Raw genomic sequence first — 72,089 nt, 5'->3', positions numbered from 1 at the left:
AGGAACTTCACCGTTAGTTTGCGAGGGCAAACCTTGTTGGTACTCAAGCACCTTCCAATCTTTTCAGTTCATGCTTAGTTTTCTTTGGCAAATGTTCCTACTACATAACCGGCTAAGAGCACATTGAATACACCCTTAGTTTTCCAGGGGATACATTCTTCCAGGACAACAGCTTCAGAGAATATTGAATTGAACTTTACTATTCATTGGGATATGTTCACTAAGAAAACAGGACTAAACCACATTGAATACAGGCTTAGTTATCAGGGGGAAAGGTTTCTGGATAGGAAACTACACAAAAACATGGCTTTTCTGATGACTTCTCAATGAGAAACGTAAGGATCCAAGCTGTCGTACTCTTGGAATTCAATGCTATTTTTCAATAGCAACTGATCCTAGCAGATAACCGGTGAATGTAACTGTCAATTACCCTCAGTTTATGATGGGAAATGAGCTTCCTCCTCCATAGGATCATAGATCCATGAATTCCCTCTTCCTATTCAAGGAGAATTGTTTATTGTACACAGTTTTCAACGGAAACATTCTCAGTATTCACACAGTTCTGGCCCTTTGAATTCATGTTCGTTTTCAACAGGAAATGTTCCTAGTATATAACCTCTGATAGAACTTTGAAATCAATCTTAGTTTACCATTGGAAATTTCTTCGAAATGGCATTACAGAACATGGAATGGTCTGTTATTCTTCAGTGAGAAACGTTCATTTCAAACAGTGGGATTACAGAACTTTGAAATCAGGGATAGATTTCACAGGCCAATTGAATATTATAAACAATTGAACTACAGAACACGAACTTCTGTTACTATTCATCAGAAAGTGTTCCCTTAGAAAACAGGATGATGCAACCTTGAATACAGGGTTAGTTATGAATGCAGATTTGTTTATAGTAGAAAACAGGACAGAAACACATGATATTCACGATGAGTTTGCAATTGGAACTGTAAGAATCCAAGATGTCCTACTCGTTGAATTCCCTGGGATTTTTAAATAGCAACTGTTTGTACCAGATACCCGGTGAATGGAACTGTCAATTACCCTGAGTTTATGACGGGAAATGACCTTCCTACTCCTAAGGATCATAGGTCGTTGAATTCGCTCTTATTTTCAAAGCGATTGTTTATTGTACAAGTTTTCAATGGGAAACATTCTCACTAGTCACACAGTTCTGCCCTTTGAATCACTGTTGGTTTTCAACAGGAAATGTTCCCAGCACATAACCTCTGATGGAACTTTGAGGTCACACATAGTTTCCCATTGCAAATGTTCTTCCTAATGAAATTACAGAACATTTGATACACTGTTGATATTCAGTAAGAAACCCTCATTTCAAACAACGGAACTACATAACACTGAATTCAAGTTAGAATTACAGAATTCGAACTTCACCGGTAGTTTTCGAGGGCAAACGTTGTTGGTAATCAAGCACCTTCCAATCTTTTCAGTTCATGGTTAGTTTTCATCAGCAAATGATCCTAGTATATAACTGGCTAAGAGCACATTGAATTCACTCTTAGTTTTCCAGGGGATATGTTCTTCCAGGACAACAGCTTCAGAGATATTGACTTGAACTTTACTATTCCACTGGGAAATGTTCACTTAGAAAGCAGGACTGCACAACATTGAATACAGGCTTAGTTAGCAATGCGGATTTGCTTACACTAGAGAATAGGACATAACCACAATACATTCACCATGAGTTTTCAATGAGAAACGTAGGAATCCAAGATGTCCTAGTCTTTGAATTCCATGGGATTTTTCAATAGCAACTTTTCCTACCAGATAACCGGTGAATGGAACTGTCAATTACCCTGAGTTTATGATGGGAAATGACCTTCCTATTCCTTAGGATCATAGGTCGTTGAATTCGCTCTTAATTTTCAAAGCGATTTTTTATTGTACACAGTTTTTAACGGGAAATATTCTCACTAGTCACACAGTTCTGCCCTTTGAATCACTGTTTGTTTTCAACAGGAAATGTTCCCAGCATATAACCTCTAATGGAACTTTGACATCACTGTTAGTTTACCATTACAAATGTTTTTCTTAATGAAATTGCAGAACTTTTGATTCACTGTTGATATTCAGTAAGAAACCTTCATTTCAAACAATGGAACTACATAACACTGAATACAAGTTAGAATTACAGAACAGGAACTTCACCGTTAGTTTGCGAGGGCAAACCTTGTTGGTACTCAAGCACCTTCCAATCTTTTCAGTTCATGCTTAGTTTTCTTTGGCAAATGTTCCTACTACATAACCGGCTAAGAGCACATTGAATACACCCTTAGTTTTCCAGGGGATACATTCTTCCAGGACAACAGCTTCAGAGAATATTGAATTGAACTTTACTATTCATTGGGATATGTTCACTAAGAAAACAGGACTAAACCACATTGAATACAGGCTTAGTTATCAGGGGGAAAGGTTTCTGGATAGGAAACTACACAAAAACATGGCTTTTCTGATGACTTCTCAATGAGAAACGTAAGGATCCAAGCTGTCGTACTCTTGGAATTCAATGCTATTTTTCAATAGCAACTGATCCTAGCAGATAACCGGTGAATGTAACTGTCAATTACCCTCAGTTTATGATGGGAAATGAGCTTCCTCCTCCATAGGATCATAGATCCATGAATTCCCTCTTCCTATTCAAGGAGAATTGTTTATTGTACACAGTTTTCAACGGAAACATTCTCAGTATTCACACAGTTCTGGCCCTTTGAATTCATGTTCGTTTTCAACAGGAAATGTTCCTAGTATATAACCTCTGATAGAACTTTGAAATCAATCTTAGTTTACCATTGGAAATTTCTTCGAAATGGCATTACAGAACATGGAATGGTCTGTTATTCTTCAGTGAGAAACGTTCATTTCAAACAGTGGGATTACAGAACTTTGAAATCAGGGATAGATTTCACAGGCCAATTGAATATTATAAACAATTGAACTACAGAACACGAACTTCTGTTACTATTCATCAGAAAGTGTTCCCTTAGAAAACAGGATGATGCAACCTTGAATACAGGGTTAGTTATGAATGCAGATTTGTTTATAGTAGAAAACAGGACAGAAACACATGATATTCACGATGAGTTTGCAATTGGAACTGTAAGAATCCAAGATGTCCTACTCGTTGAATTCCCTGGGATTTTTAAATAGCAACTGTTTGTACCAGATACCCGGTGAATGGAACTGTCAATTACCCTGAGTTTATGACGGGAAATGACCTTCCTACTCCTAAGGATCATAGGTCGTTGAATTCGCTCTTATTTTCAAAGCGATTGTTTATTGTACAAGTTTTCAATGGGAAACATTCTCACTAGTCACACAGTTCTGCCCTTTGAATCACTGTTGGTTTTCAACAGGAAATGTTCCCAGCACATAACCTCTGATGGAACTTTGAGGTCACACATAGTTTCCCATTGCAAATGTTCTTCCTAATGAAATTACAGAACATTTGATACACTGTTGATATTCAGTAAGAAACCCTCATTTCAAACAACGGAACTACATAACACTGAATTCAAGTTAGAATTACAGAATTCGAACTTCACCGGTAGTTTTCGAGGGCAAACGTTGTTGGTAATCAAGCACCTTCCAATCTTTTCAGTTCATGGTTAGTTTTCATCAGCAAATGATCCTAGTATATAACTGGCTAAGAGCACATTGAATTCACTCTTAGTTTTCCAGGGGATATGTTCTTCCAGGACAACAGCTTCAGAGATATTGACTTGAACTTTACTATTCCACTGGGAAATGTTCACTTAGAAAGCAGGACTGCACAACATTGAATACAGGCTTAGTTAGCAATGCGGATTTGCTTACACTAGAGAATAGGACATAACCACAATACATTCACCATGAGTTTTCAATGAGAAACGTAGGAATCCAAGATGTCCTAGTCTTTGAATTCCATGGGATTTTTCAATAGCAACTTTTCCTACCAGATAACCGGTGAATGGAACTGTCAATTACCCTGAGTTTATGACGGTAAATGACCTTCCTACTCCTTAGGATCATAGGTCTTTGAATTTGCCATTACTTTTCAAAGTGATTGTTTATTGTACACAGTTTTCAACGGGAAACATTCTTACTACTCATACAGTTCTGCCCTTTGAATCACTGTTGGTTTTCAACAGGAAATGTTCCCAGCATATAACCTCTGATGGAACTTTGAAATCACTCTTAGTTTCACATTGCAAATGTTCTTCTCAATGAAATTACAGGAAATTCGATTCACTGTTGATTTTCAGTGAGAATCCGTCATTTCAAACAACAGAACTACATAACACTGAATTCAAGTTAGAATTACAGAACTCGAACTTCACCGTTACTTTTCGAGGGCGAACCTTGTTAATACTCAGGCACCTTCTAATCCTTTCAGTTCATGGTTAGTTTTCATTATCAAATGATCCTAGTACATAACTGGCTAAAAATACATTGAAATCACTCAATGGGGCGATTCCCCTCGGGCGGGGTGGTGGGGCGTGGGTCGCGGGGGTGTGTGCTTCCCTCTTTTACACGGATCTGTGCCCTCCCTGTTCTAAAAGTTCCTAATTTCCATTGAATACTTACATTTTTTCCCCCTTGTTGTTTGCAGTGCAGCTAGGTGGTCCCTATCTTGACCGGAAGCCCCATATAACTTCTGATAGAACTTGGAAATCATTTCAAACAGTGGGACTACAGAACTTTGAATTCAGGGATAGATTTCAAAGGGCAATTGAATATTATACACAATTGAATCACAGAACTCGACTCTCTCTGTTAATTTTCTTGCACAACCTATGTTGGTATTGAAACAGCTTCTAAAGGTTTCAGATCATGGTTAGTTTTCATTAGTAAATGACGCTAGTACAGAACCAGCTAACATCACATTGCATTCACTCTTACTTTTTCAGGGGATAAATTCTTCCTAGACAACAGGTTTACGGAACGTTGAATTGAACATTACTATTCATTGGGAAATGTTGACTTAGAAAACAGGACTATGCAACATTGAATACAGGGTTATTGAGGAAAGCGGATTTGTTCACAGGAGAGAACAACATGGCATTCAGGATGAGATTTCAATGAAACGAAAGAATCCATGATGTCCTACTCTTTTAATTCCTTGGGATTTTTCAATAGCAACTGATCCTAGTAGATAAGCGGTGAATGAAACAATCAATTATGCTTTCTTTAAGACGGGAATATAGATTATTACAGAAAACGATCATAGAACGTTGAATTCGCACCTACTTTTAAAAGACAATTGTTTATTGTGCACAGTTTTCAACAGGAAACATTCTCAGTATTCACACAGTCCCAGACCTTTGAATTCATGTTCGTTTTCAACAGGAAATGTTCCGACCATATAACTTCTGATAGAACTTGGAAATCAATCTTAGATTACCATAGGGATGTTGTCTGTAATGAAATTACAGAACACTGAATTCGCAGTTAGTCTTCAGTGAGAAACGATCAATTCATACAGCGGGACTACAGAACTTTGAAATGAAGGCTACATTGCAAAGGGCAATTGAATATTATACACAATTGAATCACAGAACTGGACTTTCTCTGTTAGTTTTCATGCACAACCTATGTTGGTATTGAAGCAGCTTCTAATCTTTTCAGTTTACGGTTAGTATTCATTAGTAAATGATACTAGTACATAACCGGCTAACATCACATTGCATGCACTCTTAATTTTCCAAATGATAAGTTCTTCCTAGACAACCGGTTTACGGACCGCTGAAATGAACATTAATATTCAGTGGGAAATGTTCACTTAGAAAACAGGACTATGCAACATTGAATAAGGATTATATAGGAAAGCGGATTTGTTTACAGTAGAGAACAGGAGAGAACAACATGACATTCACGATGAGTTTTCAATGAGAAACGAAAGAATCCAAGATGTCCTACTCTTTGAATTCCTTGCGATTTTTCAATCAACTGATACTACTAGATAACCGGTGAATGAAACTGTCAATTAAGCTTACTTTAAGACGGGAATTGAGCTTCCTACAAAATACAATCATAGAATGTTGAATTCGCACCTACACTTAAAAGAGAATTGTTTATTGTGCACAGTTTTCAAAGGGAAACATTCTCAGTATTCACACAGTTCCAGGCCTTTGAATTCTTTGAACTTCTGATAGAACTTTGAAGTCAATCTTAGATTACCATAGGAATGTTGTCTGTAATGAAATTACAGAACACTGAATTCGCTGTTAGTCTTCAGTGAGAAACATTCATTTCACACAGCGGGACTACAGAACTTTGAATTCAGTTGAAGATTTCAAAGGGCAATTGAATATTATACACAATTGAATCACAGAATTCGACTATATCTGTTAGATTTCTTGCACAACCTATGGTTGTATTGAAACAGCTTCTCATCTTCTCAGTTCATGGTTAGTTTTCATTAGTAAATGATGCTAGTATATAACCGGCTAACATCACATTGCATTCACTCTTACTTTTCCAGGGGATAAGTTCTTCCTAGACAATAGGTTTACGGAACGTTGAAATTAACATTACTATTAATTGGGAAATGTTCACTTAGAAAACATGACTATACGACATTGAATACAGGCTTAGTTAGGAAAGCGGAGTTGATCAAGTAGAGAACAGGAGAAAACAACATGACATTCACGATGAGTTTTCAATGAGAAACGAAAGAATCCAAGATGTCCTACTCTTTGAATTCCTTGGGATTTTTCAATAGCAATGGATGTTACGAGATAACCAGTGAATGAAACTGTCAATTACACTTACTTTAAGACGGGAATTGAGCGTCCTACAGAATACAATCATAGAACGTTAAATTGGCACCTACTTTTAAAAGAGAATTGTTTATTGTGCACAGTTTTCAATGGGAAACATTCTCAGTATTCACATAGTTCCAGGCCTTTGAATTCATGTTCTTTTTCAACAGGAAATGTTCCGACCATATAACTTCTGATAGACCTTTTAAATCAATCTTAGATTACCATAGGAATGTTGTCGGTAATGAAATTACAGAACACTGAATTCGCTGTTAGTCTTCACTGTGAAACGTTCATTTCAACCAGCGGACTACAGAATTTTAATTAAGGGATAGATTGCAAAAGGCAATTGAATATTATACACAACTAAATCACAAAACTGGACTTTCTCTGTTAGTTTTCTTGCACAACGTATGTTGATATTGAAGCAGCTTCTAATCTTTTCGGTTCATCCTAAGTTTTCTTTAGAAAATTACGCTAGTACATAACCAGCTAACATCACATTGCATTCACTGTTACTTTTCCAGGGGATTGATTTCATGTTCGTTTTCAACAGAAAATGTTCCGAGCATACAACTTCTGATAGAACTTTGAAATCAATCATAGATTACGATGGGAATGTTGTCTGTAATGAAATTACAGAACACTGAATTGGCTGTTAGTCTTCAGTGAGAAACTCTCATTTCAAACACTGGGACTACAGAACTTAAATTCAGGGATGGATTGCAAAGGGCAATTGAATATTATACACAATTGAATCACAGAACTGGACTTTGTTAGTTTCTTGCACAACCTATGTTGGTATTGAAACAGCTTCTAATCTTTTAGAGTTCATGGTTAGTTTTCATTAGAAAGTGACGCTGGTCCATAACCGGCTAACATCACATTGCATTCACTGTTACTTTTCCAGGGGATAAGTTCTTCCTAGACAACAGTTTTACAGAATGTTGAAAGGAGCATTACTATTCATTTGGAAATATTCACTTAGAAAACGGGACTATGCAACATTGAATACAGGCTTAGTTAGGAAAGCGGATTTGTTTACAGTAGAGAACAGGAGAGAACAACATGACATTCACGATGAGTTTTCAATGACAAACGAAAGAATCCAAGATGACCTACTCTTTGAATTCCTTGGGAATTTTCAATAGCAACGGATCCTACTAGAAAACCGTTGAATGATACTGTCAATAACGCTTACTTTAAGACGGGAATTGAGCTTCCTACAGAATACAATCATAGAACGTTGAATTCGCAACTACTTTTCAAAGAGAATTGTTTATTGTGCACAGTTTTCAAAGGGAAACATTATCAGTATTCACACAGTTCCAGGCCTTTGAATTCATGATCATTTTCAACAGGAAATGTTCCGAGCATACAACTTCTGATAGAACTTTGAAATAAATCATAAATTACCATAAAAATGTTGTCTGTAATGAAATTACAGAACACTGAATTCGCTGTTAGTCTTCAGTGAGAAACGTTCATTTCAAACAGCGGGACTACAGAACACTGAATTCAGGGATAGATTGCAAAGGGGAATTGAATATTATACACAGTTGAATCACAGAAGTGTACGTTCTCTGTTAGTTTTCTTGCACAACATATGTTGGTATTGAAGCAGCTTCTAATATTTTCTGTTCATGGTTAGTTTTCATTAGAAAATGACCCTGGTATATAACCGGCTAACATCACATTGCATTCACTGTTACTTTTCCAGGCGATAAGTTCTTCCTAGACAACAGGTTTACGGAACGTTGAATTGAACATGACTATTCATTGGGAAATGTTCACTGAGAAAACAGGATTATGCAACATTGAATACAGGCTTAGTTAGGAAAGCGGATTTCTTTAGAGTAGAGAGCATGAGAGAACAACATGACATTCACGATGAGTTTTCAATGACAAATGAAAGAACGCAAGATGTCCTACTCTTTGAATTCCTTGTGATTTTTCAATAGCAACTGATCCTACTAGACAACAGGTGAATGAAACTGTCAATTACGCTTACTTTAAGACGGGAATTGAGCTTCCTAGAGAATACGATCATAGAACGTTGAATTCGCACATACTTTTCAAAGAGAGTTGTTTATTGTGCACAGTTTTCAAAGGGAAACATTCTCAGTATTCACACAGTTCCAGGCCTTTGAATTCTTGTTCGTTTTCAAGAGGAAATGTTCCGAGCATTCAACTTCTTATAGAACTTTGAAATCAATCTTACATACCATAGGAATGTTGTCTGTAATGAAATTACAAAACACTGAATTCGCTGTTAGTCTTCAGTGAGAAACGTTCATTTCAAATAGAGGGACTACAGAACTTTGAATTCAGGGATAGATTGCAAAGGGCAATTGAATATTATACACAATTGAATCACAGAACTCGACTTTCTCTGTTAGTTTTCTTGCACAACCTAAGTTGGTATCGAAATAGCTTCTAATCTTTTCCATTCATGGTTAGTTTTCATTAGGCAATGACGCTGGTACATAACCGGCTAACATCACATTGCATTCACTGTTACTTTTCCAGGGGAAAAGTTCTTCCTAGACAACAGGTTTATGGAACGTTGAAATGAACATTACTATACACTGGGAAATGTTCACTTAGAAAGCAGGACTATGCCACATTGAATACAGGCTTAGTTAGGAAAGCGGATTTGTTTACAGTAGAGAACAGGAGAGAACAACATGACATTCACGATGAGTTTTCAATGAGAAACGAAAGAACCCAAGATATCCTACTCTTTGAATTCCTTGGGATTTTTCAATAGCAACTGATCCTACCAGACAACCAGAAATGAAACTGTCAATTATGCTTATTTTAAGAAGGGAATTGATCTTTCTACAGAATACGATCATAGAACGTTGAATTCGCACCTAATTTTCAAGGAGAATTGTTAATTGTGCACAGTTCTCAAAGGGAAACATTCTCAGTATTCACACAGTTCCAGGCCTTTGAATTCATGTTCGGTTTCAACAGGAAATGTTCCGAGCATACTACTTCTGATAGAACTTTGAAATCAATCTTAGATTACCATAGGAATGTTGTCTGTAATGAAATTACAGAACACTGAATTCGCTGTTAGTCTTCAGTGAGAAACGTTCATTTCAAAGAGCGGGACAACAGAACTTTGAATTCAGGGATAGATTGCAAAGAGCAATTGAATATTATACACAACTAAATCAAGGAACTGGACTTTCTCTGTTAGTTTTCTTGCAAAACCTATGTTAGTAAAGAAGCAGCATCTAATCTTTTCGTTTTATCGTTAGTTTTCATTAGAAAATGACGCTGGTAGATAACCGGCTACCATCACATTGCATTCACTGTTACTTTTCCTGGGGATTAGTTCTTTCTAGACAACAGGTTTACGGAACGGTGAATTGAACATTACTATTCATTGGGAAATGTCCACTTAGAAAACAGGACTATGCAACATTGAATACAGGCTTAGTTGGGAAAGCGGATTTGTTTACACTAGAGAACAGGAGAAAACAACATGACATTCACGGTGAGTTTTCAATGAGAAGCGAAAGAATCCAAGATGTCCTACTCTTTGAATTCCTTCTCATTTTTCAATACCAACGGATCCTACAAGATAACCGGTGAATGAAACTGTCAATTACGCTTACTTTAAGACGGGAATTGAGCTTCCTACAGAATACGATCATAGAACGTTGAATTCGCACCTACTTTTCAAAGAGAATTTTTAATTGTGCACAGTTGTCAAAGGGAAACATTCGCAGTATTCACACAGTTCCAGGCCTTTGAATTCATGTTCGTTTTCAACAGGAAATGTTAGAGCATACAACTTCTGATAGAACTTTGAAATCAATCTTAGATTACCATAGGAATGTTGTCTGTAATGAAATTACAGAACACTGAATTCGCTGTTAGTCTTCAGTGAGAAACGTTCATTTCAAACAGCGGGACTACAGAACACTGAATTCAGGGATAGATTGCAAAGGGGAATTGAATATTATACACAGTTGAATCACAGAAGTGTACGTTCTCTGTTAGTTTTCTTGCACAACATATGTTGGTATTGAAGCAGCTTCTAATATTTTCTGTTCATGGTTAGTTTTCATTAGAAAATGACCCTGGTATATAACCGGCTAACATCACATTGCATTCACTGTTACTTTTCCAGGCGATAAGTTCTTCCTAGACAACAGGTTTACGGAACGTTGAATTGAACATGACTATTCATTGGGAAATGTTCACTGAGAAAACAGGATTATGCAACATTGAATACAGGCTTAGTTAGGAAAGCGGATTTCTTTAGAGTAGAGAGCATGAGAGAACAACATGACATTCACGATGAGTTTTCAATGACAAATGAAAGAACGCAAGATGTCCTACTCTTTGAATTCCTTGTGATTTTTCAATAGCAACTGATCCTACTAGACAACAGGTGAATGAAACTGTCAATTACGCTTACTTTAAGACGGGAATTGAGCTTCCTAGAGAATACGATCATAGAACGTTGAATTCGCACATACTTTTCAAAGAGAGTTGTTTATTGTGCACAGTTTTCAAAGGGAAACATTCTCAGTATTCACACAGTTCCAGGCCTTTGAATTCTTGTTCGTTTTCAAGAGGAAATGTTCCGAGCATTCAACTTCTTATAGAACTTTGAAATCAATCTTACATACCATAGGAATGTTGTCTGTAATGAAATTACAAAACACTGAATTCGCTGTTAGTCTTCAGTGAGAAACGTTCATTTCAAATAGAGGGACTACAGAACTTTGAATTCAGGGATAGATTGCAAAGGGCAATTGAATATTATACACAATTGAATCACAGAACTCGACTTTCTCTGTTAGTTTTCTTGCACAACCTAAGTTGGTATCGAAATAGCTTCTAATCTTTTCCATTCATGGTTAGTTTTCATTAGGCAATGACGCTGGTACATAACCGGCTAACATCACATTGCATTCACTGTTACTTTTCCAGGGGAAAAGTTCTTCCTAGACAACAGGTTTATGGAACGTTGAAATGAACATTACTATACACTGGGAAATGTTCACTTAGAAAGCAGGACTATGCCACATTGAATACAGGCTTAGTTAGGAAAGCGGATTTGTTTACAGTAGAGAACAGGAGAGAACAACATGACATTCACGATGAGTTTTCAATGAGAAACGAAAGAACCCAAGATATCCTACTCTTTGAATTCCTTGGGATTTTTCAATAGCAACTGATCCTACCAGACAACCAGAAATGAAACTGTCAATTATGCTTATTTTAAGAAGGGAATTGATCTTTCTACAGAATACGATCATAGAACGTTGAATTCGCACCTAATTTTCAAGGAGAATTGTTAATTGTGCACAGTTCTCAAAGGGAAACATTCTCAGTATTCACACAGTTCCAGGCCTTTGAATTCATGTTCGGTTTCAACAGGAAATGTTCCGAGCATACTACTTCTGATAGAACTTTGAAATCAATCTTAGATTACCATAGGAATGTTGTCTGTAATGAAATTACAGAACACTGAATTCGCTGTTAGTCTTCAGTGAGAAACGTTCATTTCAAAGAGCGGGACAACAGAACTTTGAATTCAGGGATAGATTGCAAAGAGCAATTGAATATTATACACAACTAAATCAAGGAACTGGACTTTCTCTGTTAGTTTTCTTGCAAAACCTATGTTAGTAAAGAAGCAGCATCTAATCTTTTCGTTTTATCGTTAGTTTTCATTAGAAAATGACGCTGGTAGATAACCGGCTACCATCACATTGCATTCACTGTTACTTTTCCTGGGGATTAGTTCTTTCTAGACAACAGGTTTACGGAACGGTGAATTGAACATTACTATTCATTGGGAAATGTCCACTTAGAAAACAGGACTATGCAACATTGAATACAGGCTTAGTTGGGAAAGCGGATTTGTTTACACTAGAGAACAGGAGAAAACAACATGACATTCACGGTGAGTTTTCAATGAGAAGCGAAAGAATCCAAGATGTCCTACTCTTTGAATTCCTTCTCATTTTTCAATACCAACGGATCCTACAAGATAACCGGTGAATGAAACTGTCAATTACGCTTACTTTAAGACGGGAATTGAGCTTCCTACAGAATACGATCATAGAACGTTGAATTCGCACCTACTTTTCAAAGAGAATTTTTAATTGTGCACAGTTGTCAAAGGGAAACATTCGCAGTATTCACACAGTTCCAGGCCTTTGAATTCATGTTCGTTTTCAACAGGAAATGTTAGAGCATACAACTTCTGATAGAACTTTGAAATCAATCTTAGATTACCATAGGAATGTTGTCTGTAATGAAATTACAGAACACTGAATTCGCTGTTAGTCTTCAGTGAGAAACGTTCATTTCAAACAGCGGGACTACAGAACACTGAATTCAGGGATAGATTGCAAAGGGGAATTGAATATTATACACAGTTGAATCACAGAAGTGTACGTTCTCTGTTAGTTTTCTTGCACAACATATGTTGGTATTGAAGCAGCTTCTAATATTTTCTGTTCATGGTTAGTTTTCATTAGAAAATGACCCTGGTATATAACCGGCTAACATCACATTGCATTCACTGTTACTTTTCCAGGCGATAAGTTCTTCCTAGACAACAGGTTTACGGAACGTTGAATTGAACATGACTATTCATTGGGAAATGTTCACTGAGAAAACAGGATTATGCAACATTGAATACAGGCTTAGTTAGGAAAGCGGATTTCTTTAGAGTAGAGAGCATGAGAGAACAACATGACATTCACGATGAGTTTTCAATGACAAATGAAAGAACGCAAGATGTCCTACTCTTTGAATTCCTTGTGATTTTTCAATAGCAACTGATCCTACTAGACAACAGGTGAATGAAACTGTCAATTACGCTTACTTTAAGACGGGAATTGAGCTTCCTAGAGAATACGATCATAGAACGTTGAATTCGCACATACTTTTCAAAGAGAGTTGTTTATTGTGCACAGTTTTCAAAGGGAAACATTCTCAGTATTCACACAGTTCCAGGCCTTTGAATTCTTGTTCGTTTTCAAGAGGAAATGTTCCGAGCATTCAACTTCTTATAGAACTTTGAAATCAATCTTACATACCATAGGAATGTTGTCTGTAATGAAATTACAAAACACTGAATTCGCTGTTAGTCTTCAGTGAGAAACGTTCATTTCAAATAGAGGGACTACAGAACTTTGAATTCAGGGATAGATTGCAAAGGGCAATTGAATATTATACACAATTGAATCACAGAACTCGACTTTCTCTGTTAGTTTTCTTGCACAACCTAAGTTGGTATCGAAATAGCTTCTAATCTTTTCCATTCATGGTTAGTTTTCATTAGGCAATGACGCTGGTACATAACCGGCTAACATCACATTGCATTCACTGTTACTTTTCCAGGGGAAAAGTTCTTCCTAGACAACAGGTTTATGGAACGTTGAAATGAACATTACTATACACTGGGAAATGTTCACTTAGAAAGCAGGACTATGCCACATTGAATACAGGCTTAGTTAGGAAAGCGGATTTGTTTACAGTAGAGAACAGGAGAGAACAACATGACATTCACGATGAGTTTTCAATGAGAAACGAAAGAACCCAAGATATCCTACTCTTTGAATTCCTTGGGATTTTTCAATAGCAACTGATCCTACTAAACAACCAGAAATGAAACTGTCAATTATGCTTATTTTAAGACGGGAATTGATCTTTCTACAGAATACGATCATAGAACGTTGAATTCGCACCTAATTTTCAAGGAGAATTGTTAATTGTGCACAGTTCTCAAAGGGAAACATTCTCAGTATTCACACAGTTCCAGGCCTTTGAATTCATGTTCGGTTTCAACAGGAAATGTTCCGAGCATACTACTTCTGATAGAACTTTGAAATCAATCTTAGATTACCATAGGAATGTTGTCTGTAATGAAATTACAGAACACTGAATTCGCTGTTAGTCTTCAGTGAGAAACGTTCATTTCAAAGAGCGGGACAACAGAACTTTGAATTCAGGGATAGATTGCAAAGAGCAATTGAATATTATACACAACTAAATCAAGGAACTGGACTTTCTCTGTTAGTTTTCTTGCAAAACCTATGTTAGTAAAGAAGCAGCATCTAATCTTTTCGTTTTATCGTTAGTTTTCATTAGAAAATGACGCTGGTAGATAACCGGCTACCATCACATTGCATTCACTGTTACTTTTCCTGGGGATTAGTTCTTTCTAGACAACAGGTTTACGGAACGGTGAATTGAACATTACTATTCATTGGGAAATGTCCACTTAGAAAACAGGACTATGCAACATTGAATACAGGCTTAGTTGGGAAAGCAGATTTGTTTACATTAGAGAACAGGAGAAAACAACATGACATTCACGGTGAGTTTTCAATGAGAAGCGAAAGAATCCAAGATGTCCTACTCTTTGAATTCCTTCTCATTTTTCAATACCAACGGATCCTACAAGATAACCGGTGAATGAAACTGTCAATTACGCTTACTTTAAGACGGGAATTGAGCTTCCTACAGAATACGATCATAGAACGTTGAATTCGCACCTACTTTTCAAAGAGAATTTTTAATTGTGCACAGTTGTCAAAGGGAAACATTCGCAGTATTCACACAGTTCCAGGCCTTTGAATTCATGTTCGTTTTCAACAGGAAATGTTAGAGCATACAACTTCTGATAGAACTTTGAAATCAATCTTAGATTACCATAGGAATGTTGTCTGTAATGAAATTACAGAACACTGAATTCGCTGTTAGTCTTCAGTGAGAAACGTTCATTTCAAACAGCGGGACTACAGAACTTTGAATTCAGGGATAGATTGCAAAGGGCAATTGAATATTATACACAATTGAATCACAGAACTGGACTTTCTCGGTTAGTTTTCGTGCACAACCCATGTTGGTATTGAAGCAGCTTCTAAGCTTTTCCGTTCATGGTTAGTTTTCATTAGAACATGACGCTGGTACATAACCGGTTAACATCACACAAAGTTCTTCCTAGAAAACAGGTTTACGGAACGTTGAAATGAACATTACTATTCATTAGGAAATGTTCACTTAGAAAAGAGGACTATGCAACATTGAATACAGGCTTAGTTAGGAAAGCGGATTTGTTTACAGTAGAGAACAGGAGAGAACAACATGACATTCACGATGAGTTTTCAATGAGAAACGAAAGAAACCAAGATGTCCTACTCTTTGAATTCCTTCTCATTTTTCAATACAAACTGATCCTACTAAATAACTGGTGAATGAAACTGTCAATTACGCTTACTTTAAGACAGGAATTGAGCTTCCAACATAATATGATCATAGAACGTTGAATTCGCACCTACCTTTCCAAGAGAATTGTTAATTGTGCACAGTTCTCAAAGGGAAATATTCTCAGTATTCACACAGTTCCAGGCCTTTGAATTCATGATCGTTTTCAACAGGAAATGTTCAAGGATACAACTTCTGATAGAACTTTGAAATCAATCTTAGATTACCATAGGAATGTTGTCTGTAATGAAATTACAGAATAATGAATTCGCTGTTAGTCTTCAGTGAAAATCGTTCATTTCAAACAGCGGGACAACAGATCTTTGAATTCAGGGATAGATTGCAAAGGGCAATTGAATATTATACACAATTGAATCACAGAACTGATCTTTCTCTGTTAGTTTCCTTGCACAACCTATGTTGGTATTGAAGCAGCTTCTAATCTTTTCAGTTCATGCTTAGTTTTCATTAGAAATGATGCTAGTACACAACCGGCTAACATCACATTGCATTCACTGTTACTTTTCCAGAGGATAAGTTCTTCTTATACAACAGGTTTATGGAACGTTGAATTGAACATTACTGTTCATTGGGAAATATTCACTTAGAAAACAGGACTATGCAATATTGAATACAGGCTGTTAGGAAAACGAATTTGTTTACAGTAGAGAACAGAAGAGAACAACATGACATTCACGATGAGTTTTCAATGAGAAACCAAAGAATCCAAGATGTCCTACTCTTTCAATTTCTTGTGATTTTTCAATAGCAGCTGATCCTACTAGATAACCGGTTAATGAAACTGTCAATTACTCTTACTTTAAGACGGGAATTGAGCTTCCTACAGAATACGATCATAGAACGTTGAATTCGCACCTAATTTTAAAAGAGAATTGTTTATTGTGCACAGTTTTCAAAGGGAAACATTCTCAATATTCACACAGTTCCAGGCCTTTGAATTCATGGTCGTTTTCAACAGGAAATGTTCCGAGCATACAACTTCTGATAGAACTTTGAAATCAATCTTAGATAACCATAGGAATGTTGCCTCTAATGAAATTACAGAACACTGAATTCGCTGTTAGTCTTCAGTGAGAAACGTTCATTTCAAACAGCGGGACTACAGAACTTTGAATTCAGGGATAGATTGCAAAGGGCAATTGAATATTATACACAATCGAATCACAGAACTGGACTTTCTCTGTTAGTTTCCTTGCACAACCTATGTTGGTATTGAACCAGCTTCTAATCTTTTCAGTTCATGCTTAGATTTCATTAGAAAATGACGCTGGTTCATAACCGGCTAACATCACATTGCATTCACTGTTACTCTTCCAGGGGATAAGTTCTTCCTAGACAACAGGTTTACGGAACGTTGAATTGAACATTACTATGCATTGGGAAATGTTCACTTAGAAAACAGGACTATGCAACATTGACTACTGGCTTAGATATGAAAGCGGATTTGTTTACAGTAGAGACCAGGAGAGAACAACATGACATTCACGATGACTTTTCAATGAGAAAGTAAAGATTCCAAGATGTCCTTCTCTTTGAATTCCTTGGGATTTTTCAATAGCAACTGATCCTACTAGACAACCGGTGAATGAAACTGTCAATTAAGCTTACTTTAAGACGGGAATTGAGCTTCCTACTGAATATGATCATAGAACGTTGAATTCACACATACTTTTCAAAGAGAAATGTTTATTGTGCACACTTTTCAAAGGGATACATTCTCAGCATTCACACAGTTCCAGGCCTTTCAATTCATGTTCGTTTTCAACAGGAAATGTTGCGAGCATACAACTTCTGATAGAACGTTGAAATCAATCATAGATTACCATCGGAATGATGTCTGCAATGAAATTACAGAACACTGAATTCGCTGTTAGTCTTCAGTGAGAAACGTTCATTTCAAACAGTGGGACTACAGAACTTTGAATTCAGGGATGGATTGAAAAGGGCAATTGAATATTATACACTATTGAATCACAGAACTGGGCTTTCTGTTAGTTTTCTTGCACAACCTATGTTGGTATTGAAGCACCTTCAAATCTATTCAGTTCATGCCTAGTTTTCATTAGAAAACGACGCAGGTACATAACCGGATAACATCACAATACATTCACTGTTACTTTTCCAGGGGATAAGTTCTTCCTAGACAACAGGTTTACGGACCGTTGAAATGAACTTTACTATTCATTGGGAAATGTTCACTTAGAAAACAGCACTATACAATATTGAATACAGGCTTACTTATGAAAGCGGATTTGTTTAAGTAGAGAACAGGAGAGAACAACATAACTTTCATGATGAGTTTTCAATGAGAAACAAAAGAATCCAAGATGTCCTACTCTTTCAATTCCTTGGGATTTTTCAATAGCAACTGATACTACTAGATAACCGGTGAATGAAACTGTCAATTACGCTTACATTAAGATGGGAATTGAGCTTCCTACAGAATACGATCATAGAACGTTGAATTCGCACCTACTTTTGAAAGAGAATTGTTAATTGTGCACATTTTTCAAAGGGAAACATTCACAGTATGCCCCCAGTTCCAGGCCTTTGATTTAGCGTTCGTTTTCAACAGGAAATGTTCTCAGCATACAACTTCTGATAGAACTTTGAAATCAATCATAGATTACCACAGGAATGTTGTCTGTAATGAAATTACAGAACACTGAGTTCGCTGTTAGTCTTCAGTGAGAAACGTTCATTTCAAACAGCGGGACTACAGAACTTTGAATTCAGGGATAGATTGCAAAGGGCAATTGAATATTATACACAACTGAATCACAGAACTGGACTTTCTGTTAGTATTCTTGCACAACCTATGTTGGTATTGAAGCACTTTCAAATCTGTTCAGTTCATGCTTATTTTTCATTAGAAAATGACACTACTACATAACCGGCTAAGATCACGTTGCATTCACTGTTAGTTTTCCAGGGGATAAGTTCTTCCTAGACAACAGGTTTACGGAACGTTGAATTGAACATTACTATTCATTGGGAAATGTTCACTTAGAAAACAGGACTATGCACATTGAATACAGGCTTAGTTACGAAAGCGGATTTGTTTACAGTAGAGAACAGGAGAGAACAACATGACATTCTCGATGAGTTTTCAATGAGAGACGAAAGAATCCAACATGTCCTCCCCTTTGAATTAATTGTGATTTTTCAATAGCGACTGATCCTACTAATTTTAAAAGAGAATTGTTTATTGTGCACAGTTTTTCAAAGTGAAACATTCTCAATATTCACACAGTTCCAGGCCTTTGAATTCATGTTCGTTTTCAACTGGAAATGTTCCGAGCATACAACTTCTGATAGAATTTTGAAATCAATCTTAGATTACCATAGGAATGTTGTCTGTAATGAAATTACAGAACACTGAATTCGCTGTTAGTCTTCAGTGCGAAACGTTCATTTCAAACAGCGGGACTACAGAACTTTGAATTCACAGATAGATTGCAAAGGTCAATTGAATATTATACATAATTGAATCACAGAACTGGACTTTCTCTGTTAGTTCAAATGAACATTACTATTCATTGTGAAATGTTCACTTGGAAAACAGGACTATGCAACATTGAATACAGGCTTAGTTAGGAAAGCGAATTTGTTTACAGTAGAGAACAGGAGAGAACAACATGACATTCACGATAAGTGAATTCGCTGTTAGTCTTCAGTGAGAAACGTTCATTTCAAACACAGAGACTACATAACTTTGAATTCACAGATAGATTGCAAAGGGCAATTGAATATTATACACAATTGAATCACAGAACTGGACTTTTTCTGTTAGTTTTCTTGCACAACCTATGTTGGTATTGAAGCAGCTTCTAATCTTTCAGTTCATTGCTAGTGTTCATTAGAAAATGACGCTGGTACATAACCGGCTAACATCACATTGCGTTCACTGTTAATATTCCAGGCGATAAGTTCTTCCTAGACAACAGGTTTACGGAACGTTGAAATGAACATTACTATTCATTGGGAAATGTTCACTTAGGAAACATGACTATGCAACATTGAATACAGGCTTAGTTAAGAAAGCGTATTTGTTTACAGTAGAGAACAGGAGAGTACAACATGACATTCACGATGAGTTTTCAATGAGAAACGAAAGAATCCAAGATGTCCTACTCTTTGAATTCCTTGGGATTTTACAATAGCAACTGATCCTACTAGACAACCGGTGCATGAAACTGTCAAGTACGCTTACTTTAAGATGGGAATTGAGCTTCCTACAGAATACGATGATGGAACGTTGAATTCGCACCTACATTTCAAAGAGAATTGTTAATTGTGCACAGTTTTCAAAGGGAAACATTCTCAGCATTCACACAGTTCCAGGCCTTGATTTCATGTTAGTCTTCAGTGCGAAACATTCATTTCAAACAGTGTGACTACAGAACTTTGAATTCAGGGATAGATTGCAAAGGGCAATTGAATATTATACACAATTGAATCACAGAACTGGACTTTCTCTGTTAGTTTTCTTGCACAACCTATGTTGGTATTGAAGCAGCTTCTAATCTTTTCAGTTCATGCTCAGTTTTCATTAGAAAATGATGCTAGTACATAATCGGCTAACATCACATTGCAATCATTGTCACATTTCCAGGGGTTAAGTTCCTCCTAGACAACACGTTTACGGAACGTTGAATTGAACATTACTATTCATTTGGAAATGCTCACTTCGAAAACAGGACTATGCTACATTGAATACAGGCTTAGGCAACAAAGCGGAATTGTTCACAGTAGAGAACAGGAGAGAACAACATGACATTCATGATCAGTTTTCAATGAGAAATGTAAGAATCCAAGATGTCGTCCTCTTTGAATTCCTTGTGATTTTTCAATAGCAACTGCTCCTACTAGATAACCGGTGAATGAAACTGTCAATTACGCTTACTTCAAGACGGGAATTGAGCTTCCTACAGAATATGATCATAGAACGTTGAATTTGCACCTAATTTTAAGAGAGAATTGTTAAGCGTGCACAGTTTTCAAAGAGAAACATTCTCAGTATTCACACAGTTCCAGGCCTTTGAATTCATGTTCGTTTTCAACAGGAAATGTTCCGAGCATACAACTTCTGATAGAACTTTGAAATCAATCTTGGATTGTCATAGGAATCTTGTCTGTAATGAAATTACAGAACACTGAATTCGCTGTTAGTCTTCAGTGCGAAACGTTCATTTGAAACAGCGGGACTACAGAACTTTGAATTCACAGATACATTGCAAAGGTCAATTGAATATTATACACAAATGAATCACAGAACTGGACTTTCTCTGTTAGTTTTCTTGCACAACCTATGTTGGTATTGAAGCAGCTTCTAATCTTTTCAGTTCATGGCTAGTTTTCAATAGAAAATGACGCGAGTACATAACCAGCTGACATCACATTGCATTCACTGTTAATTTTCCAGGGGATACTTCTTCCTAGAGGACAGGTTTTCGGAACGTTGAAATGAACATTACTATTCATTCGGAAATGTTCACTTAGGAAACAGGACTATGCAACATTGAATACAGGCTTAGATAGGAAAGCGTATTTGTTTACAGTAGAGAACAGGAAAGAACAACATGACATTCACGATGAGTTTTCAATGAGAAACGAAAGAATCCAAGATGTCCTACTCTTTGAATTCCTTGGGATTTTTCAATAGCAACTGATCCTACTAGACAACCGGTGCATGAAACTGTCAAGTACGCTTACTTTAAGACGGGAATTTAGCTTCCTACAGAAAAAGATCATATAACGATGAATTCGCACCTACTTTACAAAGAGAATTGTTAATTGTGCACAGTTTTCAAAGGGAAACATTCTCAGCATTCACACAGTTCCAGGCCTTTGAATTCATGTTCGTTTTCAACATGAAATGTTCTGAGCATACAACTTCTGATAGAACTTTGAAATCAATCTTAGATTACCATAGCAATGTTGTCTGTAATGAAATTACACAACATTGAATTCGCTGTTAGTCTTCAGTGCGAAACGTTCATTTCAAACAGTGGGACTACAGAATTTTGAGTTCACGGATAGATTGCAAAGGGCAATTGAATATTATACACAATTGAATCACAGAACTGGACTTTCTCTGTTAGTGTTGTTGCACAACCTATGTTGGTATTGAAGCAGCTTCTAATCTTTTCAGTTCATGGTTAGTTTTCATTAGAAAATGACGCTAGTACATAACTGGCTAACATCACATTGTATTCACTGTTAATTTTGCAGGGGATAACTTATTCCTAGACAACAGGTTTACGGAACGTTGAAATGAACATTACTAGTCATTTGGAAAGGTTCACTTAGAAAACAGGACTATGCAACATTGAATAAATGCTTACTTGGGAAAGTGGATTTGTTTACAGTAGAGAACAGGAGAGAACAACATGACATTCACGATGAGATTTCAATGAGAAAGGAAAGAATCCAAGATGTCCTACTCTTTGAATTCCTTGGGATTTTTCAATAGCAACTGATCCTACTAGATAACCGGTGAATGAAACTGTCAATTAGGCTTACTTTAAGACAGGAATTGAGCTTCCTACAGAATACGATCATAGAACGTTGAATTCACACCTACTTTTCAAAGACAATGGCTTATTGTGCACAGTTTTCAAAGGGAAACATTCTCAGTATTCACACAGTTCCAGGCCTTTGAATTCATGTTCCTTTTCAACAGGAAATGTTCCGCGCATACAACTTCTGATAGAACTTTAAAATCAATCTTAGATTGTCATAGGAATCTTGTCTGTAATGAAATTACAGAACACTGAATTCGCTGTTAGTCTTCAGTGAGAAACATTCATTTCAAACAGTGGGACGACAGAACTTTGAAATCAGGGATAGATTTCAATGGGCAATTGAATATTATACACAACTGAATCACAGAACGGGCCTTTCTCTGTTAGTTTTCTTGCACAACCTATGTTGTTATTGAAGCAGCTTGTAATCTTTTCAGTTCATGCTTAGTTTCATTAGAAAATGATGCTAGTACATACCCGGCTAACATCACATTGCATTCACTGTTACTTTTCCAGGGGATAAGTTCTGCCTAGACAACAGTTTACGGAACGTTGAAATGAACATTACTATTTATTGGGAAATGTTCACTTTGACAACAGGACTATGCAACATTGAATACAGGCTTAGTTAGGAAAGCGGATTTGTTTACACTAGAGAACAGGAGAGAACAACATGACATTCACGAAGAGTTTTCAATGAGAAACGAAAGAATCCATGATGTCCTACACTTTGAATTCCTTGGAATTTTTCAATAGCAACTGATCCACCTAGGTAACCGGTGAATGAAACTGTCAATTACGCTTATTTTGTGACGGGAATTGAGGTTCCTACAGAACAAGATCATAGAACGTTGAATTCGCACCTTCATTTCAAAGAGAACTGTTTATGTGCAGAGTTTTCAAAGGGAAACAATCTCAGTATTCACACAGTTCCAGGCCTTTGAATTCATGTTCGTTTTCAACAGGAAATGTTCCGAGCATACAACTTCTGATAGAACATTGAAATCAATATTAGATTACCATAGGAATGTTGTCTGTAATGAAATTACAGAACACTAAATTCGCTGTTAGTCTTCAGTGAGAAACGTTTATTTCAAACAGCGGGATTACAGAACTTTGAATTCAGGGATAAATTGCAAAGGGCAATTGAATATTATACACCATTGAATGACAGAACTGGACTTTTTCTGTTAGTTTCCTTGCACAACCTATGTTGGTATTGAAGCAGCTTCTAATCTTTTCAGTTCATGCTTAGTTTTCATTAGAAAAAGACGCTGGTACAAAACGGGCTAACATCACATTGCATTCACTGTTACTTTTCCAGGGGATAAGTTCTTCGTAGACAACAGGTTTACGGAACGTTGAATTGAACACTACTATTCATTGGGAAATGTTCATTTAGAAAACACCACTATGCAACATTGAATACAGACTTAGTTAGGAAAGCGGATTTGTTTACAGTAGAGAACAGGAGAGAACAACATGACATTCACGATGAGTTTTCAATGACAAACCAAAGAATCCAAAATGTCCTACTCTTTGAATTCCTTGTGATTTATCAATAGTAACTGATCCTACTAGACAACCGGTGAATGAAACTGTCAATTACGGTTACATTAAGACGGGAATTGAACTTGCTACAGAATATGATCATAGAACGTTGAAGTCGCACCAACTTTTCAAAGAGAATTGTTTATTGTGCACACTTTTCAAAGGGAAACATTCTCAGTATTCACACAGTTTCATGCCTCTAAATTCATGTTCGTTTTCAACAGGAAATGTTCCGAGCATACAACTTCTGATAGAACTTTGAAATCAATCTTAGATTACCATAGGAATGTTGTCTGTATTGAAATTACAGAACACTGAATTCGCTGTTGGTCTGCAGTGAGAAACGTTCATTTCAAACAGCGGAACTACAGAACATCGAATTCAGAGATAGATTGCAAAGGGCCATTGAATATTATACACCATTGAATGGCAGAACTGGACTTTCTCTGTTGCTTTTCTTGCACAACCTATGTTGGTTTTGACGCAGCTTCTAATCTTTTCAGTTCAAGATTCGTTTTCATTAGAAAATGACGCTAGTACATAACCGGCTAACATCACATTGCATTCACTGTTACTTTTCCAGGGGATAAGTTCTTCCTAGAAAACAGGTTTACGGAACGTTGAATTGAACAGTACTATTCATTGGGAAATGTTCATTTAGAAAACACCACTATGCAACATTGAATACAGACTTAGTTCGGAAAGCAGATTTGTTTACAGTAGAGAACAGGAGAGAACAACATGACATTCACGATGAGTTTTCAATGACAAACGAAAGAATACAAGATGTCCTACTCTTTGAATTTCTTGGGATTTTTCAATAGCAACTGATCCTAGTAGATAACCGGTGAATGAAACTGTAAATTTCGCTTACTTTAAGACGGGAATTGAGCTTCCTACAGAATACGATCATAGAATGTTGTATTCGCACCTACTTTTCAAAGAGAATAATTAATTATGCACAGTTTTCCAAGGGAAACATTCTCAGTATTCACACAGTTCCAGGCCTTTGAATTCATGTTTGTTTTCAACAGGAAATGTTCTGAGCATACAACTTCTGATAGAACTTTGAAATCAATCTTAGATTACCATAGGAATCTTGTGTGTAATGAAATTACAGAACACTGAATTCACTGTTAGTCTTCAGTGAGAAACGTTCATTTCAAACAGCAGGACTACAGAACTTTGAATTCAGGGATAGATTGCAAAGGGCAATTGAATACTATACACAATTGAATCACAGAACTGGACTTCCTCCCTTAGTTTTCTTGCACAACCTATGTTGGTATTGAAGCAGCTTCTAATCTTTTCATTTCATGGTTAGTTTTCATAAGAAAATGACGCTGTTACATAACCGGCTAACATCACATTGCATTCACTGTTTCTTTTCCAAGGGATAAGTTCTTCCTAGACAACAGGTTTACGGAATGTTGAAATGAACATTACTATTCATTGGGAAATGTTCACTTAGAAAACAGGAGTATGCAGCATTGAATACAGGCTTAGTTAGGAAAGCGGATTTGTTTACAGTAGAGAACAGGAGACAACAATATGACATTCACGATGAGTTTTCAATGAAAAACGAAAGAATTCAACATGTCCTACTTTTTGAATTCCTTCGGATTTTCCAATAGCAACTGATCCTACTACATAACCGGTGAATGAAACTGTCAATTACACTTACATTAAGACGGGAATTGAGCTTCCTACAGAATATGATCATAGAACGTTGAATTCACACCTACTTTTCAAAGAGAATTTTCAATTGTGCACAGTGTTCAAAGGGAAACATTCTCCGTATTCACACAGTTCCAGGCCTTTGAATTCATCTTCGTTTTCAACAGGAAATGTTCCGAACATACAACTTCTGATAGAACTTTGAAATCAATCTTAGATTACCAGAGGAATGTTGTCTGTAATGAAATTACAGAAAACTGAATTCGCTGTTAGTCTTCAGTGAGAAACGTTCATTTCATAGAGCGGGACTACAGAAGTTTGAATTTAGAGATAGATTGCAAAGGGCAATTGAATATTATACACAATTGAATCACAGAACTGGACTTTCTCTGTTAGTTTGCTTGCACAAACGATGTTGGTATATAAGCAGCTTCTAATCTTTTCATTTCATGGTTAGTTTTCATTAGAAAATGACGCTGGTACATAACTGGCTAACATCAGATTGCATTCACTGTTACTTTTCCAGGGGATAAGTTCTTCCTGGACAACAGGTTTACGGAACGTTGAAATGAACATTACTACTCATTGGGAAATGTTCACGTAGGAAATAGGACTATGCAACATTGAATACAGGCTGTTAGGAAAGTGGATTTGTTTACACTAGAGAAAAGGAGAGAACAACATGACATTCACGATGGGTTTTAAATGAGAAACTAAAGAATCCAAGATGTCCTACTCCTTGAATTCGTTGGGTTTTTCAATAGGAACAGATCCTACTAGACAACCGGTGAATGAAACTGTCAATTATGCTTACTTTAAGACGGGAATTGAGCTTCCTACAGAATATGATCATAGAACGTTGAATTCGCACCTACTTTTCAAAGAAAATAGGTAATTGTATACAGTTTTCAAAAGGAAACATTATCAGTATTCACACAGTTCCAGTCCTTTGAATTCATGTTCGTTTTCAACAGGAAATGTTCCGAGCATACAACTGTGATAGAACTTTGAAATGAATCTTAGATTACCATAGGAATGTTGTCTGTAATGAAATTACAAAACACTAAATTCGCTGTTAGTCTTCAGTGAGAAACGTTCATTTCAAACAGCGGGACAATAGAACTTTGAATTCAGGGATAGATTACAAAGGGCAACTGAATATTATACACAATTGAATCACAGAACTGGACTTCCTCCCTTAGTTTTCTGGCACAACCTATGTTGGTATTGAAGCTGTTTCTAATCTTTTCAGTTCATGGTTAGTTTTCATTAGAAAATGACGCTAGTACATACCCGGCTAACATCACATTGCATTCACTGTTACTTTTCCAGGGGATAAGTTCTGCCTAGACAACAGTTTACGGAACGTTGAAATGAACATTACTATTTATTGGGAAATGTTCACTTGGACAACAGGACTATGCAACATTGAATACAGGCTTAGTTAGGAAAGCGGATTTCTTTACACTAGAGAACAGGAGAGAACAACATGACATTCACGAAGAGTTTTCAATGAGAAACGAAAGAATCCATGATGTCCTACTCTTTGAATTCCTTGGGATTTTTCAATAGCAACTGATCCTACTAGGTAACCGGTGAATGAAACTGTCAATTACGCTTATTTTGTGACGGGAATTGAGGTTCCTACAGAACAAGATCATAGAACATTGAATTCGCACCTACATTTCAAAGAGAATTGTTAAATGTGCAGAGTTTTCAAAGGGAAACATTCTCAGTATTCACAGTGTTCCAGGCCTTTGACTTTATGTTCGTTTTCAACAGGAAATGATCCGAGCATACAACTTCTGATACAACTTTGAAGTCAATCATAGATTACCATAGCACTGAATTTAAAGAACACTGAATTGAATGTTAGTCTTCAGTGAGAAACGTTCATTTCAAACAGCGGGACTACAGAACTTTGAATTCAGGGATATATTGCAAAGGGCAACTGAATATTATACACAATTGAATCACAGAACTGGACTTTCTCTGTTAGTTTTCTTGCACAACCTATGTTGGTATTGAAGCAGCTTCTAATCTTTTCAGTTCATACTTGGTTTTCATTAGGAAATGACGCTGGTACATAACAGGCTAACATCACATTGCATTCACTGTTACTTTTCCAAGGGATAAGTTCTTCCTAGACAACAGGTTTACGGTACGTTGAAATGAACATTACTATTCATTTGGAAATGTTCACTTAGAAAACAGGACTATGCAACATTGAATACAGGCTTTGTTAGGAAAGTGGATTTGGTTACAGTAGAGAACAGGAGAGAACAACATGACGTTCGAGATGAGTTTTCAATGAAAAACGAACGAATCCAAGATGTCGTACTCTTTGAATTCCTTGTGATTTATCAATAGCAACTGATCCTACTAGATAACCGGTGAATGAAACTGTCAATTACGCTTACTTTAAGACGGGAATTGAGCTTCCTACGGAATATGATCATAGAAAGTACAATTCGCGCCTATTTTCAAATAGAATTGTTTATTGTGCACAGTTTTCAAAGGGAAACATTCTCAGTATTCACACAGTTCCAGGCCTTTGAATTCATGTTCGTTTTCAACAGGAAATGTTCCGAGCATACAACTTCTGATAGAACATTGAAATCAATATTAGATTACCATAGGAATGTTGTCTGTAATGAAATTACAGAACACTAAATTCGCTGTTAGTCTTCAGTGAGAAACGTTTATTTCAAACAGCGGGACTACAGAACTTTGAATTCAGGGATAGATAGCAAAGGGCAATTGAATGTCATACACAATTGAATCACAGAAATGGACTTTCTCTGTTAGTTTTCTAGCACAACCTATGTTGGTATTGAAGCAGCTTCTAATCTTTTCAGTTCATGCTTAGTTTTCATTAGAAAAAGACGCTGGTACATAACGGGCTAACATCACATTGCATTCACTGTTACTTTTCCAGGGGATAAGTTCTTCCTAGACAACAGGTTTACGGAACGTTGAATTGAACAGTACTATTCATTGGGAAATGTTCATTTAGAAAACACCACTATGCAACATTGAATACAGACTTAGTTTAGAAAGCAGATTTGTTTACAGTAGAGAACAGGAGAGAACAACATGACATTCACGATGAGTTTTCAATGACAAACGAAAGAATACAAGATGTCCTACTCTTTGAATTCCTTCTCATTTTTCAATACAAACTGATCCTACTAAATAACTGGTGAATGAAACTGTCAATTACGCTTACTTTAAGACAGGAATTGAGCTTCCAACAGAATATGATCATAGAACGTTGAATTCGCACCTACCTTTCCAAGAGAATTGTTAATTGTGCACAGTTTTCAAAGGGAAACATTCTCAGAAGTCACACAGTTCCAGGCCTTTGAATTCTAGTTCGTTTTCAACAGGAAATGTTCCGAGCATACAACTTCTGATAGAACGTTGAAATCAATCTTAGATTACCATAGGAATTATGTCTGTAAGCAAATTACAGAACACTGAATTCGCTGGTAGTCTTCAGTGAGAAACGTTCATTTGAAAATTCAGGGATAAGTTGCTGGACTTTCTCTGTTAGTTTTCTTGCACAACCTATGTTGGTATTGAAGCAGCTTCTAATCTTTTCAGTTCATGCTTAGTTCTCATTAGAAAATGACGCTAGTACATAACCGGCTAACCTCACATTGCATTCACTGTTACTTTTCAAGGAGATAAGTTCTTCATACACAACAGGTTAACGTAACGTTGAATTGAACATTACTATTCATTGGGAAATGTTCACTTAGAAAACAGGAGTATGCAGCATTGAATACAGGCTTAGTTAGGAAAGCGGATTTGTTTAGAGTAGAGAACAGGAGAGAACAACATGACATTCACGATGAGTTGTCAATGAGAAACGAAAGGATCCAAGATGTCGTAGTCTTTCAATTCCTTGCGATTTTTCAATAGCAACTGATCCTACTAGACAACCTGTGAATGAAACTGTCAATTACGATTACTTTATGATGGGAATTGAGCTTCCTACAGAATACGATCATAGAACGTTGAATTCGCACCTACTTTTCAAAGAGAATTGTTAAGTGTGCACAGTTTTCAAAAGGAAACATTCTCAGTATTCACACAGTTTCAGACCTTTGAATTTATGTTCGTTTTCAACAGGAAATGTTCCGAGCATGCAACTTCTGATAGAACTTTGAAATCAATCATAGATTACCATAGGAATGTTGTCTGTAATGAAATTACAGAACACTAAATTCGCTCTTAGTCTTCAGTGAGAAACGTTCATTTCAAACAGCGGTACTACAGAACTTTGAATTCAGGGATAGATTGCAAAAAGCAATTGAATATTATACACAATTGAATCACAGAACTGGACATTTTCTGTTAGTTTTATTGCACAACCTATGTTGGTATTGAAGCAGCTTCTAATCTTTTCAGTTCATACTTAGTTTTCATTAGAAAATGACGCTGGTACGTAACCGGCTAACATCACATTGCATTCACAGTTTCTTTTCCAGGGGATAAGTTCTTCCTATGCAACAGGTTTATGGAACGTTGAAATGAACATTAATATTCATTGGGAAATGTTCACTTAGAAAACAGGACTATTCAACATTGAATACAGGCTAGTTAGGAAAGCTGATTTCTGTACAGTAGAGAACAGGACAGAACAACTCGACATTCACGATGAGTTTTCAATGAGAAACGAAAGGATCCAAGATGTCCTAGTCTTTGAATTCCTTGTGATTTTTCAATAGCAACTGATCCTACTAGACAACTGGTGAATGAAACTGTCAATTATGCTTACTTTATGACGGGAATTGAGCTTCCTACAGAATACGATCATAGAACGTTGAATTTGCACCTACTTTTCAAAGAGAATTGTTAAGTGTGCACAGTTTTCAAAGGGAAACATTCTCAGTATTCACACAGTTCCAGGCCTTTGAATTCATGTTTCTTTTCAACAGGAAATGTTCTGAGCATACAACTTCTGATAGAACTTTGAAATCAATCTTAGATTACCATAGGAATGTTGTCTGTAATGAAATTAAAGAACACTAAATTCGCTGTTAGTCTTCAGTGAGAAACGTTCATTTCAAACAGCGGGACTACAGAACTTTGAATTCAGGGATAGATTGCAATGGGCAATTGAATATTATACACAGTTGAATCACAGAACTGGACTTTCTCTGTTAGTTTTCTTGCACAACCTATGTTGGTATTGAAGCAGCTTCTAATCTTTTCAGTTCATGCTTAGTTTTCATTAGAAAATGACGCTAGTACATAACCAGCTAACCTCAAATTGCATTCACTGTTATTTTCAAGGAGATAAGTTCTTCATAGACAACAGGTTAACGTAACGTTGAATTGAACATTACTATTCATTGGGAAATGCTCACTTAGAAAACAGGACTATGGAACATTGAATACAGGCTTAGTTAGGAAAGCGGATTTGTTTACAGTAGAGAACAGGAGAGAACAACATGACAGTCACGATGAGTTTTCAATGAGAAACGAAAGGATCCAAGATGTCGTAGTCTTTCAATTCCTTGCGATTTTTCAATAGCAACTGATCCTACTAGACAACCGGTGAATGAAACTGTCAATTACGCTTACATTAAGACGGGAATTGAGCTTCCTAGAGAATACGATCATAGAACGTTGAATTCGCACCTACTTTTCAAAGAGAATTTTTAATTGTGCACAGTTTTCAAAGGGAAACATTCTCAGTATGTACACAGTTCCAGGCCTTTGAATTCATGTTCGTTTTCTACAGGAAATGTTCCGAGCATACAACTTCTGATAGAACTTTGAAATCAATCTTAGATTACCATAGGAATGTTGTCTGTAATGAAATTACGGAACACTAAATTTGCTGTTAGTCTTCAGTGAGAAACGTTCATTTCAAGCAGCGGGACTACAGAACTTTGAATTCAGGGATAGATTGCAAAGGGCAATTGAATATTACACTAAATTGAATCACAAAACTGGACACTCTCTGTTAGTTTTCTTGCACAACCTATGTGGGTATTCAAAAAGCTTCTAATCTTTTCAGTTCATGCTTAGTTTTCATTAGAAAATGACGCTAGTACATAACCGGCTAACATCACATTGCATTCACAGCTTCTTTTCCAGGGGATAAGGTCTTCCTAGACAACAGGTTTACGGGACGTTGAATTGTAAATTACTATTCATTGGGAAATGTTCACTTAGAAAACAGGACTATGCAACATTTAATACAGGCTTAGTTAGGAAAGCGGATTGGTTTACAGTAGAGAACAGGAGAGAACAACATGACATTCACGATGAGTTTTCAATGAGATACGAAAGAATCCTAGATGTTGTAGTCTTTCAGTTCCTTGAGATTTTTCATAGCAACTGATCCTCCTAGACAACTGGTGAATGAAACTGTCATTTACGCTTACTTTATGACGGGAATTGACTTCCTACAGATTATGATCATAGAACGTTGAATTCGCACCTACTTTTCAAAGAGAATTGTTAAGTGTGCACAGCTTTCAAAGGGAAACATTCTCAGTATTCACACACTTCCAGGCCTTTGAATTCATGTTCGTTTTCAACAGGAAATGTTCCGAGCATACAAGTTCTGATAGAACTTTGAAATCAATCTTAGATTACCATAGGAATGTTGTCTGTAATGAAATTACAGAACACTAAATTCGCTGTTAGTCTTCAGTGAGAAACGCTCATTTCAAACAGCGGGACTACAGAATTTTAATTCAGGGATAGATTGCAAAGGGCAATTGAATATGATACACAATTGAATCACAGAACTGGACATTTTCTGTTAGTTGTCTTGCACAACCTATGTGGGTATTGAAGCACCTTCTAATCTTTTCAGTTCATGCTTAGTTTTCATTATAAAATGACGCTAGTACATAACCAGCTGCCCTCACATTGCATTCACTGTTATTTTCAAGGAGATAAGTTCTTCATAGACAACAGGTTAACGTAACGTTGAATTTAACATTACTATTCATTGGGAAATGTTCACTTAAAAAACAGGACTATGCAACATTGAATACAGGCATAGTTAGGAAAGCGGATTTGTTTACAGTAGAGAACAGGACAGAACAACTCGACATTCACGATGAGTTTTCAATGAGAAACGAAAGGATCCAAGATGTCCTACTCTTTGAATTCCTAGCGATTTTTCAATAGCAAATGATCCTACTAGACAACCGGTGAAAGAAACTCTCAATTACGCTTACTTTATGACGGGAATTGATCTTCCTAGAGAATACGATCATAGAACGTTGAATTCGCACCTACTTTTCAAAGACAATTGTTAATTGTGCACAGTTTAAATAGGGAAACATTCTCAGTATTCACACAGTTCCAGGCCTTTGAATTCATGTTTGTTTTCAACGGGAAATGTTCTGAGCATACAACTTCTGATAGAACTTTGAAATCAATCTTAGATTACCATAGGAATGTTGTCTGTAATGAAATTACAAAACACTTAATTCGCTGTTAGTCTTCAGTGAGAAACATTCATTTCAACAGCGCGACTACAGAACTTTGAATTCAGGGATAGATTGCAAAGGGCAATTGAATATTATACACAATTGAATCACAGAACTGGACTTTCTCTGTTAGTTTTCTTGCACAACCTATGTTGGTATTGAAGCAGCTTCTAATCTTTTCAGTTCATGCTTAGTTTTCATTAGAAAATGACACTAGTACATAACCGGCTCACATCACATTGCATTCACTGATACTTTTCCAGGAGATAAGTTCTTCCTATACAACAAGTTAACGTAACGTTGAATTGAACATTACTATTCATTGGGAAATGTTCACTTAGAACACAGGACTAATCAACATTGAATACAGGCTTAGTTAGGAAAGCGGATTTGTTTACAGTAGAGAACAGCAGAGAACAACATGACATCCACGATGAGTTTTCAATGAGAAACGAAAGAATCCAAGATGTCCTACTCTTTGAATTCCTTGTGATTTTTCAATAGCAACTGATCCTCCTAGACAACCGGTGAATGAAACTGTCAATTACGCTTACTTTATGACGGGAATTGAGCTTCCTAGAGAATACAATCATAGAAGGTTGAATTCGCACCTACTTTTCAAAGAGAATTTTTAATTTTGGACAGTTTTCAAAGGGAAACATTCTCAGTATTCACACAGTTCCAGCCTTTGAATTCATGTTCGTTTTCAACAGGAAATGTTCCGAGCATACAACTTCGGATAGAACTTTGAAATGAATCTTAGATTACCATACGAATGTTGTCTGTAATGAAATTACAGAACACTAAATTCGCTGTTAGTCTTCAGTGAGAAACGTTCACAGTGAGAAACTGTGAATTCAATGTGATGTTAGCCGGTTATGTACTAGCGTCATTTTCTAATGAAAACTAAGCATGAACTGAAAAGATTAGAATCTGCTTCAATACCAACATAGGTTGTGCAAGAAAACTAACAGAGAAAGTCCAGTTCTGTGATTCAATTGTGTATAATATTCAATTGCCATTTGCAATCTATCCCTGAATTCAAAGTTATGTAGTCCCGCTGTTTGAAATGAACGTTTCTCACTGAAGACTAACAGCGAATTTAGTGTTCTGTAATTTCATTACAGACAACATTCCTATGGTAATCTAAGATTGATTTCAAAGTTCTATCAGAAGTTGTATGCTCAGAACATTTCCTGTTGAAAACGAACATGAATTCAAAGGCCTGGAACTGTGTGAATACTGAGAATATTTCCCTATGAATACTGTGAACACTTAGCAATTCTCTTTGAAAAGTAGGTGGGAATTCAACGTTGTATGATCGTATTCTGTAGGAAGCTCAATTCCCGTCATAAAGTAAGTGCAATTGACAGTTTCATTCACCGGTTGTCTAGGAGTATCATTTGCTATTGAAAAATCGCAAGGAATTCAAAGAGAAGGACATCTTGGATCCTTTCGTTTCTCTTTGAAAACTCATCGTGAATGTCGAGTAGTTCTGTCCTTTTCTCTACTGTAAACAAATCCGCTTTCTAACTAAGCCTGTATTCAATGTTCCATAGTCCTGTTTTCTAAGTGAGCATTTCCCAATGAATAGTAATGTTCAATTCAACTTTACGTTAACCTGTTGTCTATGAAGAACGTATCTCCTTGAAAATAACAGTGAATGCAATGTGAAGTTAGCTGGTTATGTACTAGCGTCATTTTCTAATGAAACCTAAGCATGAACTGAAAAGATTAGAAGCTGCTTCAATACCAACATAGGTTGTGCAAGAAAACTAACAGAGAAAGTCCAGTTCTGTGATTCAATTGTGTATAATATTCAATTGCCCATTGCAATCTATCCCTGAATTCACAGTTCTGTAGTCCCGCTGTTTGAAATGAACGTTTCTCACTGAAGACTAACAGCGAATTTAGTGTTCTGTAATTTCATTACAGACAACATTGCTATGGTAATCTATGACTGATTTCAAAGTTCTATCAGAAGTTGCATGCTCGGAACATTTCCTGTTGAAAACGAACATGAATTCAAAGGCCTGGAACTGTGTGAACACTGAGAATGTTTCCCTTTGAAAACTGGGCACAATTAACAATTCTCTTTGAAAAGTAGCTGCGAATACAACGTTCTATGATCGTATTCTCTAGAAGCTCAATTCCCGTCATAAAGTAAGCGTTATTGATAGTTTCATTCACCGGCTGTCTAGTAGGATCACATGCTATTGAGAAATCGCAAGGAATTGAAAGACTACGACATCTTGGATCCTTTCGTTTCTCATTGAAAACTCATCGTGAACGTCATGTTGTTCTCTCCTGTTCTCTACTGTAATCAAATCCCCTTTCCTAACCAAGCCTGTATTCAATGTTGAATAGTCCTGTTTTCTAAGTGACCATTTCCCAATGAATAGTAATGTTCAATTCAACGTTACGTTAACCTGTTGTCTTTGAAGAACTTATCCCCTTGAAAATAACAGTGAATGCAATGTAATGTTAGCCGGTTATGCACTAGCGTCATTTTCTAATGAAAACTAAGCATGAACTGAAAAGATTAGAAGCTGCTTCAATACCCACATAGGTTGTGCAAGAAAACTAACAGAGAAAGTCCAGTTCGGTGATTCAATTGTGTATAATATTCAATTGCCCTTTGCAATCTATCCCTGAGTTCAAAGTTCTGCAGTCTCTCTGTTTGAAATGAATGTTTCTCACTGAAGACTAACAGCGAATTTAGTGTTCTGTAATTTCATTACAGACAGTATTGCTAATGTAATCTAAGATTGATTTCAAAGTTCTATCAGAAGTTGTATGTTCGGAACATTTCCTGTTGAAAACGAACATGAATTCAAACGCCTGGAACTGTGTGAATACTGAGAATGTTTCCCTTTGAAAACTGTGCACACTTAACAATTCTCTTTGAAAAGTAGGTGCGAATTCAAAGTTCTATGCTCATATTCTGTAGGAAGCTCAATTCCCATCATAAAGTAAGCGTAATTGACAGTTTCATTCACTGGTTGTCTAGGAGGATCAGTTGCTATGAAAAATCACAAGGATTTGAAAGACTACACCATCTTGGACCCTTTCATTTCTCATTGAAAACTCATCGTGAATGTCTTGTTATTCTCTCCTGTTCTCTACTGTAAACAAATCGGCTTTCCTAACTAAGCCTGTATTCAATGTTGAATAGTCCTGTTTTCTAAGGGACCATTTCCCAATGAATAGTAATGTTCAATTCAACGTTAAGTTAACCTGTTTTCTACGAAGAACTTATGTCCTTGAAAATAACAGTGAATGCAATGGGAGGTTAGCTCGTTATGTACTAGCGTCATTTTCTAATGAAAACTAAGCATGAACTGAAGATTAGAAGCTGCTTCAATACCAACATAGGTTGTGCAAGAAATCTTACAGAGAAAGTCCAGTTCTGTGATTCAATTGTGTATAATATTCAATTGCCCTTTGCAATCTATCCCTGAATTCAAAGTTCTATAGTTTCGCTGTTTGAAATGAACGTTTCCACTGAAGACTAAGAGCGAATTTAGTGTTCTGTAATTTCATTACAGACAATATTCCTATGGTAATCTAAGATTGATTTCAAAGTTCTATCAGAAGTTGTATGCTCGGAACATTTCCTGTTGAAAAGGAACATGAATTCAAAGGCCTGGAACTGTGTGAATACTGAGAATGTTTCCCTTTGGAAACTGTGCACACTTAACAATTCTCTTTGAAAAGTAGGTGCGAATTCAACGTTCTATGATCGTATTCTGTAGGAAGCTCAATTCCCGTCATAAAGTAAGCGAAATTGACAGTTTCATTCACCGGTTGTCTAGTAGGATTAGTTGCTATTGAAAAATCGCTAGGAATTCAAACAGTAGGATATCTTGGATCCTTTCGTTTCTCATTGAAAACTTATCGTGAATGTCGAGTTGTTCTGTCCTGTTCTCTACTGTAAACAAATCTGCTTTCCCAACTAAGCCTGTATTCAAAGTTGCATAGTCCTGTTTGCTAAGTGAACATTTCCCAATGAATAGTAATGTTCATTTCAACGTTCCGTAAACCTGTTGCATAGGAAGAACTTATCCCCTGGAAAAGAAACTGTGAATGCAATGTGATGTTAGCTGGTTATGTACCAGCGTCATTTTCTATTGAATACTGAGCATGAACGGAAAAGATTAGAAGCTGCTTCAATACCCACATAGGTTGCGCAAGAAAACTAACAGAGAAAATCCAGTTCTGTGATTCAATTGTGTAAAATATTAAATTGCCCTTTGCAATCTATCCTTGAATTAAAACTCTGTAGTCCCGCTGTTTGAAATGAACGTTTCTCACTGAAGACTAACAGCGAATTTAGTGTTCTGTAATTTTGTTACAGACAACATTCCTATTGTATTCTAAGATTGGTTTCAAAGTTCTATCAGAAGTTGTATGCTCGGGACATTTCCTGTTGAAAACAAACAGTAGGATATCTTGGATCCTTTCATTTCTCATTGAAAACTCATCGTGAAAGTCATGTTGTTCTCTCCTGTTCTCTACTGTAACCAAATGTGCTTTGCTAACTAAGCCTGTATTCATTGTTGCATAGTCCTGTTTTCTAAGTGAACATTTCCCAATGAATAGTAATGTTCAATTCAACGTTACGTTAACCTGTTGTCTAGGAAGAACTTATCTCCATGAAAAGTAACAGTGAATGCAATGTGATGTTAGCCGGTTATGTACTAGCCTCATTTTCTAATGAAAAGTAAGCATGAACTGAAAAGATTAGAAGCTGCTTCAATACCAACATAGGTTGTGCAAGAAAACTAACAGAGAACCTCCAGGTCTGTGATTCAATTGTGTATAATATTCAATTGCCCTTTGCAATCTATCCCTGAATTCAAAGTGTGTAGTCCCGCTGTTTGAAATCAACGTTTCTCGCTGAAGACTAACAGCGAATTTAGTGTTCTATAATTTCATTACCTACAACATTGCTATGGTAATCTAAGATTGATTTCAAAGTTCTATCAGAAGTTGTATGCTCAGAACATTTCCTGTTGAAAACGAACATGAATTCAAAGGCCTGGAACTGTGGGAATACTGAGAATGTTTCCCTTTGAAAACTGTGCACACTGAACAATTCTCTTTGAAAAGTAGGTGTGAATTCAACATTCTATGATCGTATTCTCTAGGAAGCTCAAATCCCGTCATAAAGTAAGCGTAATTGACAGTTTCATTCATCGATTGTCTAGTAGGATCAGTTACTATTGAAAAATCGCGAGGAATTGAAAGACTACAACATCTTGGATCCTTTCGTTTCTCATTGAAAACTCATCGTGAATGTCATGTTGTTCTCTCCTGTTCTCTACTGTAAACAAATCTGCTTTCCTAATTAAGCCTGTATTCAATGTTGCATAGTCCTGTTTTCTAAGTGAACATTTCCCAATGAATAGTAATGTTCAATTCAACATTACGTTAACGTGTTGTCTATGAAGAAATTATCTCCTTGAAAATAAAAGTGAATGCAATGTGAGGTTAGCTGGTTATGTACTAGCGTCATTTTCTAATGAAAACTAAGCATGAACTGAAAAGATTAGAAGCTGCTTCAATACCAACATAGGTTGTGCAAGAAAACTAACAGAGAAAGTCCAGTTCTGTGAATCAATTGTGTATAATATTCAATTGCCCTTTGCAATCTATCCCTGAATTCAAAGTTCTGTGGTCCCGCTGTTTGAAATGAACATTTGTCACTGAAGACTAATAGCGAATTTAGTGTTCTATAATTTCATTACCTACAACATTGCTATGGTAATCTAAGATTGATTTGAAAGTTCTATCAGAAGGTGTATGCTCTGATCTTTCCTGTTGAAAACGAACATGAATTCAAAGGCCCTGAACTGTGTGAATACTGAGAATGTTTCCCTTTGAAAACTGTGCACACTTAACAATTCTCTTTGAAAAGTAGGTGCGAATTCAACGTTCTATGATCGTATTCTGTAGGAAGCTCACTTCCCGTCATAAAGTAAGCGTAATTGACAGTTTCATTCACCGGTTGTCTAGTAGGATCAGTTGCTATTGAAAAATCAAAAGGAATTCAAAGAGCAGGACATCTTGGATTCTTTCGTTTCTCATCGAAAAATCATCGTGAATGTCATGTTGTTCTCTCCTGTTCTCTACTGTAAACAAATCCGCTTTCCTAACTAAGCCTGTATTCAATGTTGCATTGTCCTGTTTTCTAAGTGAACATTTCCCAATGAATAGTAATGTTCAATTCAACGTTACGTTAACCTGTTGTCTATGAAGAACTTATCTCCTTGAAAATAACAGTGAATGCAATGTGAGGTTAGCTGGTTGTGTACTAGCGTCATTTTCTAATGAAAACTAAGCATGAACTGAAAAGATTAGAAGCTGCTTCAATACCAACATAGGTTGTGCAAGAAAACTAACAGAGAAAGTCCAGGTCTGTGATTCAATTGTGTATAATATTCAATTGCCCTTTGCAATCTATCCCTGAATTCAAAGTTCTGTAGTCCCGCTGTTTGAAATGAACGTTTCTCACTGAAGACTAACAGCGAGTTTAGTGTTCTATAATTTCATTACCTACAACATTGCTATGGTAATCTAAGATTGATTTCAAAGTTGTATCAGAAGTTGTATGCTCAGAACATTTCCTGTTGAAAATGAACATGAATTCAAAGGCCTGGAACTGTGTGAATACTGAGAATGTTTCCCTTTGAAAACTGTGCACACTTAACAATTCTCTTTGAAAAGTAGGTGCGAATTCAACGTTCTATGATCGTATTCTATAGGAAGCTCAATTCCCGTCATAAAGTAAGCGTAATTGACAGTTTCATTCACCGGTTGTCTAGTAGGATCAGTTGCTATTGAAGAATCGCAAGGAATTCAAAGACTACGACATCTTGGACCCTTTCGTTTCTCATTGAAAACTCATCGTGAATGTCATGTTGTTCTCTCCTATTCTCTACTATAAACAAATCCGCTTTCCTAACTAAGCCTGTATTCAATGTTGCATTGTCCTGTTTTCTAAGTGAGCATTTCCGAATGAATGGTAATGTTCAATTCAACGTTACGTTAACCTGTTGTCTATGAACAACTTATCTCCTTGAAAATAACAGTGAATGCAATGTGAGGTTAGCTGGTTATGTACTAGCGTCATTTTCTAATGAAAACTAAGCATGAACTGAAAAGATTAGAAGCTGCTTCAATACCAACATAGGTTGTGCAAGAAAACTAACAGAGAAAGTCCAGATCTTTGATTCAATTGTGTATAATATTCAATTGCCCTTTGCAATCTATCCCTGAATTCAACGTTCAGTAGTCCCGGTGTTGGAAATGAACGTATCTCACTGAAGACTAACAGCGAATTTAGTGTTCTGTAATTTCATTACAGACAACATTCCTATGGTAATCTAAGATTGATTTCAAAGTTCTATCAGAAGTTGTATGCTCAGAACATTTCCTGTTGAAAATGAACATGAATTCAAAGGCCTGGAACTGTGTGAATACTGAGAATGTTTCCCTTTGGAAACTGTGCACACTTAACAATTCTCTTTGAAAAGTAGGTGCGAATTCAACGTTCTATGATCGTATTCTGTAGGAAGCTCAATTCCCGTCATAAAGTAAGCGTAATTGACAGGTTCATTCACCGGTTGTCTAGTAGGATCAGTTGCTATTGAAAAATCTCAAGGAATTGAAAGACTACGACATCTTGGACCCTTTCGTTTCTCATTGAAAACTCATCGTGAATGTCATGTTGTTCTCTCCTGTTCTCTACTGTAAACAAATCCGCTTTCCTAATTAAGCCTGTATTCAATGTTGCATAGTCCTGTTTTCTAAGTGAACATTTCCCAATGAATAGTAATGTTCAATTCAACGTTACGTTAACGTGTTGTCTATGAAGAACTTATCTCCTTGAAAATAACAGTGAATGCAATGTGAGGTTAGCTGGTTATGTACTAGCGTCATTTTCTAATGAAAACTAAGCATGAACTGAAAAGATTAGAAGCTGCTTCAATACCAACATAGCTTGTGCAAGAAAACTAACAGAGAAAGTCCAGTTCTGTGATTCAATTGTGTATAATATTCAATTGCACTTTGCAATCTATCCCTGAATTCAAAGTTCTGTAGTCCCGCTCTTAGAAATGAACATTTCTCACTGAAGAATAACGGCGAATTTAGTGTTCTGTAACTTCATTACCTACAACATTGCTATGGTAATCTAAGATTGATTTCAAAGTTCTATCAGAAGTTGTATGCTCGGAACATTTCCTGTTGAAAACGAACATGAATTCAAAGGCCTGGAACTGTGTGAATACTGAGAATGTTTCCCTTTGGAAACTGTGCACACTTAACAATTCTCTTTGAAAAGTAGGTGCGAATTCAACGTTCTATGATCGTATTCTGTAGGAAGCTCAATTCCCGTCATAAAGTAAGCGTAATTGACAGTTTCATTCACCGGTTGTCTAGTAGTATCAGTTGCTATTGAAAAATCTCAAGGAATTGAAAGACTACGACATCTTGGATCCTTTCGTTTCTCATTGAAAACTCATCGTGAATGTCATGTTGTTCTCTCCTGTTCTCTGCTGTAAACAAATCCGCTTTCCTAATTAAGCCTGTATTCAATGATGCATAGTCCTGTTTTCTAAGTGAACATTTCCCAATGAATAGTAATGTTCAATTCAACGTTACGTTAACGTGTTGTCTATGAAGAACGTATCTCCTTGAAAATAACAGTGAATGCAATGTGAGGTTAGCTGGTTATGTACTAGCGTCATTTTCTAATGAAAACTAAGCATGAACTGAAAAGATTAGAAGCTGCTTCAATACCAACATAGGTTGTGCAAGAAAACTAACAGAGAAAGTCCAGTTCTTTGATTCAATTGTGTATAATATTCAATTGCCGTTGCAATCTTTCCCTGAATTCAAAGTTCTGTAGTCCCGCTGTTTGAAATGAACAATTCTCACTGAAGCCTAACAGCAAATTTAGTGTTCTGTAACTTCATTACCTACAACATTGCTATGGTAATCTAACATTGATTTCAAAGTTCTATCAGAAGTTGTATGCTCGGAACATTTCCTGTTGAAAACGAACATGAATTCAAAGGCCTGGAACTGTGTGAATACTGAGAATGTTTCCCTTTGGAAACTGTGCACACTTAACAATTCTCTTTGAAAAGTAGGTGCGAATTCAACGTTCTATGATCGTATTCTATAGGAAGCTCAATTTCCGTCATAAAGTAAGCGTAATTGACAGTTTCATTCACCAGTTGTCTAGTAGGATCAGTTGCTATTGAAGAATCGCAAGGAATTCAAAGACTACGACATCTTGGACCCTTTCGTTTCTCATTGAAAACTCATCGTGAATGTCATGTTGTTCTCTCCTATTCTCTACTATAAACAAATCCGCTTTCCTAACTAAGCCTGTATTCAATGTTGCTTTGTCCTGTTTTCTAAGTGAGCATTTCCGAATGAATAGTAATGTTCAATTCAACGTTACGTTAACGTGTTGTCTATGAAGAACTTATCTCCTTGAAAATAACAGTGAATGCAATGTGAGGTTAGCTGGTTATGTACTAGCGTCATTTTCTAATGAAAACTAAGCATGAACTGAAAAGATTAGAAGCTGCTTCAATACCAACATAGGTTGTGCAAGAAAACTAACAGAGAAAGTCCAGTTCTTTGATTCAATTGTGTATAATATTCAATTGCCCTTTGCAATCTTTCCCTGAATTCAAAGTTCTGTAGTCCCGCTGTTTGAAATGAACAATTCTCACTGAAGCCTAACAGCAAATTTAGTGTTCTGTAACTTCATTACCTACAACATTGCTATGGTAATCTAACATTGATTTCAAAGTTCTATCAGAAGTTGTATGCTCGGAACATTTCCTGTTGAAAACGAACATGAATTCAAAGGCCTGGAACTGTGTGAATACTGAGAATGTTTCCCTTTGGAAACTGTGCACACTTAACAATTCTCTTTGAAAAGTAGGTGCGAATTCAACGTTCTATGATCATATTCTGTAGGAAGCTCAATTCCCGTCATAAAGTAAGCGTAATTGACAGATTCATTCACCGGTTGTCTAGTAGGATCAGTTGCTATTGAAAAATCTCAAGGAATTGAAAGACTACGACATCTTGGATCCTTTCGTTTGTTATTGAAAACTCATCGTGAATGTCATGTTGTTCTCTCCTGTTCTCTACTGTAAACAAATCCGCTTTCCTAATTAAGCCTGTATTCAATGTTGCTTTGTCCTGTTTTCTAAGTGAGCATTTCCGAATGAATAGTAATGTTCAATTCAACGTTACGTTAACGTGTTGTCTATGAAGAACTTATCTCCTTGAAAATAACAGTGAATGCAATGTGAGGTTAGCTGGTTATGTACTAGCGTCATTTTCTAATGAAAACTAAGCATGAACTGAAAAGATTAGAAGCTGCTTCAATACCAACATAGGTTGTGCAAGAAAACTAACAGAGAAAGTCCAGTTCTGTGATTCAATTGTGTATAATATTCAATTGCCCTTTGCAATCTATCCCTGAATTCAAAGTTCTGTAGTCCCGCTGTTTGAAATGAACGTTTCTCACTGAAGCCTAACAGCGAATTTAGTGTTCTGTAACTTCATTACCTACAACATTGCTATGGTAAGCTAAGATTGATTTCAAAGTTCTATCAGAAGTAGTATGCTCGGAACATTTCCTGTTGAAAACGAACATGAATTCAAAGGCTTGGAACTGTGTGAATACTGAGAATGTTTCCCTTTGAAAACTGTGCACACTTAATAATTCTCTTTGAAAGTAGGTGCGAATTCAACGTTCTATGATCGTATTCTCTAGGAAGCTCAATTCCCGTCATAAAGTAAGCGTAATTGACAGTTTCATTCACCGGTTGTCTAGTAGGATCAGTTGCTATTGAAAAATCGCAAGGAATTGAAAGACTACGACATCTTGGAACCTTTCGTTTCTCATTGAAAACTCATCGTGAATGTCATGTTGTTCTCTCCTGTTCTCTACTGTAAACAAATCCGCTCTCCTAACTAAGCCTGTATTCAATGTTGCATTGTCCTGTTTTCTAAGTGAGCATTTCCCAATGAATAGTAATGTTCAATTCTACGTTACGTTAACCTGTTGTCTATGAAGAACTTATCTCCTTGAAAATAACAGTGAATGCAATGTGAGGTTAGCTGGTTATGTAGTAGCATCATTTTCTAATGAAAACTAAGCATGAACTGAAAAGATTAGAAGCTGCTTCAATACCAACATAGGTTGTGCAAGAAAACTAACAGAGAAAGTCCAGTTCTTTGATTCAATTGTGTATAATATTCAATTGCCCTTTGCAATCTATCCCTGAATTCAACGTTCAGTAGTCCCGGTGTTGGAAATGAACGTATCTCACTGAAGACTAACAGCGAATTTAGTGTTCTGTAATTTCATTACAGACAACATTCCTATGGTAATCTAAGATTGATTTCAAAGTTCTATCAGAAGTTGTATGCTCAGAACATTTCCTGTTGAAAATGAACATGAATTCAAAGGCCTGGAACTGTGTGAATACTGAGAATGTTTCCCTTTGGAAACTGTGCACACTTAACAATTCTCTTTGAAAAGTAGGTGCGAATTCAACGTTCTATGATCGTATTCTGTAGGAAGCTCAATTCCCGTCATAAAGTAAGCGTAATTCACAGGTTCATTCACCGGTTGTCTAGTAGGATCAGTTGCTATTGAAAAATCTCAAGGAATTGAAAGACTACGACATCTTGGATCCTTTCGATTCTCATTGAAAACTCATCCTGAATGTCATGTTGTTCTCTCCTGTTCTCTACTGTAAACAAATCCGCTTTCCTAATTAAGCCTGTATTCAATGTTGCATAGTCCTGTTTTCTAAGTGAACATTTCCCAATGAATAGTAATGTTCAATTCAACGTTACGTTAACGTGTTGTCTATGAAGAACTTATCTCCTTGAAAATAACAGTGAATGCAAGGTGAGGTTAGCTGGTTATGTACTAGCGTCATTTTCTAATGAAAACTAAGCATGAACTGAAAAGATTAGAAGCTGCTTCAATACCAACATAGGTTGTGCAAGAAAACTAACAGAGAAAGTCCAGTTCTGTGATTCAATTGTGTATAATATTCAATTGCCCTTTGCAATCTATTCCTGAATTCAAAGTTCTGTAGTCCCGCTCTTAGAAATGAACATTTCTCACTGAAGAATAACGGCGAATTTAGTGTTCTGTAACTTCATTACCTACAACATTGCTATGGTAATCTAACATTGATTTCAAAGTTCTATCAGAAGTTGTATGCTCGGAACATTTCCTGTTGAAAACGAACATGAATTCAATGGCCTGGAACTGTGTGAATACTGAGAATGTTTGCCTTTGGAAACTGTGCACACTTAACAATTCTCTTTGAAAAGTTGGTGCGAATTCAACGTTCTATCATCGTATTCTGTAGGAAGCTCAATTCCCGTCATAAAGTAAGCGTAATTGACAGTTTCATTCACCGGTTGTCTAGTAGGATCAGTGGCTATTGAAAAATCGCAAGGGATTGAAAGACTACGACATCTTGGATTCGTTCGTTTCTCATTGAAAACTCATCGTGAATGTCATGTTGTTCTCTCCTATTCTCTACTATAAACAAATCCGCTTTCCTAACTAAGCCTGTATTCAATGTTGCTTTGTCCTGTTTTCTAAGTGAGCATTTCCGAATGAATAGTAATGTTCAATTCAACGTTACGTTAACGTGTTGTCTATGAAGAACTTATCTCCTTGAAAATAACAGTGAATGCAATGTGAGGTTAGCTGGTTATGTACTAGCGTCATTTTCTAATGAAAACTAAGCATGAACTGAAAAGATTAGAAGCTGCTTCAATACCAACATAGGTTGTGCAAGAAAACTAACAGAGAAAGTCCAGTTCTGTGATTCAATTGTGTATAATATTCAATTGCCCTTTGCAATCTTTCCCTGAATTCAAAGTTCTGTAGTCCCGCTGTTTGAAATGAACATTTCTCACTGAAGCCTAACAGCGAATTTAGTGTTCTGTAACTTCATTACCTACAACATTGCTATGGTAATCTAACATTGATTTCAAAGTTCTATCAGAAGTTGTATGCTCGGAACATTTCCTGTTGAAAACGAACATGAATTCAAAGGCCTGGAACTGTGTGAATACTGAGAATGTTTCCCTTTGGAAACTGTGCACACTTAACAATTCTCTTTGAAAAGTAGGTGCGAATTCAACGTTCTATGATCATATTCTGTAGGAAGCTCAATTCCCGTCATAAAGTAAGCGTAATTGACAGATTCATTCACCGGTTGTCTAGTAGGATCAGTTGCTATTGAAAAATCTCAAGGAATTGAAAGACTACGACATCTTGGATCCTTTCGATTCTCATTGAAAACTCATCCTGAATGTCATGTTGTTCTCTCCTGTTCTCTACTGTAAACAAATCCGCTTTCCTAATTAAGCCTGTATTCAATGTTGCATAGTCCTGTTTTCTAAGTGAACATTTCCCAATGAATAGTAATGTTCAATTCAACGTTACGTTAACGTGTTGTCTATGAAGAACTTATCTCCTTGAAAATAACAGTGAATGCAATGTGAGGTTAGCTGGTTATGTACTAGCGTCATTTTCTAATGAAAACTAAGCATGAACTGAAAAGATTAGAAGCTGCTTCAATACCAACATAGGTTGTGCAAGAAAACTAACAGAGAAAGTCCAGTTCTGTGATTCAATTGTGTATAATATTCAATTGCCCTTTGCAATCTATCCCTGAATTCAAAGTTCTGTAGTCCCGCTGTTTGAAATGAACGTTTCTCACTGAAGACTAACAGCGAATTTAGTGTTCTGTAACTTCATTACCTACAACATTGCTATGGTAAGCTAAGATTGATTTCAAAGTTCTATCAGAAGTTGTATGCTCGGAACATTTCCTGTTGAAAACGAACATGAATTCAAAGGCTTGGAACTGTGTGAATACTGAGAATGTTTCCCTTTGAAAACTGTGCACACTTAATAATTCTCTTTGAAAAGTAGGTGCGAATTCAACGTTCTATGATCGTATTCTCTAGGAAGCTCAATTCCCGTCATAAAGTAAGCGTAATTGACAGTTTCATTCACCGGTTGTCTAGTAGGATCAGTTGCTATTGAAAAATCGCAAGGAATTGAAAGACTACGACATCTTGGAACCTTTCGTTTCTCATTGAAAACTCATCGTGAATGTCATGTTGTTCTCTCCTGTTCTCTACTGTAAACAAATCCGCTCTCCTAACTAAGCCTGTATTCAATGTTGCATTGTCCTGTTTTCTAAGTGAGCATTTCCCAATGAATAGTAATGTTCAATTCTACGTTACGTTAACCTGTTGTCTATGAAGAACTTATCTCCTTGAAAATAACAGTGAATGCAATGGGAGGTTAGCTGGTTATGTACTAGCGTCATTTTCTAATGAAAACTAAGCATGAACTGAAAAGATTAGAAGCTGCTTCAATACCAACATAGGTTGTGCAAGAAAACTAACAGAGAAAGTCCAGTTCTGTGATTCAATTGTGTATAATATTCAATTGCCCTTTGCAATCTATCCCTGAATTCAAAGTTCTGTAGTCCCGCTGTTTGAAATGAACGTTTCTCACTGAAGACTAACAGCGAATTTAGTGTTCTGTAACTTCATTACAGACAACATTCCTATGGTAATCTAAGATTGATTTCAAAGTTCTATCAGAAGTTGTATGCTCGGAGCATTTCCTGTTGAAAACGAACATGAATTCAAAGGCCTGGAACTGTGTGAATACTGAGAATGTTTCCCTTTGAAATCTGTGCACACTTAACAATTCTCTTTGAAAAGTAGGTGCGAATTCAACGTTCTATGATCGTATTCTGTAGGAAGCTCAATTCCCGTCGTAAAGTAAGCGTAATTGACAGTTTCATTCACCAGTTGTCTAGTAGGATCAGTTGCTATTGAAAAATCGCAAGGAATTCAAAGACTACGACATCTTGGACCCTTTCGTTTCTCATTGAAAACTCATCGTGAATGTCATGTTGTTCTCTCCTATTCTCTACTATAAACAAATCCGCTTTCCTAACTAAGCCTGTATTCAATGTTGCTTTGTCCTGTTTTCTAAGTGAGCATTTCCGAATGAATAGTAATGTTCAATTCAACGTTACGTTAACGTGTTGTCTATGAAGAACTTATCTCCTTGAAAATAACAGTGAATGCAATGTGAGGTTAGCTGGTAATGTACTAGCGTCATTTTCTAATGAAAACTAAGCATGAACTGAAAAGATTAGAAGCTGCTTCAATACCAACAAAGGTTGTGCAAGAAAACTAACAGAGAAAGTCCAGTTTTGTGCTTCAATTTTGTATAATATTCAACTGCCCTTTGCAATCTTTCCCTGAATTCAAAGTTCTGTAGTCCCGCTCTTTGAAATGAACATTTCTCACTGAAGCCTAACAGCGAATTTAGTGTTCTGTAACTTCATTACCTACAACATTGCTATGGTAATCTAAGATTGATTTCAAAGTTCTATCAGAAGTTGTATGCTCGGAACATTTCCTGTTGAAAACGAACATGAATTCAAAGGCCTGGAATAGTGTGAATAGTGAGAATGTTTCCCTTTGAAAACTGTGCACACTTAACAATTCTCTTTGAAAAGTAGGTGCGAATTCAACGTTCTATGATCGTATTCTATAGGAAGCTCAATTCCCGTCATAAAGTAAGCGTAATTGACAGTTTCATTCACCGGTTGTCTAGTAGGATCAGTTGCTATTGAAAAATCGCAAGGAATTCAAAGACTACGACATCTTGGAACCTTTCGTTTCTCATTGAAAACTCATCGTGAATGTCATGTTGTTCTCTCCTGTTCTCTACTGTAAACAAATCCGCTTTCCTAACTAAGCCTGTATTCAATGTTGCATTGTCCTGTTTTCTAAGTGAGCATTTCCCAATGAATAGTAATGTTCAATTCAACGTTACGTTAACCTGTTGTCTATGAAGAACTTATCTCCTTGAAAATAACAGTGAATGTAATGTGAGGTTAGCTGGTTATGTACTAGCGTCATTTTCTAAAGAAAACAAGGCATGAACTGAAAAGATTAGAAGCTGCTTCAATACCAACATAGGTTGTGCAAGAAAACTAACAGAGAAAGTCCAGTTCTGTGATTCAATTGTGTATAATATTGAATTGCCCTTTGCAATCTATCCCTGAATTCAAAGTTCTGTAGTCCCGCTGTTTGAAATGAACGTTTCTCACTGAAGACTAACAGTGAATTTAGTGTTCTGTAACTTCATTACCTACAACATTGCTATGGTAATCTAACATTGATTTCAAAGTTCTATCAGAAGTTGTATGCTCGGAACATTTCCTGTTGAAAACGAACATGAATTCAAAGGCCTGGAACTGTGTGAATAGTGAGAATGTTTCCCTTTGAAAACTGTGCACACTTAACAATTCTCTTTGAAAAGTAGGTGCGAATTCAACGTTCTATGATCGTATTCTGTAGGAAGCTCAATTCCCGTCATAAAGTAAGCGTAATTGACAGTTTCATTCACCGGTTGTCTAGTAGGATCAGTTGCTATTGAAAAATCGCAAGGGATTGAAAGACTACGACATCTAGGATTCATTCGTTTCTCATTGAAAACTCATCGTGAATGTCATGTTGTTCTCTCCTGTTCCCTAGTGTAAACAAATCCGCTTTCCTAAATAAGCCTGTATTCAATGTTGCATAGTCCTGTTTTCTAAGTGAACATTTCCCAATGAATAGTAATGTTCAATTCAACGTTACGTTCACGTGTTGTCTATGAAGAACTTATCTCCTTGAAAATAACAGTGAATGCAATGTGAGGTTAGCTGGTTATGTACTAGCGTCATTTTCTAATGAAAACTAAGCATGAACTGAAAAGATTAGAAGCTGCTTCAATACCAACATAGGTCGGAAAGAAAACTAACAGAGAAAGTCTAGTTCTGTGATTCAATTGTGTATAATATTCAATTGCCCTTTGCAATCTATCCCTGAATTCAACGTTCTGTAGTCCCACCGTTTGAAATGAACGTTTCTCACTGAAGGCCAACAGCGAATTTAGTGTTCTGTAATTTCATTACCTACAACATTCCTATGGTAATCTAAGATTGATTTCAAAGTTCTATCAGAAGTTTTATGCTCAGAACATTTCCTGTTGAAAACGAACATGAATTCAAAGGCCTGGAACTGTGTGAATACTGAGAATGTTTCCCTTTGAAAACTGAGCACACTTAACAATTCTCTTTGAAAAGTAGGTGCGAATTCAACGTTCTATGATCGTATTCTGTAGGAAGCTCAATTCCCGTCATAAACTAAGCGTAATTGACAGTTTCATTCACCGGTTGTCTAGTAGGATCTGTTGCTATTGAAAAATCGCAAGGAATTGAAAGACTACGACATCTTGGATCCTTTCGTTTCTCATTGAAAACTCATCATGAATGTCATGTTGTTCTCTCCTGTTCTCTACGGTAAGCAAATCCGCTTTCCCAACTAAGCCTGTATTCAATGTTGCATAGTCCTGTTTTCTAAGAGAGCATTTCCCAATGAATAGTAATGTTCAATTCAACGTTAAGTTAACCTGTTGTCTAGGAAGAACGTATCTCCTTCAAAATAACAGTGAATGCAATGTGAGGTTAGCTGGTTATGTACTAGCGTCATTTTCTAATGAAACCTAAGCATGAACTGAAAAGATTAGTAGCTGCTTCAATACAAACATAGGTTGTGCAAGAAAACTAACAGAGAAAGTCCAGTTCTGTGATTCAATTGTGTATAATATTCAATTGCCCTTTGCAATCTATCCCTGAATTCAAAGTTCTGTAGTCCCGCTGTTTGAAATGAACGTTTCTCACTGAAGACTAACAGCGAATTTAGTGTTATGTAATTTCATTACAGACAACATTCCTATGGTAATCTAAGATTGATTTCAAAGTTCTATCAGAAGTTGTATCCTCAGAACATTTCCTGTTGAAAACGAACATGAATTCAAAGGCCTGGAACTGTGTGAATACTGAGAATGTTTCCCTTTGAAAACAGTGCACAATTAACAATTCTCCTTGAAAAGTAGGTGCGAATTCAACATTCTATGATCATAATTTGTAGGAAGCTCAATTCCCGTCATAAAGTAAGCGTAATTGACAGTTTCATTCACCGGTTGTCTAGTAGGATCAGTTGCTATTGAAAAATCACAAGGAATTCAAAGAGTAGGACATCTTGGATTCTTTCGTTTCTCATTGAAAAGTCATCGTGAATGTCATGTTGTTCTCTCCTGTTCTCTACTGTAATCAAATCCGCTTTCCTAACTAAGCCTGTATTCAATGTTGAATAGTCCTGTTTTCTAAGTGAACATTTCCCAATGAATAGTAATGTTCAATTCAACGTAATGTTAACCTGTTGTCTAGGAAGAACTTATCTCCTAGAAAAGTAACAGTGAATGCAATGTGATGTTAGCCGCTTATGTACTAGCGTCATTTTCTAATGAAAACTAAGCAGGAACTGAAAAGATTAGAAGCTGCTTCAATACCAACATAGGTCGGAAAGAAAACTAACAGAGAAAGTCTAGTTCTGTGATTCAATTGTGTATAATATTCAATTGCCCTTTGCAATCTATCCCTGAATTCAAAGTTCTGTAGTCCCGCTGTTTGAAATGAACGTTTCTCACTGAAGGCTAACAGCGAATTTAGTGTTCTGTAATTTCATTACCTACAACATTCCGATGGTAATCTAAGATTGATTTCAAAGTTCTATCAGAAGTTGTATGCTCGGAACATTTCCTGTTGAAAACGAACATGAATTCAAAGGCCTGGAACTGTGTGAATACTGAGAATGTTTCCGTTTGAAAACTGTGCACACTTAACAATTCTCGTTGAAAAGTAGGTGCGAATTCAACGTTCTATGATCGTTTTCTGTAGGAAGCTCAATTCCTGTCATGAAGTAAGCGTAACTGACAGTTTCATTCACCGGTTGTCTAGTAGGATCAGTTGCTATTGAAAAATCACAAGGAATTCAAAGAGTAGGACATCTTGGATTCTTTCGTTTCTCATTGAAAAGTCATCGTGAATGTCATGTTGTTCTCTCCTGTTCTCTACGGTAAACAAATCCGCTTTCCTAACTAAGCCTGTATTCAATGTTCCATAGTCCTGTTTTCTAAGTGAACATTTCCCAATGAATAGTAATGTTCAATTCAACGTAATGTTCACCTGTTGTCTAGGAAGAACTTATCTCCTAGTAAAGTAACAGTGAATGCAATATGATGTTAGCCGCTTATGTACTAGCGTCATTTTCTAGTGAAAACTAAGTAGGAACTGAAAAGATTAGAAGCTGCTTCAATACCAACATAGGTTGACAAGAAAACTAACAGAGAAAGTCTAGTTCTGTGATTCAATTGTGTATAATATTCAATTGCCCTTTGCAATCTATCCCTGAATTCAACGTTCTGTAGTCCCGCTGTTTGAAATGAACGTTTCTCACTGAAGGCTAACAGCGAATTTAGTGTTCTGTAATTTCATTACCTACAACATTCCTATGGTAATCTAAGATTGATTTCAAAGTTCTATCAGAAGTTGTATGCTCGGAACATTTCCTGTTGAAAACGAACATGAATTCAAAGGCCTGGAACTGTGTGAATACTGAGAATGTTTCCCTTTGAAAACTGTGCACACTTAACAATTCTCTTTGAAAAGTAGCTGCGAATTCAACGTTCTATGATCGTATTCTGTAGGAAGCTCAATTCCCGTCATGAAGTAAGCGTAACTGACAGTTTCATTCACCGGTTGTCTAGTAGGATCAGTTGCCATTGAAAAATCACAAGGAATTCAAAGAGTAGGACATCTTGGATTCTTTCGTTTCTCATTGAAAAGTCATCGTGAATGTCATGTTGTTCTCTGATGTTCTCTACTGTAAACAAATCCGCTTTCCTAACTAAGCCTGTATTCAATGTTCCATAGTCCTGTTTTCTAAGTGAGCATTTCCCAATGAATAGTAATGTTCAGTTCAACGTTACGTTAACCTGTTGTCTATGAAGAACGTATCTCCTTGAAAATAACAGTGAATGCAATGTGAAGTTAGCTTGTTATGTACTAGCGTCATTTTCTAATGAAACCTAAGCATGAACTGAAAAGATTAGAAGCTGCTTCAATACCAACATAGGTTGGCAAGAAAACTAACAGAGAAAGTCTAGTTCTGTGATTCAATTGTGTATAATATTCAATTGCCCTTAGCACTCTATCCCTGAATTCAACGTTGTGTAGTCCCGCTGTTTGAAATGAACGTTTCTCACTGAAGGCTAACAGCGAATTTAGTGTTCTGTAATTTCATTACCTACAACATTCCTATGGTAATCTAAGATTGATTTCAAAGTTCTATCAGAAGTTGTATGCTCGGAACATTTCCTGTTGAAAATGAACATGAATTCAAAGGCCTGGAACTGTGTGAATACTGAGAATGTTTCCCTTTGAAAACTGTGCACACTTAACAATTCTCTTTGAAAAGTAGGTGCGAATTCAACGTTCTATGCTCGTATTCTGTAGGAAGCTCAATTCCCGTCATAAAGTAAGTGTAATTGACAGTTTCATTCACCGGTTGTCTTGCAGGATCAGTTGCTATTGAAAAATCACAAGGAATTAAAGAGTAGGACCTCTTAGATTCTTTCGTTTCTCATTGAAAACTCATCGTGAATGTCATGTTGTTCTCTCCTGTTCTCTACTGTAAACAAATCCGCTTTCCTAACTAAGCCTGTATTCAATGTTGAATCGTCCTGTTTTCTAAGTGAATATTTCCCAATGAATAGTAATGTTCAATTCAACGTTACGTTAACCTGTTGTCTAGGAAGAACTTATCTCCTTGAAAAGTAACAGTGAATTCAATGTGATGTTAGCTGCTTATGTACTAGCATCATTTTCTAATGAAAACTAAGCAGGAACTGAAAAGATTAGAAGCTGCTTCAATACCAACATAGGTTGGCAAGAAAACTAACAGAGAAAGTCTAGTTCTGTGATTCAATTGTGTATAATATTCAATTGCCCTTTGCAATCTATCCCTGAATTCAACGTTCTGTAGTCCCGCTGTTTGAAATGAACGTTTCTCACTGAAGGCTAACAGCGAATTTAGTGTTCTGTAATTTCATTACCTACAACATTCCTATGGTAATCTAAGATTGATTTCAAAGTTCTATCAGAAGTTGTATGCTCGGAACATTTCCTGTTGAAAACGAACATGAATTCAAAGGCCTGGAACTGTGTGAATACTGAGAATGTTTCCCTTTGAAAACTGTGCACACTTAACAATTCTCTTTGAAAAGTAGGTGCTAATTCAACGTTCTATGATCGTATTCTGTAGGAAGCTCAATTCCCGTCATGAAGTAAGCGTAACTGACAGTTTCATTCACCGGTTGTCTAGTAGGATCAGTTGCTATTGAATAATCACAAGGAATTCAAAGAGTAGGATATCTTGGATTCTTTCGTTTCTCATTGAAAAGTCATCGTGAATATCATGTTGTTCTCTGATGTTCTCTACTGTAAACAAATCCGCTTTCCTAACTAAGCCTGTATTCAATGTTCCATAGTCCTGTTTTCTAAGTGAGCATTTCCCAATGAATAGTAATGTTCAATTCAACGTTACGTTAACCTGTTGTCTATGAAGAACGTATCTCCTTGAAAATAACAGTGAATGCAATGTGAAGTTAGCTGGTTATGTACTAGCGTCATTTTCTAATGAAACCTAAGCATGAACTGAAAAGATTAGAAGCTGCTTCAATACCAACATAGGTTGTGCAAGAAAACTAACAGAGAAAGTCCAGTTCTGTGATTCAATTGTGTATAATATTCAATTGCCCTTTGCAATCTATCCCTGAATTCAACGTTCTGTAGTCCCGCTGTTTGAAATGAACGTTTCTCACTGAAGGCTAACAGCGAATTTAGTGTTCTGTAATTTCATTACCTACAACATTCCTATGGTAATCTAAGATTGATTTCAAAGTTCTATCAGAAGTTGTATGCTCAGAACATTTCCTGTTGAAAACGAACATGAATTCAAAGGCCTGGAACTGTGTGAATACTGAGAATGTTTCCCTTTGAAAACTGTGCACACTTAACAATTCTCTTTGAAAAGTAGGTGCGAATTCAACGTTCTATGATCGTATTCTCTAGGAAGCTCAATTCCCGTCATGAAGTAAGCGTAACTGACAGTTTCATTCACCGGTTGTCTAGTAGGATCAGTTGCTATTGAAAAATCACAAGGAATTCAAAGAGTAGGACATCTTGGATTCTTTCGTTTCTCATTGAAAAGTCATCGTGAATGTCATGTTGTTCTCTCCTGTTCTCTACTGTAAACAAATCCGCTTTCCTAACTAAGCCTGTATTCAATGTTCCATAGTCCTGTTTTCTAAGTGAGCATTTCCCAATGAATAGTAATGTTCAATTCAACGTTACGTTAACCTGTTGTCTATGAAGAACGTATCTCCTTGGAAATAACAGTGAATGCAATGTGAAGTTAGCTGGTTATGTACTAGCATCATTTTCTAATGAAACCTAAGCATGAACTGAAAAGATTAGAAGCTGCTTCAATACCAACATAGGTTGTGCAAGAAAACTAACAGAGAAAGTCCAGTTCTGTGATTCACTTGTGTATAATATTCACTTGCCCTTTGCAATCTATCCCTGAATTCAACGTTCTGTAGTCCCGCTGTTTGAAATGAACGTTTCTCACTGAAGGCTAACAGCGAATTTAGTGTTCTGTAATTTCATTACAGACAACATTCCTATGGTAATCTAAGATTGATTTCAAAGTTCTATCAGAAGTTGTATGCTCGGAACATTTCCTGTTGAAAACGAACATGAATTCAAAGGCCTGGAACTGTGTGAATACTGAGAATGTTTCCCTTTGAAAACTGTGCACACTTAACAATTCTCTTTGAAAGGTAGGTGCGAATTCAACGTTCTATGATCGTTTTCTGTAGGAAGCTCAATTCCTGTCATGAATTAAGCGTAACTGACAGTTTCATTCACCGGTTGTCTAGTAGGATCAGTTGCTATTGAAAAATCACAAGGAATTCAAAGAGTAGGACATCTTGGATTCTTTCGTTTCTCATTGAAAAGTCATCGTGAATGTCATGTTGTTCTATGATGTTCTCTACTGTAAACAAATCCGCTTTCCTAACTAAGCCTGTATTCAATGTTCCATAGTCCTGTTTTCTAAGTGAGCATTTCCCAATGAATAGTAATGTTCAATTCAACGTTACGTTAACCTGTTGTCTATGAAGAACGTATCTCCTTGAAAATAACAGTGAATGCAATGTGAAGTTAGCTGGTTATGTACTAGCGTCAATTTCTAATGAAACCTAAGCATGAACTGAAAAGATTAGAAGCTGCTTCAATACCAACATAGGTTGTGAAAGAAAACTAACAGAGAAAGGCCAGCTCTGTGATTCAATTGTGTATAATATTCAATTGCCCTTTGCAATCTATCCCTGAATTCAAAGTTCTGTAGTCCCGCTGTTTGAAATGAACGTTTCTCCCTGAAGACTAACAGCGAATTAAGTGTTATGTAATTTCATTACAGTCAACATTCCTATGGTTATCTAAGATTCATTTCAAAGTTCTATCAGAAGTTGTATCCTCAGAATATTTCCTGTTGAAAACTAACATGAATTCAAAGGTCTGGAACTGTGTGAATGCTGAGAATGTTTCCCTTTGAAAACTGTGCACAATTAACAATTCTCTTTGAAAAGTAGGTGCGAATTCAACGTTCTATGATCGTATTCTGTAGGAAGCTCAATTCCCGTCACAAAGTAAGCGTAATTGACAGTTTCATTCACTGGTTGTCTAGTAGGATCAGTTGCTATTGAAAAATCACAAGGAATTCAAAGAGTAGGACATCTTGGATTCTTTCGTTTCTCATTGAAAAGTCATCGTGAATGTCATGTTGTTCTCTCCTGTTCTCTACTGTAAACAAATCCGCTTTCCTAACTAAGCCTGTATTCAATGTTGAATAGTCCTGTTTTCTAAGTGAACATTTCCCAATGAATAGTAATGTTCAATTCAACGTTACGTTAACCTGTTGTCTATGAAGAACTTATCTCCTTGAAAATAAGAGTGAATGCAATGTGAGGTTAGCTGGTTATGTACTAGCGTCATTTTCTAATGAAAACTAAGCAATAACCGAAAAGATTAGAAGCTGCTTCAATACCAACATAGGTTGTGCAAGAAAACTAACAGAGAAAGTCCAGTTCTGTGATTCATTTGTGTATAATATTCAATTGCCCTTTGCAATCTATCCCTGAATTCAAAGTTCTGTAGTCCCGCTGTTTGAAATGAACGTTTCTCACTGAAGACTAACAGCGAATTTAGTGTTATGTAATTTCATTACAGACAACATTCCTATGGTAATCTACGATTCATTTCAAAGTTCTATCAGAAGTTGTATCCTCAGAACATTTCCTGTTTAAAATGAACATGAATTCAAAGGCCTGGAACTGTGTGAATGCTGAGAATGTTTCCCTTTGAAAACTGTGCACAATTAACAATTCTCTTTGAAAAGTAGGTGCGAATTCAACGTTCTATGATCGTATTCTGTAGGAAGCTCAATTCCCATCATAAAGTAAGCGTAATTGACAGTTTCATTCACCGGTTGTCTAGTAGGATCAGTTGCTATTGAAAAATCGCAAGGAATTGAAAGACTACGACATCTTGGATCCTTTCGTTTCTCATTGAAAACTCATCGTGAATGTCATGTTGTTCTCTCCTGTTCTCTACTGTAAACAAATCCGCTTTCCTAACTAAGCCTGTATTCAATGTTGCATTGTCCTGTTTTCTAAGTGATCATTTCCCAATGAATAGTAATGTTCAATTCAACGTTACGTTAACCTGTTGTCTATGAAAAACTTATCAACTTGAAAATAACAGTGAATGCAATGTGAGGTTAGCTGGTTATGTACTAGCGTCATTTTCTAATGAAAACTAAGCATGAACTGAAAAGATTAGAAGCTGCTTCAATACCAACATAGGTTGTGCAAGAAAACTAAGAGAGAAAGTCCAGTTCTGTGATTCAATTGTGTATAATATTCAATTGCCTTTGGCAATCTATCCCTGAATTCATAGTTCTGTAGTCCCGCTGTTTGAAATGAACATTTCTCACTGAAGAATAACAGCGAATTTAGTGTTCTGTAACTTCATTACCTACAACATTGCTATGGTAATCTAACATTGATTTCAAAGTTCTATCAGAAGTTGTATGCTCGGAACATTTCCTGTTGAAAACGAACATGAATTCAAAGGCCTGGAACTGTGTGAATACTGAGAATGTTTCCCTTTGAAAACTGTGCACACTTAACAATTCTCTTTGAAAAGTAGGTGCGAATTCAACGTTCTATGATCATATTCTGTAGGAAGCTCAATTCCCGTCATAAAGTAAGCGTAATTGAGAGTTTCATTCACCGGTTGTCTAGTAGGATCAGTTGCTATTGAAAAATCGCAAGGAATTGAAAGACTACGACATCTTGGATCCTTTCGTTTCTCATTGAAAACTCATCGTGAATGTCATGTTGTTCTCTAATGTTCTCTACTGTAAACAAATCCGCTTTCCTAATTAAGCCTGTATTCAATGTTGCATAGTCCTGTTTTCTAAGTGAACATTTCCCAATGAATAGTAATGTTCAATTCAACGTTACGTTAACCTGTTGTCTATGAAAAACTTATCTCCTTGAAAATAACAGTGAATGCAATGTGAGGTTAGCTGGTTATGTACTAGCGTCATTTTCTAATGAAAACTAAGCATGAACTGAAAAGATTAGAAGCTGCTTCAATACCAACATAGGTTGTGCAAGAAAACTAAGAGAGAAAGTCCAGTTCTGTGATTCAATTGTGTATAATATTCAATTGCCCTTTGCAATCTATCCCTGAATTCAAAGTTCTGTAGTCCCGCTGTTTGAAATGAACATTTCTCACTGAAGACGAACAGCGAATTTAGTGTTCTGTAACTTCATTACCTACAACATTGCTATGGTGCACACTTAACAATTCTCTTTGAAAGGTAGGTGCGAATTCAACCTTCTATGATCGTATTCTGTAGGAAGCTCAATTCCCGTCATGAAGTAAGCGTAACTGACAGTTTCATTCACCGGTTGTCTAGTAGGATCACTTGCCATTGAAAAATCACAAGGAATTCAAAGAGTAGGACATCTTGGATTCTTTCGTTTCTCATTGAAAAGTCATCGTGAATGTCATGTTGTTCTCTCCTGTTCTCTACTGTAAACAAATCCGCTTTCCTAACTAAGCCTGTATTCAATGTTGAATAGTCCTGTTTTCTAAGTGAACATTTCCCAATGAATAGTAATGTTCAATTCAACGTTACGTTAACCTGTTGTCTATGAAGAACTTATCTCCTTGAAAAGTAACAGTGAATTCAATGTGATGTTAGCCGCTTATGTACTAGCGTCATTTTCTAATGAAAACTAAGCAGGAACTGAAAAGATTAGAAGCTGCTTCAATACCAACATAGGTTGTGCAAGAAAACTAACAGAGAAAGTCTAGCTCTGGGATTCAATTGTGTATAATATTCAATTGCCCTTTGCAATCTATCCCTGAATTCAACGTTCGGTAGTCCCAGTGTTGGAAATGAACGTTTCTCACTGAAGACTAACAGCGAATTTAGTGTTCTGTAATTTCATTACAGACAACATTCCTATGGTAATCTACGATTGATTTCAAAGTTCTATCAGAAGTTGTATGCTCGGAACATTTCCTGTTGAAAACGAACATGAATTCAAAGGCCTGGAACTGTGTGAATACTGAGAATGTTTCCCTTTGAAAACTGTGTACACTTCACAATTCTCTTTGAAAAGTAGGTGCGAATTCAACGTTCTATGATCCTATTCTGTAGGAAGCTCACTTCCCGTCATGAAGTAAGCGTAATTGACAGTTTCATACACCGGTTGTCTAGTAGGATCAGTTGCTATGGAAAAATCAAAAGGAATACAAAGAGTAGGACATCTTGGATTCTTTCGTTTCTCATTGAAAAGTCATCGTGAATGTCATGTTGTTCTCTCCTGTTCTCTACTGTAAACAGATCCGCTTTCCTAACTAAGCCTGTATTCAATGTTGCATAGTCCTGTTTTCTAAGTGAACATTTCCCAATGATTAGTAATGTTCAATTCAACGTTACGTTAACCTGTTGTCTATGAAGAACTTATCTCCTTGAAAATAACAGTGAATGCAATGTGAGGTTAGCTGGTTATGTACTAGCGTCATTTTCTAATGAAAACTAAGCATGAACTGAAAAGATTAGAAGCTGCTTCAATACCAACATAGGTTGTGCAAGAAAACTAACAGAGAAAGTCCAGTTCTGTCATTCAATTGTGTATAATATTCAATGGCCCTTTGCAATCTATCCCTGAATTCAAAGTTCTGTAGTCCCGCTGTTTGAAATGAACGTTTCTCACTGAAGACTAACAGCGAATTTAGTGTTCGGTAACTTCATTACCTACAACATTGCTATGGTAATCTAAGATTGATTTCAAAGTTCTATCAGAAGGTGTATGCTCAGAACATTTCCTGTTGTAAACGAAGATGAATTCAAAGGCCTGGAACTGTGTGAATACTGAGAATGTTTCCCTTTGAAAACTGTGCACACTTAACAATTCTCTTTGAAAAGTAGGAGCGAAGTCAACGTTCTATGATCGTATTCTCTAGGAAGCTCAATTCCCGTCATAAAGTAAGTGTAATTGACAGTTTCATTCACCGGTTGTCTAGTTGGATCAGTTGCTATTGAAAAATCGCAAGGAATTGAAAGACTACGACATCTTGGATTCTTTCGTTTCTCATTGAAAACTCATCGTGAATGTCATGTTGTTCTCTCCTGTTCTCTACTGTAAACAAATCTGCTTACCTAACTAAGCCTGTATTCAATGTTGCATAGTCCTGTTTTCTAAGTGAACATTTCCCAGTGAATAGTAATGTTCAATTCAACGTTACATTAACCTGTTGTCTATGAAGAACTTATCTCCTTGAAAATAACAGTGAATGCAATGTGAGGTTAGCTGGTTATGTACTAGCGTCATTTTCTAATGAAAACTAAGCATGAACTGAAAAGATTAGAAGCTGCTTCAATACCAACATAGGTTGTGCAAGAAAACTAACAGAGAAAGTCCAGTTCTGTGATTCAATTGGGTATAATATTCAATTGCACTTTGCAATCTATCCCTGAATTCAAAGTTCTGTAGTCCCGCTGTTTGAAATGAACGTTTCTCACTGAAGACTAACAGCGAATTTAGTGTTCCGTATTTTCATTACAGCCAACATTCCTATGGTAATCTAAGATTCATTTCAAAGTTCTATCAGAAGTTGTATCCTCAGAACATTTCCTGTTGAAAACGAACTTCAATTCAAAGGCCTGGAACTGTGTGAATACTGAGAATGTTTCCCTTTGAGAACTGTGCACACTTAACAATTCTCTTTGAAAAGTAGGTGCGAATTCAACGTTCTATGATCGTATTCTGTAGGAAGCTCAATTAATGTCGTAAAGTAAGCGTAATTGACAGTTTCATTCACCGGTTGTCTAGTAGGATCAGTTGCTATTGAAAAATCGCAAGGAATTCAAAGACTACGACATCTTGGATCCGTTCGTTTCTCATTGAAAAGTCATCGTGAATGTCATGTTGTTCTCTCCTGTTCTCTACTGTAAACAAATCCGCTTTTCTAAATAAGCCTGAATTCAATGTTGAATAGTACTGTTTTCTAAGTGAACATTTCCCAATGAATAGTTATTTTCAATTCAACGTTACGTTAACCTGTTGTCTATGAAGAACTTATCTCCTTGAAAATAACAGTGAATGCAAAGTGAGGTTAGCTGGTTATGTACTAGCGTCATTTTCTAATGAACACTAAGCATGAACTGAAAAGATTAGAAGCTGCTTCAATACCAACATAGGTTGTGCAAGAAAACTAACAGAGAAAGTCCAGTTCTGTGATTCAATTGTGTATAATATTCAATTGCCCTTTGCAATCTATCCCTGAATTCAAAGTTCTGTAGTCCCGCTGTTTGAAATGAACGTTTCTCACTGAAGACTAACAACGAATTTACTGTTCTCTAACTTCATTACCAACAACATTGCTATGGTAATCTAAGATTGATTTCAAAGTTCTATCAGAAGTTGTATGCTCGGAACATTTCCTGTTGAAAACGAACATGTATTCAAAGGCTTGGAACTGTGTGAATACTGAGAATGTTTCCCTTTGAAAACTGTGCACACTTAACAATTCTCTTTGAAAAGTAGGTGCGAATTCAACGTTCTATGATCGTATTCTCTAGGAAGCTCAATTCCCATCATAAAGTAAGCGTAATTGACAGTTTCATTCACCGGTTGTCTAGTAGGATCAGTTGCTATTGAAAAACCGCAAGGAATTGAAGACTACGACATCTTGGATCCTTTGGTTTCTCATTGAAAACTCATCGTGAATGTCATGTTGTTCTCTCCTTTTCTCTACTGTAAACAAATCCGCTTTCCTAACTAAGCCCGTATTCAATGTTGCATTGTCCTGTTTTCTAAGTGAGCATTTCCGAATGAATAGTAATGTTCAATTCAACGTTACGTTAACCTGTTGTCTATGAAGAACTTATCTCCTTGAAAATAACAGTGAATGCAATGTGAGGTTAGCTGGTTATGTACTAGCGTCATTTTCTAATGAAAACTAAGCATGAACTGAAAAGATTAGAAGCTACTTCAATACCAACATAGGCTGTGCAAGAAAACTAACAGAGTAAGTCCAGTTCTTTGATTCAATTGTGTATAATATTCAATTGCCCTTTGCAATCTATCCCTGAATTCAATGTTCGGTAGTCCCGGTGTTGGAAATGAACGTTTCTCACTGAAGACTAACAGCGAATATAGTGTTCTGTAATTTCATTACAGACAACATTCCTATTGTAATCTACGATAGATTTCAAAGTTCTATCAGAAGTTGTATGCTCGGAACATTTCCTGTTGAAAACGAACATGAATTCAAAGGCCTGGAACTGTGTGAATACTGAGAATATTTCCCTTTGAAAACTGTGTACACTTCACAATTCTCTTTGAAAAGTAGGTGCGAATTCAACGTTCTATGATCCTATTCTGTAGGAAGCTCACTTCCCGTCATAAAGTAAGCGTAATTGACAGTTTCATACACCGGTTGTCTAGTAGGATCAGTTCCTATGGAAAAATCAAAAGGAATTCAAAGAGTAGGACATCTTGGATTCTTTCGTTTCTCATTGAAAAGTCATCGTGAATGTCATGTTGTTCTCTCCTGTTCTCTACTGTAAACAGATCCGCTTTCCTAACTAAGCCTGTATTCAATGTTGCATAGTCCTGTTTTCTAAGTGAACATTTCCCAATGAATAGTAATGTTCAATTCAACGTTACGTTAACCTGTTGTCTATGAAGAACTTATCTCCTTGAAAATAACAGTGAATGCAATGTGAGGTTAGCTGGTTATGTACTAGCGTCATTTTCTAATGAAAACTAAGCATGAACTGAAAAGATTAGAAGCTGCTTCAATACCAACATAGGTTGTGCAAGAAAACTAACAGAGAAAGTCCAGTTCTGTGATTCAATTGTGTATAATATTCAATTGCCCTTTGCAATCTATCCCTGAATTCAAAGTTCTGTAGTCCCGCTGTTTGAAATGAACATTTCTCACTGAAGACTAACAGCGAATTTAGTGTTCGGTAATTTCATTACCTACAACATTGCTATGGTAATCTAAGATTGATTTCAAAGTTCTATCAGAAGGTGTATGCTCAGAACATTTCCTGTTGTAAACGAAGATGAATTCAAAGGCCTGGAACTGTGTGAATACTGAGAATGTTTCCCTTTGAAAACTGTGCACACTTAACAATTCTCTTTGAAAAGTAGGAGCGAATTCAACGTTCTATCATCGTATTCTGTAGGAAGCTCAATTCCCGTCATAAAGTAAGCGTAATTGACAGTTTCATTCACCGGTTGTCTAGTAGCATCAGTTGCTATTGAAAAATCGCAAGGAATTCAAAGACTACGACATCATGGACCCTTTCGTTTCTCATTGAAAACTCATCGTGAATGTCATGTTGTTCTCTCCTATTCTCTACTATAAACAAATCCGCTTTCCTAACTAAGCCTGTATTCAATGTTGCATTGTCCTGTTTTCTAAGTGAGCATTTCCCAATGAATAGCAATGTTCAATTCAACGTTACGTTAACCTGTTGTCTATGAAGAACTTATCTCCTTGAAAATAACAGTTAATGCAAAGTGAGGTTAGCTGGTTATGTACTAGCGTCATTTTCTAATGAACACTAAGCATGAACTGAAAAGATTAGAAGCTGCTTCAATACCAACATAGGTTGTGCAAGAAAACTAACAGAGAAAGTCCAGTTCTGTGATTCAATTGGGTATAATATTCAATTGCCCTTTGCAATCTATCCCTGAATTCAAAGTTCTGTAGTCCCGCTGTTTGAAATGAACGTTTCTCACTGAAGACTAACAGCGAATTTAGTGTTCTGTATTTTCATTACAGCCAACATTCCTATGGTAATCTAAGATTGATTTCAAAGTTCTATCAGAAGTTGTATGCTCGGAACATTTCCTGTTGAAAACGAACATGAATTCAAAGGCCTGGAACTGTGTGAATACTGAGAATGTTTCCCTTTGAGAACTGTGCACACTTAACAATTCTCTTTGAAAAGTAGGTGCGAATTCAACGTTCTATGATCGTATTCTGTAGGAAGCTCAATTAATGTCGTAAAGTAAGCGTAATTGACAGTTTCATTCACCGGTTGTCTAGTAGGATCAGTTGCTATTGAAAAATCGCAAGGAATTCAAAGACTACGACATCTTGGATCCGTTCGTTTCTCATTGAAAACTCATCGTGAATGTCATGTTGTTCTCTCCTGTTTTCTACTGTAAACAAATCCGCTTTCCTAACTAAGCCTATATTCAATGTTGCATTGTCCTGTTTTCTAAGTGAGCATTTCCCAATGAATAGTTATGTTCAATTCAAAGTTACGTTAACCTGTTGTCTATGAAGAACTTATCTCCTTGAAAATAACAGTGAATGCAAAGTGAGGTTAGCTGGTTATGTACTAGCGTCATTTTCTAATGAACACTAAGCATGAACTGAAAAGATTAGAAGCTGCTTCAATACCAACATAGGTTGTGCAAGAAAACTAACAGAGAAAGTCCAGTTCTGTGATTCAATTGTGTATAATATTCAATTGCCCTTTGCAATCTATCCCTGAATTCAAAGTTCTGTAGTCCCGCTGTTTGAAATGAACATTTCTCACTGAAGACTAACAGCGAATTTACTGTTCTGTAACTTCATTACCTACAACATTGCTATGGTAATCTACGATTGATTTCAAAGTTCTATCAGAAGTTGTATGCTCGGAACATTTCCTGTTGAAAACGAACATGAATTCAAAGGCCTGGAACTGTGTGAATACTGAGAATATTTCCCTTTGAAAACTGTGTACACTTCACAATTCTCTTTGAAAAGTAGGTGCGAATTCAACGTTCTATGATCCTATTCTGTAGGAAGCTCACTTCCCGTCATAAAGTAAACATAATTGACAGTTTCATACACCGGTTGTCTAGTAGGATCAGTTGCTATGGAAAAATCAAAAGGAATTCAAAGAGTAGGACATCTTGGATTCTTTCGTTTCTCATTGAAAAGTCATCGTGAATGTCATGTTGTTCTCTCCTGTTCTCTACTGTAAACAGATCCGCTTTCCTAACTAAGCCTGTATTCAATGTTGCATAGTCCTGTTTTCTAAGTGAACATTTCCCAATGATTAGTAATGTTCAATTCAACGTTACGTTAACCTGTTGTCTATGAAGAACTTATCTCCTTGAAAATAACAGTGAATGCAATGTGAGGTTAGCTGGTTATGTACTAGCGTCATTTTCTAATGAAAACTAAGCATGAACTGAAAAGATTAGAAGCTGCTTCAATACCAACATAGGTTGTGCAAGAAAACTAACAGAGAAAGTCCAGTTCTGTGATTCAATTGTGTATAATATTCAATTGCCCTTTGCAATCTATCCCTGAATTCAAAGTTCTGTAGTCCCGCTGTTTGAAATGAACATTTCTCACTGAAGACTAACAGCGAATTTACTGTTCTGTAACTTCATTACCTACAACATTGCTATGGTAATCTAAGATTGATTTCAAAGTTCTATCAGAAGTTGTATGCTCGGAACATTTCCTGTTGAAAATGAACATCAATTCAAAGGCTTGGAACTGTGTGAATACTGAGAATGTTTCCCTTTGAAAACTGTGCACACTTAACAATTCTCTTTGAAAAGTAGGTGCGAATTCAACGTTCTATGATCGTATTCTCTAGGAAGCTCAATTCCCATCATATAGTAAGCGTAATTGACAGTTTCATTCACCAGTTGTCTAGTAGGATCAGTTGCTATTGAAAAACCGCAAGGAATTGAAGACTACGACATCTTGGATCCTTTGGTTTCTCATTGAAAACTCATCGTGAATGTCATGCTGTTCTCTTCTGTTCTCTACTGTAAACAAATCCGCTTTCCTAACTAAGCCTGTATTCAATGTGGCATTGTCCTGTTTTCTAAGTGAGCATTTCCGAATGAATAGTAATGTTCAATTCAACGTTACGTTAACCTGTTGTCTATGAAGAACTTATCTCCTTGAAAATAACAGTGAATGCAATGGGAGGTTAGCTGGTTATGTACTAGCGTCATTTTCTAATGAAAACTAAGCATGAACTGAAAAGATTAGAAGCTACTTCAATACCAACATAGGCTGTGCAAGAAAACTAACAGAGAAAGTCCAGTTCTGTGATTCAATTGTGTATAATATTCAATTGCCCTTTGCAATCTATCCCTGAATTCAACGTTCGGTAGTCCCGGTGTTGGAAATGAACGTTTCTCACTGAAGACTAACAGCGAATTTAGTGTTCTGTAATTTCATTACAGACAACATTGCTATGGTAATCTAAGATTGATTTCAAAGTTCTATCAGAAGTTGTATGCTCGGAACATTTCCTGTTGAAAACGAACATGAATTCAAAGGCCTGGAACTGTGTGAATACTGAGAATGTTTCCCGTTGAAAACTGTGCACACTTAACAATTCTCTTTGAAAAGTAGGCGCGAATTCAACGTTCTATGATCGTATTCTCTAGGAAGCTCAATTCCTGTCATAAAGTAAGCGTAATTGACAGTTTCATTCACCGGTTGTCTAGTAGGATCAGTTGCTATTGAAAAATCGCAAGGAATTGAAAGACTACGACATCTTGGATCCTTTCGTTTCTCATTGAAAACTCATCGTGAATGTCCTGTTGTTCTCTCCTGTTCTCTACTGTAAACAAATCCGCTTTCCTAACTAAGCCTGTATTCAATGTTGCATTGTCCTGTTTTCTAAGTGAGCATTTCCGAATGAATAGTAATGTTCAATTCAACGTTACGTTAACCTGTTGTCTATGAAGAACTTATCTCCTTGAAAATAAGAGTGAATGCAATGTGAGGTTAGCTGGTTATGTACTAGCGTCATTTTCTAATGAAAACTAAGCATGAACTGAAAAGATTAGAAGCTGCTTCAATACCAACATAGGTTGTGCAAGAAAACTAACAGAGAAAGTCCAGTTCTTTGATTCAATTGTGTATAATATTCAATTGCCCTTTGCAATCTATCCCTGAATTCAACGTTCGGTAGTCCCGGTGTTGGAAATGAACGTTTCTCACTGAAGACTAACAGCGAATTTAGTGTTCTGTAATTTCATTACAGACAACATTCCTATGGTAATCTACGATTGATTTAAAAGTTCTATCAGAAGTTGTATGCTCGGAACATTTCCTGTTGAAAACGAACATGAATTCAAAGGCCTGGAACTGTGTGAATACTGAGAATATTTCCCTTTGAAAACTGTGTACACTTCACAATTCTCTTTGAAAAGTAGGTGCGAATTCAACGTTCTATGATCCTATTCTGTAGGAAGCTCACTTCCCGTCATAAAGTAAGCATAATTGACAGTTTCATACACCGGTTGTCTAGTAGGATCAGTTGCTATGGAAAAATCAAAAGGAATTCAAAGAGTAGGACATCTTGGATTCTTTCGTTTCCCATTGAAAAGTCATCGTGAATGTCATGTTGTTCTCTCCTGTTCTCTACTGTAAACAGATCCGCTTTCCTAACTAAGCCTGTATTCAATGTTGCATAGTCCTGTTTTCTAAGTGAACATTTCCCAATGATTAGTAATGTTCAATTCAACGTTACGTTAACCTGTTGTCTATGAAGAACTTATCTCCTTGAAAATAACAGTGAATGCAATGTGAGGTTAGCTGGTTATGTACTAGCGTCATTTTCTAATGAAAACTAAGCATGAACTGAAAAGATTAGAAGCTGCTTCAATACCAACATAGGTTGTGCAAGAAAACTAACAGAGAAAGTCCAGTTCTGTCATTCAATTGTGTATAATATTCAATTGCCCTTGCAATCTATCCCTGAATTCAAAGTTCTGTAGTCCCGCTGTTTGAAATGAACATTTCTCACTGAAGACTAACAGCGAATTTAGTGTTCGGTAACTTCATTACCTACAACATTGCTATGGTAATCTAAGATTGATTTCAAAGTTCTATCAGAAGGTGTATGCTCAGAACATTTCCTGTTGTAAACGAAGATGAATTCAAAGGCCTGGAACTGTGTGAATACTGAGAATGTTTCCCTTTGAAAACTGTGCACACTTAACAATTCTCTTTGAAAAGTAGGAGCGAAGTCAACGTTCTATGATCGTATTCTCTAGGAAGCTCAATTCCCGTCATAAAGTAAGCGTAATTGACAGTTTCATTCACCGGTTGTCTAGTAGGATCAGTTGCTATTGAAAAATCACAAGGTATTGAAAGACTACGACATCTTGGATCCTGTCGTTTCTCATTGAAAACTCATCGTGAATGTCATATTGTTCTCTCCTGTTCTCTACTGTAAACAAATCCGATTTCCTAACTAAGCCTGTATTCAATGTTGCATTGTCCTGTTTTCTAAGTGAGCATTTCCCAATGAATAGCAATGTTCAATTCAACGTTACGTTAACCTGTTGTCTATGAAGAACTTATCTCCTTGAAAATAACAGTGAATGCAAAGTGAGGTTAGCTGGTTATGTACTAGCGTCATTTTCTAATGAAAACTAAGCATGAACTGAAAAGATTAGAAGCTGCTTCAATACCAACATAGGTTGTGCAAGAAAACTAACAGAGAAAGTCCAGTTCTGTGATTCAATTGGGTATAATATTCAATTGCCCTTTGCAATCTATCCCTGAATTCAAAGTTCTGTAGTCCCGCTGTTTGAAATGAACGTTTCTCACTGAAGACTAACAGCGAATTTAGTGTTCTGTATTTTCATTACAGCCAACATTCCTATGGTAATCTAAGATTGATTTCAAAGTTCTACCAGAAGTTGTATGCTCGGAACATTTCCTGTTGAAAACGAACATGAATTCAAAGGCCTGGAACTGTGTGAATACTGAGAATGTTTCCCTTTGAGAACTGTGCACACTTAACAATTCTCTTTGAAAAGTAGGTGCGAATTCAACGTTCTATGATCATATTCTGTAGGAAGCTCAATTAATGTCGTAAAGTAAGCATAATTGACAGTTTCATTCACCGGTTGTCTAGTAGGATCAGTTGCTATTGAAAAATCGCAAGGAATTCAAAGACTACGACATCTTGGATCCGTTCGTTTCTCATTGAAAACTCATCGTGAATGTCATGTTGTTCTCTCCTGTTTTCTACTGTAAACAAATCCGCTTTCCTAACTAAGCCTATATTCAATGTTGCATTGTCCTGTTTTCTAAGTGAGCATTTCCCAATGAATAGTTATGTTCAATTCAAAGTTACGTTAACCTGTTGTCTATGAAGAACTTATCTCCTTGAAAATAACAGTGAATGCAAAGTGAGGTTAGCTGGATATGTACTAGCGTCATTTTCTAATGAACACTAAGCATGAACTGAAAAGATTAGAAGCTGCTTCAATACCAACATAGGTTGTGCAAGAAAACTAACAGAGAAAGTCCAGTTCTGTGATTCAATTGTGTATAATATTCAATTGCCCTTTGCAATCTATCCCTGAATTCAAAGTTCTGTAGTCCCTCTGTTTGAAATGAACATTTCTCACTGAAGACTAACAGCGAATTTACTGTTCTGTAACTTCATTACCTACAACATTGCTATGGTAATCTAAGATTGATTTCAAAGTTCTATCAGAAGTTGTATGCTAGGAACATTTCCTGTTGAAAATGAACATCAATTCAAAGGCTTGGAACTGTGTGAATACTGAGAATGTTTCCCTTTGAAAACTGTGCACACTTAACAATTCTCTTTGAAAAGTAGGTGCGAATTCAACGTTCTATGATCGTATTCTCTAGGAAGCTCAATTCCCATCATAAAGTAAGCGTAATTGACAGTTTCATTCACCAGTTGTCTAGTAGGATCAGTTGCTATTGAAAAACCGCAAGGAATTGAAGACTACGACATCTTGGATCCTTTGGTTTCTCATTGAAAACTCATCGTGAATGTCATGCTGTTCTTTTCTGTTCTCTACTGTAAACAAATCCGCTTTCCTAACTAAGCCTGTATTCAATGTTGCATTGTCCTGTTTTCTAAGTGAGCATTTCCGAATGAATAGTAATGTTCAATTCAACGTTACGTTAACCTGTTGTCTATGAAGAACTTATCTCCTTGAAAATAACAGTGAATGCAATGTGAGGTTAGCTGGTTATGTACTAGCGTCATTTTCTAATGAAAACTAAGCATGAACTGAAAAGATTAGAAGCTACTTCAATACCAACATAGGCTGTGCAAGAAAACTAACAGAGAAAGTCCAGTTCTTTGATTCAATTGTGTATAATATTCAATTGCCCTTTGCAATCTATCCCTGAATTCAACTTTCGGTAGTCCCGGTGTTGGAAATGAACGTTTCTCACTGAAGACTAACAGCGAATTTAGTGTTCTGTAATTTCATTACAGACAACATTCCTATGGTAACCTACGATTGATTTCAAAGTTCTATCAGAAGTTGTATGCTCGGAACATTTCCTGTTGAAAACGAACATGAATTCAAAGGCCTGGAACTGTGTGAATACTGAGAATATTTCCCTTTGAAAACTGTGTACACTTCACAATTCTCTTTGAAAAGTAGGTGCGAATTCAACGTTCTATGATCGTATTCTGTAGGAAGCTCACTTCCCGTCATAAAGTAAGCGTACTTGACAGTTTCATTCACCGGTTGTGTACTAGGATCAGTTGCTATGGAAAAATCAAAAGGAATTCAAAGAGTAGGACATCTTGGATTCCTTCGTTTCTCATTGAAAAGTCATCATGAATGTCATGTTGTTCTCTCCTGTTCTCTACTGTAAACAGATCCGCTTTCCTAACTAAGCCTGTATTCAATGTTGCATAGTCCTGTTTTCTAAGTGAACATTTCCCAATGAATAGTAATGTTCAATTCAACGTTACGTTAACCTGTTGTCTATGAAGAACTTATCTCCTTGAAAATAACAGTGAATGCAAAGTGAGATTAGCTGGTTATGTACTAGCGTCATTTTCTAATGAACACTAAGCATGAACTGAAAAGATTAGAAGCTGCTTCAATACCAACATAGGTTGTGCAAGAAAACTAACAGAGAAAGTCCAGTTCTGTGATTCAATTGTGTATAATATTCAATTGCCCTTTGCAATCTATCCCTGAATTCAAAGTTCTGTAGTCCCGCTGTTTGAAATGAACATTTCTCACTGAAGACTAACAGCGAATTTACTGTTCTGTAACTTCATTACCTACAACATTGCTATGGTAATCTAAGATTGATTTCAAAGT

This window comes from Jaculus jaculus, chromosome 10 (assembly GCF_020740685.1).
Source record: "Jaculus jaculus isolate mJacJac1 chromosome 10, mJacJac1.mat.Y.cur, whole genome shotgun sequence".
NCBI classification, from domain to species: Eukaryota; Metazoa; Chordata; class Mammalia; order Rodentia; family Dipodidae; genus Jaculus; species Jaculus jaculus.
This window is presented reverse-complemented; position numbering follows the sequence as displayed.